The following is a 72,089-nucleotide window of genomic DNA, read 5'->3' as shown; positions in this document are numbered from 1 at the left end:
TAGAATTGCGTTATGGTCAGTCGTAATGAAATCCATAACGCAATTCTGCTTTTAGCACCAAACAAAGCGTGAACGAATTTCTAAATATGAAATTCGCTCATCTCTAGTTGTCACAGTTCCTCAAGCCGGTTTAAATAATAACTAGAGAGAAAGGAATGGAGACCATTTCCAAACATCTAGAGGGTAACAAAAACAAAAAAAAGTGTGATCCTACATCTGCTTCAGAACAGCAAAACAAAAAGATCTAGCAGACCTATATCCTATGTATCATCTATGTTACCACAATTAGAACTACTTAATGAAGCCGATTACCTCACCCACGAGGCTGCATACTGAAAATCATGGTTGAAAGATCCTCCTGAATCTAGAGGAGCAGCTCACCAGTACTCGATGAACCCACAGCTAACAAAAGTGAGAGAAGTGCGGCTGTACTACTTGGAGAAAAAAAATAAAAAAGTTAGGCGCAAACCAGGGAACCTCCAATCAGGAAGGGATAAACTCCAGTGATTGTACCCACATAGAGAGACTTCACCTATAGGCTATGAAGCTGCAGACAGCGGAGGATCTGAGCTGCATGAACACACAGCCATCTATAGTGAGGTAACCACAAGGTGCATTACTGATTTCATAAGGGTCTCGAGTAGTAATGAGCTTTGGACAAATACAATTCGTTCATCTACATAACTCATATTTAATAATGTATTTTAAAATGTATTGCCTCCACCTATACTGTGAGTAGCAGCACCAGTTTTAATGTATTACATAACTAATCCGGGTTTGGGATGATCCCCCTCCCCCAATCGAACCTGGGCCGAAAGAGAACTTATCTATAGGCTCGGCAGCTAGCCAGGTGGTTTCTGGGGGCTGCTAGGGGACCTAGCAAGCCTAGTCAGGAACTGGAAGGAAAAGCAGAACCTCTAACCCGGTACCAGCCTTAGAAGACCTTGAGGCTTTTGTAGCAAAGAGAACCTCTCTTCGTCTGTCTTCTGTAGGGACAGAAAGGCACTGGAGAGTGGTGGGAGGGACCTCCTGTCCCAAGAAGGTCAAAGGAGAACAACCTTCAGTCGTGCCGTCACGAAGGATAAACTGTAAAAGATAGTTTACTCACTCACCACTTAAAGGGGTTATCCAAAGCTGTAACCACTCCCCCCCCACACCCACACCCATAATGCCCGGGCCCTTTATTTTATATTTAGACAATACTTACCTGGTCCTCGACCCCTAGGACCTCCTGGATTCCTCCATGGCCGTAGTAGCTGCATCTCCCTGTTGTGCAGGTCACAATATCTGTCCCTGACAGTAACCTGCTCCCCTTGTGTCACGGGTGACTTCACATTTATTTGGGGAACAAAAAAAAAATGGTGACCTTTTCATCTTGTTAGCTGCAGATTCGCTAATTCCCAGGCTCCCCTTTTGCCCTAAGTAGGAAGTGTCTTTAGCTACTCATGCACAGTGCGCACCAGATTGTTTGAGTAGAGGTGCCACCATCTTCGATGACAGGAGAGGAGCCTGGGAATTAGAGGATCTAAAAAGGCATCCGTCAGGAGGTTTGTCCCTATGACACTGGCTGACCTGTTACATGTGCGCTTGGCAGCTGAAGACATCTGGGTTGGTCCCATGTTCATGTGTGCCCGCATTGCTGAGAAAAATGAAGCTTTGATATATGCAAATGAGCCTCTAGGAGCAACAGGGGCGTTGCCATTACTCCTAAAGGCTCCACCTTAATTGACAGGGCCAGGCAGTGCAAACCTGATCACAACTGGCCCTGGCAATCAAAGTGGAAGAGGCTGCAGCAGCTGCAGAGAGAGCAGAACCTCTAGGTGTAACAGCAACGCCCTTGTTGCTCCTAGAGGTTCATTTGCCTATATTAAAACATGTGCCTGCATTGCAGAAAAGAAAATAAGAATGTGGAACCAACTACAGATGGCTTCAGCTGCCAAGTGAACATGCTACAGGTCAGCCAGTGTCATAGGTACAGAATCTGCTGACAGATGCCTTTAAACTATACAGATGAAAAAAGGGCAACAGGTAAGTGTTCCGTTCATTTCAGTTAATGTAATTTCTTTTCTTGAACCGGAAGGTTGCTTTCAGGAATCTCTCAGACTGAAGACAATAGAGTAATGATCTACTTGTGTGACAAGAGAAGGGAGTACTCCGTGACCGATTATTTTTCTGTACATGGCTGAACGTGAGGCTTTTGCAGGGACAGTGATCAGGTCAGCAAGGTCTTGTCTAAATGTCGCTATGAGTGGCAATTACATATCAGTGCCACCAATAGCAATTATTTTACTGTATTATATTGTTATCTACTTAATTAATGCTAGTAAAATTATTATGACCACTAAGAAAATTGCTAATTGGGATGATAAGTGGCAAGTATGCACAGGCCTTTAAAATGAGGTTGATCACCTAGATGGGAAATTAGCACATGCCCATTCGGCCAAAGTGTCTTAAAAATGTAAATAAACAAAACAAAGATGCTAGCAGCCGTGCCTGGGTTTACAATTATAGATCATCAGTCCTTATTTCACTGACCTACAAAGGAGTTGGGTTGGGTTACCTTTCCTGACTAGAACTGAAACCAATACACAAGAATTTACCCAGTGATTCCTGGAAAGTCTTACCCAATGCACTTCTATCTAGAGGACCTGCACATCTACATTTTTCATTTTACATCATACAGACAAAAATCATTCCAATTCATTTTACAAAACATATGAAATGAAATTTATTTTCCAGATATATTAAATACATTTGGTCACTTTACACAGGTAAGGCCTTGTTCACATCAGTTTCTCCTTTCCGTTCTCCGGCTCCGTTGAGGAGAAGGAGAACGGAAAGGACAGATTCTGCAGATAACCGAGCTTAACGGAGCCTAAAGACCCCATAGACTATAATGGGATCCGTTCAGTGTCCGCTCAGAACATGATTTTGATTCCGCTCAAAAATCATGTTCTGAGCGGACACTGAACGGACCCCATTATAGTATATGGTGTCTTTAGGCTCCGATACGCCTCAGTTATCTGCAGAATCCGTCCTTTCAGTTCTCCTGCTCAACGGAGCTGGAGAACGGAAAGGAGAAACTGATGTGAACGAGGCCTAAAAGATGTATACAGTATTACCCAACTGTTAAAAACATGAAACCTTTTTCAAAAATTGGAGAGAATGCCCTTAAGTGTACACAGAATATAGAAAGTATATTTTCTGAGATGTACCAATGTTCAAGAAAATGCAACCAGGGATTTGATGGGAATATAAAATTATGATGGCCACAGGCTTTTTTTTTTTTTTTATTGTACCACCATGAGTACTGATTCCACCCATAAAATTGTTTTTGTAATAAAGCTTAGCAAGATGATGAAGATACTTCATACAGTTATTCCTATACATAACTGAAACCATAACTGAGAACAAACTCTCAAAACTTCCATATCCATAGGAAAAAAAAAAAAAAAAAAAAAAATGTTTATTTTAAAATCATAATTTTTATTAAATATCCTTAAAAACAATAATCAATATAAAGGATCCACCAAAAAATTCATAAATTATACTTCGTAATCATCCTGAAGTGCTTCAATATACTGGTGAATTTAAGGTGCATAGTATTACCATGCCACGTAGAATGTGCAAAAATTGATATGAAAATTGAAATGAATTAGAAAATTAAAAAACACTTCACATCCGGGCCATTTACCCCCTTCCTGACCAGAGCCTAATTTTGCAAATCTGACATGTCACTTTATGTGGTAACAACTTTGGAACTCTTATTTATCCAAGCCAATTCTGAGAATGTTTTCTCGTGACACAGTGTACTTCGTGACAGTGGGCAATTTGAGTCGATATATTTCACCTTTATTTAGAAAATAATCCAGAATTTACCCAAAATTTTGAAAAATATTTTCTAAATTTACATTTCTCTGCTTTTAAAACAGAAAGTGATACCTCATAAAATATTTATTAATTACTTAACATTCCCCATATGTCTACTTTATGTTGGCATCATTTTGTAAATGTCATTTTATTTTTTTAGGACGTCAGAAGGCTTAGAATTTTAGAAGCAATTTTAAGAAAATTTCCAAAACCCACTTTTTAAGGACCAGTTCAGGTCTGAAGTCACTTTGTGGGGCTTACATAAAAGAAAGCAGCCATAAATGACCCCATTGTAGAAACTACACCCCTCAAGTTACTCAAAACGGATTTTACAAACTTTGTTAACAATTTAGGTGTTCCACAAGAATTAAAAGCGAACCTTTCACCTGCATTTCACTTAATAAACTATCAAAAGTACCTTATAGATCATCCTCATTGTGTTCTCATACAGTCTTGTCCCGCTTTTCTGCCATGTATATGCATGAAAAAAATCGCCTTATAAAGTACTCTTCTCCAGCTCCACAAGTCACGATAGAAGTCAAGGGGGTAGCCCTTCCCTCACTGCAGGCTGCAACTTCCCTGCCCTAACCCCGCCTCTATGCAGTCTAATTGACGGGATCGCCGGGTGTCAATTAGAGTGCATAGAGGCGGGGTTAGGGCTGGGGAGTTACAGCCTGCAGTGAGGGAAGGGCTAACCCCTTGACTTCTATCGTGACTTGTGGAGCTGGAGAAGAGTACTTTATAAGGCGATTTCTTTTTATGCATATACATGGCAGAAAAGCGGGACAAGACTGTATGAGAACACAATGAGGATGATCTATAAGGTACTTTTGATAGTTTATTAAGTGAAATGCAGGTGAAAGGTTCGCTTTAAAGGAAAAAGGAGATTACATTTCTAAATTTCCCTTTTATGGCAGATTTTCCATTTTAATCAATTTTTTTTCTTTAACACATCGAGGGTTAACAGCCAAATAAAACTCTATTTATTACCCTGATTCTGCGGTTTACAGACACACCCCACATGTGGTTGTAAATTACTGTAAGGGCACAGAAAGAAAGGAACACCATATGGTTTTTGGAAAGCAGATTTTGCTGAACTGGTTTTTAGATGCCATGTCCCATTTGAAGCCCCCCTGATGCACTCTTACAGTAGAAACTCCCAAAAAGTGACCCCATTTTGGAAACTAGGGGATAAGGTGCCAGTTTTATTGGTACTATATTGGGGTACATATGATTTTTAATTGCTCTATTACATTTTTTGTGAGGCAAGGTAACCAAAAAATGGCTGTTTTTATTTTTTACAACATTCATCTGACAGGATCGATCATGTGCTATTTTTATACAGCAGGTTGTTATGGACGCAATGATATCAAATAGGTCTACTTTCTTTGATTGTTTCAGTTTTACATAATAAAGCATTTCATAACAAAGCAAAATTACGTTTTTGTGTCTCCATTTTCTGAACGCCATATTTATTTATTTTTTCTGCCGATAGTCTTGTGCAGGGGCTCGTTTGTTGCAGGAAGAGTTGACGTTTTTATTGGTACCATTCTTGGGTACATATGATTTTTTGGTCATTAATTATTACACGTTATGGGGCAAGGTGACCAAAAAATGGGTTATTTTAGCACTGTTTTTATTTATTTTTACAGCGTTCACCTAAGGGGTTAGGTCATGTGACATTTTTATGGAGCAGACTGTTACGGTAGTGGCAATACCTAATATGTATACTTTTTCTTATTTAAGTTTTACACTATCATTTTTGAAACAAAAAAAAAATGTTTTGACCGATTGTCTTAGGCTACTTTCACACTGGCGTTTTGGTTTCCGTTTGCGAGATCTGTTTCAGGGCTCTCACAATCGGTCCAAAACGGATCAGTTTAGCCCTAATGCATTCTGAATGGACAAGGATCAGTTCAGAATGAATCAGTTTGCCTCCATTCCGCTCTGGAGGCGGACACCAAAACGCTGCTTGCAGCGTTTTTGGTGTCCGCCTGACGATGCGGGGGCAAATAGATCCGTCCTGACACACAATGTAAGTCAATGGGGACGGATCCATTTTGACTAAGACAATGCAAAACGGATCCGCCCTCCATTGACTTTCAATTGTGTTCAAGGTGAATCCGTTTGGCCAATGTTAAAGATAATACAAACGGATCCGTTCTGAACGTATGAATGCGGTTGTATTATCGGTGCGGATCCGTATGTGCAGGTCCATGACGGATCCGCACCAAACGCGAGTGTGAAAGTAGCCTTAGTTAGGGTCTAATTTTTTGCAGGATGAGGTGACTGTTTGATTGGTACTATTTTGGGGGGCATACACCTTTTTGATCGCTTGGTGTTTTTTTGGCACTTTATTTTATTTTTTTGCACGGTGTTCACCTGAGGGGTTAAGGTCATGTGATATTTTTATAGAGCTGGTTGTTACGGATGCGGCAATACGTATACTTTTTTTATTTATTTCACTTTAACACAATAATAGCATTTTTGAAACAAAAAAATGATGTTTTAATGTCTCCATGTTCTGAGAGCTATAATTTTTATTATTTTTTGAGCAATTTTCTTATGTAGGGGCTAATTTTTTGCGGTATGAGGTGACAGTTTGATTGGTACCATATGCCGTTTTGATCACTTGGAGTTGCACTTTTTGTGATGTAAGGTGACAAAAATGGCTTTTTTGACAGTTTTTTTTTTAATGGTGTATATCGGACGGGGTGGATCATGTGATATATTTATAGAGCCGTCGTTACGGACACGGCAGTACCAAATATGTCTATTTATTATTTTTTCTATTTTTAAATTTTTTCTTAAATGACTTAATTAGGGAAATTATTATTATTTTTTTACATGTGAAACCTTATTGTTAATTTTTTTTTTTTTTTTTTAAACTTAATTTTTTCATTTTACACTTTGCATCCCCCATAAGGTCATACAAGACATTTCAATTATTTTTTTGTTTTTCTTCACTATCGATTTCTCCTGTAACTGGGGCCGACATAGTAGCCCGTTACAGGGGAAATACACCCCCCAGAGAGGCTGTACAGCAGCAATACAGCACTGTACAGCCTCAGAGAAGGGCTGATCGAGGTCTGTGGAAGACCTGACAGCTCCTGCACTCTCCCGGCCCTAGCGGTTGCATAGCGCTTCCTGATCTGTATACACAGCGCTCGATAAGCGTTGTGTATACAGCGATCTAGAAGGCAGGGACACCTGGGAACGGTCCCTGCCTTTTCTCTGGGGTGCCCTGCTGTCACTGACCCCCCCCCCGCTCAGCAGCTGCACGATTAGCATGCAGCTGCCATCTCTGAATGGACATTCCAGAACGTCCATTCAGAGAGAAACATCTACCCATAGGACGTTTATATCCTATGGGCCCATGTGAAGTAGTTAAAAATAGTCAATATGAACAAATTGTGAGGAACTAGGGAATATAGGAGGAAGAGATTTCCAATGCATATTGTAATACCACTGTATAGTATTAAAAAAAGTCCAAAATGTAAAAGGCATCGGTTCTTTCTTACTCATTTTGTGCTAAAAATATATTTTTTTGTTGGTATTAAAAATATGGAGCCATTTTTCTGTACAGAGCTGACATGCTCTAGTAGCACCCTTCTTTTCTGTCTTTTCCATCAGACCAGGAGCTGACGGGCTCCTTATCTCTGACATTATAAACACTCATTATAGCTCAGTTCTCTCTTACTGATAAGAATGTGGCTTAAATAAGTGTTTATGACCTTTTAGTAGTTTAGAGAGAAGGTTTATTAGATGGCTGGCACAAAGTGAAAGTACCAGTCAAACAGCTAGAAAAACAGTTAACCCCTTTTTGACAGTTCAATATTTTTAATAAAGGCCAATTGAAAAAAAGATTTTTAGCCCAAAAATTTGTAACCTGCAATCATAAAAAAAAAAAAACTAAAAAAAAACAACTGTCTGTGGATGTCATCACTAATTGACATCCAATGGTTAGTAAGGAAAATGCGGGGAGTATGACACTGAGCATGTGCCAAAAGTACTCCAGCATATTCTATACATGTGATAGATGGGACCAACAGGATTGGTTAGAGGTCCAATTGTCTCTTGCCCTTCACCTCCTGAAGAAGCTTACGTGAAACAAGTGGCGGTGACTGGACATATATCCCTTCATCTGACGGTGAGCTACATGCATTTGATTTATGGGAAGTTTTTACCGTCATACCTTGACAGCATAGGACAAGTATTGCCTGCAGAGAATGAGGTTTCAAGCATGTCATTCAAATAGCCTATGTGACCTAACCCTTAATTACCGATAGTTTCCCAGTTTAGTATACATTGTTACTAGCGCAGCAAGTGGAATCTGACCCTAGAAGTGATGGGCTTATCTGACTATGAATGGGAACTATAAACATTTTCTGGTTGCTGAGATATGTATTACAGGTGTGATGTTTATATTTATTTCTATGCTACCAATATAAGTCTATTTGACTGATTGCAGACATATTCTTTGTACCGTTAGATGCGTTACTGTAGCACTTCAGCAAGATTATGAATTGTACTTTATGACATGTCTGTACATCCGGACGTAGGATATATTGGTGGAGCCTTTAGATTATTGTTTATAAGGATATTAAATAAAATGTATAATTTTAAAAGGAAACATTTTCTATGGCTATAGATGATGGAGATGCTTTACAGCCCATATTTTCAACACCTGTTGAGCAGAAAAGGAATGTAGCTTTAAAAATATAAAAAAAAAACAAAAAAAAAAACAAAAAACAACAACTTCATAAGCTGTCGAGTATATCACCCACTGGTATGGTTTCACCCGCCCAAGCACATATTAGTCGTAGTGGCGACAGGCCTTCCCGTTGGCATTGCAGTTGGTTGTTCTGCGACCGATGACAAGGACTTGGAGATTACCTGGGGAAAGTGAGAGCAACCAACACCAAATAGACAAGTATTTGCAAGTAAAAATATAATGTCAAATTCGCTCTCCAACCTGTGAGTTTTGACTGTCTAATTGTACAGTGTTCAAAGGCTGGTCAGCACAGAATCTTCAAAAGACTATATAAAGTCAAATAACCATGTTTATACCCCCCTTTAGTAAATTTTTATTGCACAATGTATCTATAACAGTCTGATCAAAACCTCCTGTCACCTATAAAGACCTAACTGGTTACAGTTTACAAGTCAGCCCCGATTTGGTCTAATCCTGCAGTCATGTCTCGTTCCACTCCTTCTGTCTCCTATCTTACTTTGCACAAGTTCTCAAGAAAAGAGGGCAGATGAAAGAGTTAAAAGTGACTACAGGATTAGACTACACAGAGTAGATTTGTAGTCAGTAACCATGGAGACACAGAAGTCTGTTTATTTTTATCAGTTATTTTGTTTTAGATGCACTGGTGCAATAACAATGGTTGCAAAAGTGTACAGTGCCTTGCAAAAGAATTCACCCCCTTTGACTTTTTTCGTGTTTTGTTACATTACAGCCTTAAGTTCAATGTTTTCTTAATCTGAATTTGATATGATGGAACAGAACACAATAGTCTAAGGCTACTTTCACACTAGCGTTCGAGCGGATCCGTCTGCATTATAACTTAGAAAAATTTTCTAAGTGTGAAAGTAGCCTGAGCGGATCCGTTCAGACTTTACATTGAAAGTCAATGGGGGACGGATCCGCTTGAAGATTGAGCCATATGGTGTCATCTTCAAGCGGATCCGTCCCCATTGACTTCCATTATAAGTCGGAACAGATCCGCTCGCCTCCGCACGACCAGGCGGACACCCGAACGCTGCTTGCAGCGTTCAGGTGTCCGCTCACTGAGCGGAGCGGAGGCTGAGCGCTGGCAGGCGGATGCATTCTCAGTGGATCCGCCTCCACTGAGAATGCATTAGGGCCAGACGGCTGCGTTCAGGGCCGCTTGTGAGCCCCTTCAAACGGAGCTCACGAGCGGACACCTGAATGCAGGTGTGAAAGGAGCCTAAGTAGGTGAAGTGAAATGAGAAAAATATATATTTAAAACTATTGTTTAGAAATAAATAGAAAACAGAAAATTGCCATGTGCGTATGTATTCACCCTCTGTTAGGAAGCCCATAAAAAGCTCCGGTGCAACCAATTACCTTCAGAAGTTACATAATTAGTGAAATGATGTCACCTGTGTGCAATCTAAGTGTCACATGATCTGTCATTACATATACACACCTTTTTTGAAAGGCCCCAGAGGCTGCAACACTTACGCTGGGTTCAGACCTGAGCGTTCTGAAACGAGCGCTCTGTATGCGCGATTGTACGGGCGTTTACAATCGCGCATACAGAGACTGGCGTTCACACATTGTCGCGCGTTCCCGAATTTCTATGTGCGGGAACGCGCGACAAACGCCAAAAAAAAAGCTCAAGCACTTGTTTGAGCGTCGGGCGTTTTACAGCGCGATCGTACGCGCTGTAAAACGCCCAGGTGAGAACCATTCCCATAGGGAATCATTGGTTCTTGCCTGTTGTGCGTTTTACAGCGCGTAGGAACGCGCTGTAAAAACGCTCAGGTGTGAACCCAGCGTTAAGCAAGAGGCATCACTAACCAAACACTGCCATGAAGACCAAGGAACTCTCCAAACAAGTAAGGGACAATGGTGTTGAGAAGTACAAGTCAGGGTTAGGTTATAAAAAAAAATTAAAAAAAATCAAAATCTTTGATGATCCCCAGGAGCACCATCAAATATATCATAACCAATGGAAAGAATATGGCACAACAGCAAACCTGCCAAGAGAAGGCCGCCCACCAAAACTCATGGATCGGGCAACAGCACAGAGACCTAAGGTAACCCTGGAGGATCTGCAGAGTTCCACAGCAGAGACTGGAGTATCTGTACATAGGACAACAATACGCCGTACGCTCCATAGAGTTGGGCTTTATGGCAGAGTGGCCAGAAGAAAGCCATTACTTTCAGCTAAAAACAAAAAGGCACGTTGTGAGTTTGCGAAAAGGCATGTGGGAGACTCCCAAAATGTATGGAGGAAGGTGCTCCGGTCTGATGAGACTAAAATTGAACTTTTCGTCTATCAAAGAAAATGCTATGTTTGGCGCAAACCCAACACATCACAACACCCAAAGAACACCATCCCCACAGTGAAACATGGTGGTGGCAGCATCATGCTGGGGGGATGGGACTGGGAAACTGGTCAAAGTTGAGGGAAAGATGGATGGTGCTAAATACAGGCATATTCTTGAGCAAAACCTACACCACTCTGTGCGCGATTTGAGGCTAGGACGGAGGTTCACCTTCCAGCAGGACAATGACCCCAAACACACGGCTAAAGCAACACTTGAGTAGTTTAAGGGGAAACATGTAAGGCTAGGTCTACACGACGACATTTGTTGCACGACAAAAAGTCGCTCAACATTTTGTTGCAATAATGTCGCGCGACAATTTTTAAAATGGCAGTCTATGGTGTCGCACTGCAACATGTGACATGCTGCGACGGCGACGTCGCAGCATGAAGCATGTTGCAGTGCGACACCATAAACTGCAATTATAAAAATTGTCGCGCAACATTAGTGCAACAAAATGTCGCGCGAAAATTTTTGTCGTGTAGACCTAGCCTAAATGTGTTGGAATGGCCGAGTCAAAGCCCAGATCTCACTCCAATAGAAAATCTGTGTTCAGACTTAAAGATTGCTGCTCACAAGCGCAAACCATCCAACCTGAAGGAGCTGGAGCAGTTTTGCAAGGAGGAATGGGCAAAGATCCCAGTGGTAAGATGTGGCAAGCTCATAGAGACTTATCCAAAGCGACCTGGAGCTGTGATTGCTGCAAAAGGTGGCAAAGTATTGACTTTAGGGGGGTGAACAGTTATGCACATTGACTTTTTATGTTATTTCGTCCTATTTGTTGTTTGATCACAGAGAATAATGCACTATAATAATAGATGCAAGCATAACATATGGACTAAGCCCTCACTCTATTGATAAAATCTGAGACACTTGGTCAATACATTTTGATCAAAACACATCTAAGCCCACCTACCAAGCGACAAGGTGGTCTCAGTTCAGGCAGGTCCTACGCTAAACCTGCTTATGCGGTTATGCATTTATGTTTATGAGCGCAGACCCCACACATATAGTGTGTTGATCAAAATGTATTGACCATGAGTCTCAGATTTTATCAATAGAGTGAGGGCTTAGTCCATATGTTATGCTTGCATCTATTATTATAGTGCATTATTTTCTTTGATTGTATAAATGTAGCCTATGTACATCCGCAACATTCATTATCATGCTTCACAATATAAAAAATAAAATAAATAAAAATCTTCAAAGTTGTGGCATGTTCTGTAAATTAAATGATGCAAATCCTCAAACAATCCATGTTAATTCCAGGTTGGGAGGCACCAAAACACGAAAAGTCAAGGGGGTGAATACTTTTGCAAGGCACTGTACATACCCTTCAACCAGTAGTAGAATCTCTAGACATAAGGCACCTCTCATTGGAAGCCGATAGGTTATTTAACAGATATTCAGACAACTTCTCTACAAAACAACAAAGTTTAAAAGGGTTTTCCGGAATTTTAAAACGGATGACTTATCCTCAGTATCTGATCGGTCGGTGTCTGACAGCCAGGACCCCCGCCGATCAGCTGTTTGAGAAGGCACTGGCGCTCTTGTGGGAGTCGTGGCTTCTCCACGCTGACCAAGCACAGCGCTGTACATTGTATAGCGCTCAACCTCATTCAAATCCATGGGACTAAGCTGCTCAGAGACCACGTGACCAACGAACGTGACATCACATGGCCTGGGAAAAGCTGAGAGAAGGCCGCAGCGCTACTTCGAGCGCTGCTGCCTTCTCAAACAGCTGATGGCCGGGGGTCCCGGGTGTCGGACCCCCACCAATTGGATTCCAATGCCCTATCCTGAGGATAGTACAAACACAAATTGCAGAGCAGCACTCATGGACCTTATCGACCACACCGGAATGCATCAGCCAAGCCAAAACCGCAGATCCTCAGATCAATGACAATCAACAAAAAGGCGACGGCAGCATCTCCAGCGCTTTCTTTATTGATCGTCCTTCAAAGAGTGTGTAAACAAAAAGCCAGACAGCAACGTTTCGGCTGCATGGTAGCCTTCATCAAGCTTGATCCTTTTGTTGATTACTATCCTGAGGATAGGTCATCAATATTAACATTTCAGAAAACCCCTTTAAAGGGATCCTGTCACCAGGATTTTGCGCATAGGGCTGGGGACATGGGATGCTAGCACATCTGCAGTACCCAGTCCCCATAGCTCTGTGTGCTTTTATGGTGTTAAAAAACTGTTTTGAGTGATATGCAAATGACCTGATAGGAGTCCTGTAGCCGGAGATGAGTCAAGCGGAAAGGAGCCCAGCACCGCCCCGCGTCCTCCGAATCTCCTCCTTGCCGGATGACTGTCACAGAGCTGGAGCGCCGAAGTCTCGCGATGCGCGAGCTAGCGCATGCGCAGTGTCGGCATCATGTTCATTCCCTGTTGTGGCATCAGCACAGGGAACGAACTACGCATGTGCTAGCTCGCGCATCACGAGATTTCGGCGCTCCAGCTCTGTGACGTCATCCGGCAAGGAGGAGATTCGGAGGACGCGGGGCGGTGCTGGGCTTCTTTCCGCTTGACTCATCTCCGACTACAGGACTCATATCAGGTAATTTGCATATCGCTCAAAACAGTTTTTTAACACAATAAAAGCGCAGAGAGCTATGGGACCTGGGTACTGCAGATGTGCTAGTGGCCATCTAGCAGCCCATGTCCCCAGCTCTATGCGCAAAATCCTGGTGACAGGATTCCTTTAAGTTATTCTAATAGTTTTACAAAGCAATTTGGATCTTCTAATAAATACCAATAATGATTACTTGTTCTTTTTTACATATACCTACATGAGGTTTTTAAAAAAAAAAAAAAAAAAAAAAACTGTATAGATCATGATATAACTAAATTACAGTACATTGACCATCTGAATAAATACAGCAAAAATTAACACGGGGCACAAGATCACCATTAAAATGGGAACCAAAAATATCCCTTTGTTTTCTCAGTCTGCACGGCTGCTTTAGTAATGGGTAATGCAGTCATTTTCAATATATACAGTATACATTTTTAGAAAAAATATAAAAAATATAAATTTCATTAATGGGGTTGGACCATCTCACACAATGGTGACCTATCACTACGATACATCACCAAAGTCAAATAGGTACAGGTCCCGGCAGTAGGAGACCACCTATCTCTAGAACTGAGGTGTGCCCTCCATTCACTTCTACGGGAGTTCCACGCGAGCATGCATTTCGCCATTTCTCTCACAGCAGTAAATGGAGAGCGCAGCGGGAAGGTGCAGACACCTCTCCATTCACTTCTATGTGAGTTCAGCAAATAGCCGTGCTGTTGCCCTCCATAGCAATGAATGGAGGGTGGCCGTGCTTGCACCTTTAGTCACCTGTCTGACATTGGTAGCATATCCTGGCAATATTGCATTTGACAATCCCCTTGTCATAAAAAGGTCAACCCTAAAATAAGCTAACCATGGGCAATCCATCCAATAGGGCCCTGGCAATCAGCTGTAATCTGTTTGGGAATCGGGTAGCAAATTGGTAAATTGCCCCGCAGTGCCTCCACAGGGGAAGTGAAGAATTACACCATTCTCACTGAAAGAGATGAACATGCCAGGTTCTCCAGAGAGAAAACTCTAGCCATTCCCTGTTCGGACTCCCAAATAAGGGTCGTGAAAAAAGAGGAATTCTTATATATTAACTTAACAAATCGGTTACTTGACAAGGACTTTTCTAAAACCGGACAATCCCTGTATAAAAAAAAAAGTCACATTTCTGAAAGCTGATATTCAATTTTTAAATGTAAAAAATAAACCACTAAAAACTAGCAAAAAATGAAAAGTAATAGAATAAATGTTCTTACCAGCAACTCCAGTTCTAAATTTCTAACTATACATATGGACATACATAGCCAAGCTGGGTTAAGGTTGCCACTGCAATATTAATTATAAAAATGCTTTTATCGCCAAAAACTCTAGTGCAAAAATGTAAAAAGTATAATTAAATATTAAGTCACTGAAAACTAAAACAGATCTTGACATGTTCTGTGTTTAGTGTTACTGCGTCCGCACAGCAGTTCTTTACGAAAATCTGTCCAAGGCAAAAAGCTCGCTGGTAGGACTAAGAATGTGGCAAGAGTAAAACTAGGCAGAAATAGAACTAAAAACAAACTTTATAGGATATTTAAACTTGGTCAAAAATACAAAGAAAAAAGGTCTAAAAATAATTTTTTTAAAAATTTGATAAAATGTAGTTTCTTCATTTCATATAAAAATGGCAAAGGCAGTGTGGTGGTTGTGTTCAATCCAAGCCTGCTCTGTTGAGCTCCTCGGGCATGTACTGCAGAGGAGTGGCAGGCTCCTGTGGCGTCTCCTCATCCTTCATGGCGCTATTCTCTATCCCTCCACTAGTCGGCGCTGGCGTAGGCTCCATTTGGTAAGTTGCTGTGCTGCAGTACATGATGAAGCCCACCATAATCACCACAAACGCCAGGATGTAGAGAAGAGAGAACTGCAAGACAAAGACGACCAACGCATTTTTAGATTCCTTGTAACTTTAGTATCTGCAGCATTTCGACACCTTTCATTTTCTATATTAAACATGTTGAACGCTCTGGACCAGGCATTCCTCAAACTGCAGGCCCTCCAGCTAGTTGTAAACTACAACTCCCACAATGCCCTGCTGTAGGCCTGATACCTGTAGGCTGTTCGGGCATGCTGGGAGTTGTAGTTTTACAACAGCTGGAGGGCCGCAGTTTGAGGATGCCTGCTCTGGACAATCCCTACTTGTTAGAAGGGTCACTGGAAAAATAGGTGATCGAATTGGGATCAGATTTTTGAATATTGCTTATTTTAGACAGTGCAAACTTAGACTAAAGGTGCACCAGATTTATCCTCCACCATCTTTAGTCTATGTGCGCATAGATTATCATGCAGATTTCGCACCAAAATTCAAGTGTTACACAAGCAATTAGCATGCAGCAGATTTTAAAATCCGCAGCATAGGTATATTTCCATGAAACAATTTCTGCACCATGTACATTAGATTTAGAAAAACTTTTCTACTTAGATGGTACTGTATTAGGCTGCAGATTTTATGCATGAAGGTCTGCGTGTGATACGCACCGTGTGCACATAGCTTTAGCCTGTCTACTCTAACAAAACTTTGTGCCAAGATTCTGGCGCACGGTGCCACACCTTAAAAGGGTATTCCCACCACAGACAATGGGATATATCGCTAGGATATGCCCCATTCTCTGACACAATGAGAACAGAGTAATTGAACGGAGGGCACACTGCGCATGTGCAGTCGCACTCCATTCATTTCTATGGGGCCGCCGAAAATAGCAGAGCGCTGGCTCGGCTATTTCCGTCTGCCCCATAGAAATTAAAGGGAGCACGGTGCGCTCCCATTCACTTCTATGGAAGCAGCGGGGAGCAGTGCTTGGTGGTGGACGGATCCCAGGAAATCCGGGGTCCTCCAGACACAACTATCCCCGCTCCGTTCTCGTTGTAGGTGCGGGCCCCGCCTCCTAGCGATATGCCCCCATTGTCTGATAGGAATACCCCTTTAACTCCGGCCCCTTACTCTCATAGCCACACCCACCTTCCGCTAAGCCTGTTGAGCATGGCAGAAAAGGGTGTAAAAAACGTAAAAAGGGTTATATGAGAATTTGATATAGATGACCCATCTGCAGAATAGCAGGGGCCCGACTCTCGGGATCCCCGCTGATCAGCTGTTTGAAATGGCCACAGCGCTCTGTGCATGCTTAGGCGCTGAGCATGGCAAGCTGCTCACCAGAGCTCCTTCAAACAGATGATCGGCAGAGGTGTCCAGAGTCAAACCCCTGTCCATCTGATATTGATGACCTATCCCGATATCCAGGAATTTTTTATTGATGGCCTAACACAGATAAGAAATGTGGTGTAAGGCATGTGCGCCAGAATTCTGACACATCTGCAACAGTAAATCTGCTCCATTGTGTCCCATGGTCTAAACCCTCAGCTGTAATCTGGGAAGGTACTTGGAAGAAAAACAGGCCCTACACAATTTAGAAGATGGATGACATGGTGAATTCTGGCCATTTTCAATAATTATTGTTTAAAAAAGTTAATACGAACAATCGCTTGCAACATTTGGTCTGCCGTAAATGTAATAAATCAGGTTTAGGCCACTTATTGATGACTGATCAGCTGCATTATGGTCAATCAACATCTCGTGTGTATGGACTGGACGGAGTCTAGGACTACACTGGTCAGAGGACAAGCTGTCGCTGCCAGGATTGCAGAGTAGCAGTGATCCCATAGAAATCAATGGGATTCACAACACAAGTCGCAACAAATCCAGAAGTTAATGGGCAGTAGTCCTTGGACACATCGCAGGTCCTCAAGAATGAGAGACACATCTGTAGTCACTACAGTCCTGTATTAGAAGCATTTAAATCTGGATTATCATTCATTTCCATCTATTGGAGTTCTTAGGTTGTTCCTCTGATACACAAAAAGAAAGGTCCTCAACCCTGACAACCCCACAGGCATGTTCTGCCCATCTGAATGTTTTTGTTGTTTCAGTGGAGTTAGGTGATAAGAGATTACAGGACACATCCTTATCTATAGGAAAAGCACAAAGGGCTGCTCAGAAATAATCTATTTTTGGTAGATCCACGGGCGGACTGGCCAATGACCATACAGAGAAACTTCCCGGTGGGCTGATTCCCGGGGGCCGCCTAAGACCTTCTATGACCTCCAGCCAGGTACATAAAGATCGTATTCTGTCAGCATTAATTAATGTAGGATCATTAGGTACTTATGCACCTGGCCAGTGGCCATCCTCAGGACGTGGTATCTGGTTCTGCTGGGGTAGCGTCTTGTTGTGCACTACAGTATTGCTGGCCCCACCTTCTGTCAGTTTGGACCCACCTACAAGATGGGGCCACTTTAAGTTCTCAGTATGCCCCTGGGTAGATCCCTGTGATTCATGAAGGCCTCAGGTATTAGACCTAATAGTGTAGTATCTATAGCCCCTTTTAGTGGCAATAAACAATAGATAAAGGTCAACTGAACCCACCAATTTCGGCAGGGACCGGCTGACCCTCTAACGTGTGTCGAGCAGGAGGAACAGCTGTCTAGGTGTCCATACACTTTCAATAGCTGTCGGCCGACAGTTCAGTGAGCTCATGGCTGTCTTCCCCGACACACATGCCAAATCAGCATGGCCGAACATCTATACGTTTTCATTGGGAAGAGAGGAGAAAGCAGTTTGCAGAACTGACGGCTTATCTTCCAGTTGAACAAAGGGATCGGGCAATGAAGTTCAACATCGGGAGTTCATCAAATACTGTAATGCAGGGATCAGCGACCTCCACCATTCTAGCGGTTCCAAAACTACAACTCCCAAGATCTTGTATTCACTTCTTTTGGAGTTACAAGCACAGCCGATCACGTGTGCATGCAGTCTCACAGCAGCTGAACCCTGCTGTAATGTGTATGAGGGTCTACAAGTCTATGGCCACCTCCACATTACAGCTGCCAAGCTGCACACACGCCTTGTGAATAGATCTTATCGCACTACCTAAGATCACAACATATTACGTTTCAATGGGAAGAAAGGAAAGGTTTTCCAGCACGACACCAACATAAAATACCAGACTATTCCTTACACTGTATCCAAATAAGAAGAGGCCAAAGAAGAGGCTGTAAAGGTCGGCAGTCAGGATCCCCAGGTTAACAGAGGTGGCACTGGTGACTCTTATCACAAGGGGCATCACATTGTACAGCCCGAACATGCAAAGAGCAAAAGCGGCAAACAGCAGTCCTGTAACACAAGCAAATACATAGACGTTATAAAAAACCTTGATATAGAGAGGATGCTAGTCCCTATAAACAACTAACATGCTTGCTCATTGGGCCACAGTGTCTGAGCCCTGGATTCACATGACACAGGATTGACTTTTTAGGAAAAGCATTTCCAAAAGAGCCAATTTTCCTAAAATGGGGGCTTTTCTGCAATCCTCACTTATGACTGCAGGAGTCCATATCTGATTAAAAAGCAAGACTACATTCCGTTACTGCAGTGCAGGCGGCCCCCATGTATACAGGAATGGCGCATGCTGATGCCAACGCTTCTCTGATGTACCTACATGCCACCACAGACGTGGAACCTTCATCTGCCATTCTTCTTCATTTCCAGACTCCACAATTGTTGCTTCCATTATGTATTCGATCTAAAACACTGATGGCGGTGGATCCACAAAGTTATGAAGAAGTGTCGGCCTCTACATAATTTCGGCATATCCAGCGCCGGTGTAAATGTAAGATGGATGTCACGGGGTCTCCCTTTCTGGGATTCCGTGTCAGCATTCAAACTGAATGAGTGCAATGCAGGGATCAACAACCTTCAGCACTCCAGCTGTTGTGAAACTACAACTCCCAGCATGCTCCTTTCGCTTCTGTGGGAGTTCAGTGAACAGCCACCCAAGTGTGCATGTTGGGAGATGTAGTTTCACAACACCTGGGGTGCCGGAGGTTTCTGACGAGGCTGGACAATGCATGCATACATTTCCAAAGAGGCAATAAACAGTAATATTTCCTTCATGCAACCATAAAGCCGACTACGCCCATAGGTCACAAGATGGCGTCGTTCATGCGATTCGCTTCCTCGGGCTGTTCCTGGCTCCCTGCACTATGGCGCAGAACGGTAACTGGATGCATTCAGCCCCTGCGCAGATACAGGCAGCAGAAACCCCTGTATTTGTGACAACACTGGACTCGTCCAGTTACCGTTCAGCGCATGCGCCAGAGTGATGGAGACCAGGAACAGGCTGGACAAGTCTTGCATCCTATGAATGTTGGGGACAGGCAGCTTTCTTTGTTAACATTGCATATGCGGGGCAGGAGAGGAGCTTCACCTTCATAGCGGGGGTAGAATACAGAGTCATTTATGGTTGCATTAATACTTTTTTTTTACAATGTATGTATAAATTGGACAAACCCTTTAACAACCGATTGCCTGGGGTTTCACCTGCCGTGATTGGGGTGCTGTGGTACCACATGATGTGAGGCACTACCCTCAGAGGGGGAAGGGGTCGTCCAGAAGGGCAGACTCTTTGAATTAGGAATAAGTCACTCTTTTCATACTATAAAAGTCAGCGGCGCCCATAACGCTCTGATCTAAACATAAGGTTGGATGAGGCAGAGAGTACAGCACTTACCTATTCTCCAGTCCCACTTAATGCTGCCAATAGCATGGTATTCCACAGCCATCCTTCAGAAGAGAAGGGGAAAGACGTCAGACATATACAGGGAACACACTGAAACGGAGAATGCAAGTTTACAGTCTACGATGATGAGCAAGTAGTCAATTAAAGGGGTTCTCCGGGCGTTTTCATATTGATGACCTATCCTCAGCATAGGTCATCAATATCAGAATGGTGGGGGTTCGGACATCCCCGCTGAATCAGCTGTATGAAGAGAAGGCGCGCGCCATGCCGTCTCAGTTCTCTCTTCCTGTTCGCCATAGACATAGCAGCAACGAGCAGGAAGAGAGAAAGGAGCGGGAACACACGCACTGCGCACGCCTTCCTTTCATACAGCTCGTGATCTATACTGAGGATAGGTCATCGATATTAAAAGTTCGGAGATCCCCTTTAAAGGGATCTGTTGGCCGTCATAAATAACTGCAACAATTCTGCAGTATTTTTCTATAAGTTTAAGGATCTGCTGCTTCATTCAAGAGAAAAATTACTTTTTACAGGTTCCAGCACAGCCTCGCTCTCGCATCTTGGGTAACCCCTTTAAGTTACAACCGCAGCCAGGACTTACTATAAAGTGTTATTCCCATAAAATAATCAAATCCCATAGTAGATTTACAGTTGTCTCTCTCAGACTCCTGAATGAAATATGGCTAGTTGTGGGGATCAACCTCTGTGGGATCTGCAATAATGGTAAACTGGATAGATGGAAATGTGTCATCAGAAAATGACCTATTGTTTCAAATCACGTTATGCTTTAAATATAGGAGGTCCCCTCCTGACCATTGTGTCTATGGATCATAGGGCTTCCGTAAGTCAATTTTCTTAATGCTGTTAAGAAAAGCTCAGGCAAGATGACCGCCCCCATAATCATGCTCAGGAAACAAATTAATCTGCAGTCAGAAATTAAAAAGAGATTAGAAAAAAGGAAGTGTGTTACCATCTGATTACAAGTGGCAGAAAAAAAATGTTGGTGACACATTTCTTTTAAAGATCCTCTGTCAGCATGATCAACCCAGGCATAAACGTTTCTTCATGCTGATAAAAATGATACTTTTATTATGAATATCCGTGGCCCTATTGCTGAGAAAAGCATTTTTATTTATATGTTAATGACCTAACTGGAGAACCAAGGGGCTGGCCAAAGCCCTTGGAGCACTAGCTTGTTACACTCTTCACCTTCAGTCCTCCCCTATTCACCTGGAATGCGCTAGATTAGGTAAAGCCATGTTTTGTTGTGCCTGGTCTCACTGCTTGATCAGTTTACCTCCTGCTGCACTGAGCAAGCGCTGAGACCCATCATCTGTGCTGCGCAAAATCTCCTGGTCAGTGCAGCAGGAGATACACTGATCAAGCGCTGAGAGCAGTTACAAGAACACATAGCTATACCAGATGTCTACCGCTATCAATCAAGGTAAAAGGACTGAAGTTGGAGGGGGGAGGGGTAACAAACTGGTGCTCCGAGGCCTTTGGCAGGCACCTTGGTGCTCCAATTAGGATATTAACAGCAGTTTCTTAGCTATGGTGCCACAGATATTAATAATAATGGTATCGTTTTTATCACCATGATCACCCCTACCAGTCTGTATGCCTGGCGTAATAGGGTAGATGATGCTGACTGTGGCACTTTAAAAATGCACAAAAAAATAATAAAAATCATAAAACTAAGCATCACATAACTATAGAGGCCCTTACAGTTGTATACCGCTGATAAAAGTGCCAAACAGGCCCAGCATCCCCAGGAACTCCTCACGGGTGAGGTTTTTCACTATGTATTCTTCAGATACATTGGAGATGGCGTACAAGCAGGCACCTAGGATCACCAGCACATCACCGATCAGCATGTCAGTAGCTGGAAAGAGAACAGGAATCAAAAGTGTGGCAGCAGCCATCCCAGGATTACAGTATATTAAAGGGGTCGTCCCAGAATGACAACATATCTTTCCCCAAGGATAAGTGTCTGATCACGAGAATGGGGGTCCTCTGTCCCCTCCTATGAACTGAATGGCGGACCATGTGCTCTTCTACTAAATCTCGATGGGACTGCTGGTGATAACCTCAGCTGCAGCTCCAATCATACTGGGGAAGCACCTATTCTCGTAATCGGTGGGAGTCCTAATGGTCAGACTTGTACTGATCAGACACTTATCACCAATTCAGTAGGTGATCATTCTGGGACAAACCCCTTTTAAAGAGGACCCTTCACCGCTCCTGGACAGGTCTGTTTAATAGCTTCATGCATCCCCCATGTAATGACAATTCTGGAGCATCTATTCTTATGGCTCTATGTTGTGCCATTCCTTTATTATTTCTACTAGAAGTTATGACTGAATTGCTAGCAGTCTGCAGTAAGGGTACAAAGGGGAGGAAACCAGTTGGGGGGGGGGGGGTGTACCTGCACAGTCTGACTATCCAATCAGTGCTGCCATTTTCAGACTGTGCATGTACACACCCCCCCCCCCCCCCAACTGGTTACCTCCCATCTGTACCCTTACTGCAGACTGCTGGCAATTCATTCATAACTTCTAGTAGAAATAAAGTAATGGCACAACATAGAGCCATGAGAATAGATGGCCCACACCGCTGCCCCCCCACACCGCTGCCCATTGTATAGTGGCTGTGCTTGGTATCGCAGCTCAGCTGCATTCACTCGAATAGGACTGAGCTGTGCTTAGGCCACGTAACCCATGATCAGGACGTCATAAGGTCTAGGGAAAACTGAAAAAAGCGCCGGGGGGGGCATTTCAAAAAGCTGATGTCAGACCCCCACTGATCAGATACGGACAGGATCATCAGTAGAATTTTTTGGGGGGAAAATATCATTAATGAGATGCATTGTACATTGTAGTGAATATGCTTTTAAACATGTTATTCTTTATGTTTATTATACAATATCTGCAATGGTATTTCTGAGGCTGAAGAGGACAAAGTCCTTCCCAGTAAGCTTCTAACATGGGCTACTTGTTCATGGACACTGAAAGCCAAAAGAACCAATGTATTATCACTCATCTAAACCTTTGCCTTCTTCTCTTCCGGACAGAACATCTGCACCAACCATGGTCCCGACACCCAACAAACAGACCACAACAGCAATAAAATGGATCACTCTGTATCGCGAGTGAAGAATGAACCAAGACAGAGCCATCAGAACCGGGATCCCAACAGCAGTCCAAAAGCTGGAAGAAAGAAAGGAGAGAAATGGTCTGAACGACAGACTCAAATCTGATCAAGAAATGTGGGAGAAATATTATGTGGTCACATTCTCGGGTAAAGGGGATGTTCCAAGAAGAGCATTTAATCCTCTAACCATAGGTGATAAATGTCAGAACGATGAAGACCAGAACCCAACCTTCTCCAAGAATGGGGGTCTGTGAATGCCCTGTCCAAAGTGGCGATAGTGTGCCTGTTGGTCCTCAGCTTGGGATCGTGGGATGTCCCTGTACTACTGAGCATAGGTGATTAATGCTGTATGTCGGAGAAACCTGTCAGCTCTTCTGATTAGGTCTGTAAATAATTGTACTGCCTGAAACATAATTCGGGAGAAATATTTGCCATGACAGTGTTGCATCAGTCGTCTTAAAATGTATGATTACACTGACATCTGAGTGTTAAAGAGGCATACAGCTCTAAATCCTCCGATTCCCATTCAGTAAGCTAAAAATGGTTGCCTGCAGCCACCACTAGAGGGGGTACCACACACAGGGATTTATGCAGTTACCCCTAAACTTTAAGGGGCTGAACCCGGAAATATCCCCATTTTCACCCAAGCAGCCTCTCTGACTTGAGCATCGGAGCAGTTCATGCTCCGATGCTCTCCTTTGCTCTGCACTGAATCGCGCAGGGCAAAGGCATTTTGTGCAGTTCTAGTGACGTATCGTGCTCTCCATAGGGCTGCCAGGCAGAGGCTTCCGCCCAGCAGTGAGCCCGGTGACGTCACTGGCACTGATGGGCAGGCTTTAGCTCTGCCCTAGCCTGTAAAACGGCTAGGGCAGCGTTAAAGCCCGCTCATCAGAGTTGGTGACGTCACCAAACACACTGCTGGGCGGAAGCCATCGACCAGCAATGTGTTATAGTAAATAAAAGAGCCCTGGGCAGGGCAAGGGAAAGCATCGGAGCATGAACTGCTCCAATGCTTAAGTCACGGGGGCTGCCTTAGTGAAATTATGGGTATGTCCAGGTTCAGCTCTGGATCTGGACAACCCCTTTAATGTAAGCTGTAAAAATCTCTATGCCCACACACACACACACCTTTTGGCAGCTGCCAGAAAATGATGTGATTTGTCAGGAATAGAAATGTCCAGCGCCTCTCCGGGCCACACAAACAGTGGCATGGTCTGCCTCCATGGTAGGGAACCCGCAGCCTGATCTGGCATGGAGAAGAGGACAAGTAAACAGCCATGTCTTCTTACCTGGACACTAGTGATGGTTGTAAACTGATAGGCTTTGACGATCGAGTAATTTGCTTCCACATCCACGATACCCAAGAGGAGGTACTTCCACCACTTCTTCCTCAGAATATGTAGCAGCCCGTTCTCCCCTGTCAGAAAGAAGACAATGCCGGTCAGACCTCCCCAGTCTTATCTCTTCAGTTTTATTTTTTGCATCGGTCAGCCGGAGCGCTCTGTACATCCGGGCAGCTCTTGTTTTGGAACACAGGGCCTTGATAAGGGTGCACAGTTCTCAAGATGTCAGAGTCTCAGAGAGGCCGACAGATAAGAATAACGTAACGGGGAACTCAAGGTTCAGACCGGACATCAGAGCGGCTGGGATACACTGGATTTATTCATGTTTGAAAATTTATATAAGAAAAGATGACAATTACTCTTACCGGTAATTCGATTTCCCGTAGCCTCCACAACGGCACAGATACGAGCTTAATCCCGCCTCCCAGGGACAGGAAACAGAAGCCCAAATACAAAAAAGACACTGCCTCCTACCTACTCCAGTTAATAGCAGATAACCGAAGATATTTCATAAACATAACATGTGAACAACACAATCTGTGACTTAGATATATATATATATATATATATATATATATATATATATATATATATATATATATATATATATATATATATATATATCTATATATCTATCTCTATAATTTTTATTTTTATTAGGGAAGGAAAAACCCAGTGCCGTTGTGGAGGCTACGGGAAATCAAATATTACCCGGTAAGGGTAATTGTCATCTTTCCCGAACGCCTCCACACCGGCACCGATAGGAGATTTTCAGAGTAGAATTTTTCTAGGGAGTGACCACAGCCAAAAAGGACTTTACGTCCAAATGCCAGATTCCTGGCTAGCCATAACATCAAGTTTATAATGCCTAAAGGTCATAGGGTTAGACCATGTGGCTGCCTTTTATATCTGATCCACAGAGGCAGCCCCTCTTTCAGCCCAAGAGGTGGACAAAGCTCTTGTGGAATGGGCCTTTAACCCCAAGGGAGGAGAAACATTCTTTTTTTTTGTAACAAAGGATGGTCGTCAGTTATATCCACCAGGCTATTGAAGCTTAAGAGGCTCTTAGACCCTTATTTTTTCTGTGGCCTTAAGGTACGCTAGAAGACATCTCCTCACGTCTAGATGGTGAAACATTTTTTCCTGATCTGAAGCTGGAGATGCACAAAAAAGGATGGCAAAGCAATATCCGGCTGAAAGTGAAACTCAAGAGAAAACCTTAGGCAGAAATGCTGGGGAGTGTCTAAGAATCACCCAGAACAGTGAGGTATGGTTGTTTACAGGAAAAGGGTGGGGGAAGCTTTGCCAGAACGCATTCCGCCGTACATGCACGGCCGGCTGATCGGGCGGGTGCAGGAGCTGCGCCCATCCGATCACTGCAGGGGTCCGCCGGTCCCTGGAAGCCGGGCCCCTGCTGTATCCGCCGACATCGCTGTTTACAGCGATACCGGCAGATTAACCCCTTCTATGCCATGGTCAGCGCTGACCACGACATAGAAGTGGTTTGCGGCGGGTGAAGGAGCGCATCGGGTCCCCGTGCTGCTGTGGCGGGGACCCGATGTGCGACAAGGCAGCCCGATGCCGTGCAGAGGACCTACCTTCTATGGGTGCCAAGGAGATCCAGCCTCAGGCTGCGTCTCCTAGGCAACCTGCTAGTGTATTTCTCAGTGTAATCCACTAACAGGCAATGCATTACAATACAGATGTATTGTAATGCATTTCAGAGGGGATCAGACCCCCAAAAGTTGAAGTCCCAGAATGTGACAGAAATAAACGTAAAAAAAAAAAAAAAGCCCCCACCCCTTTCCCCTAATTTTATAATAAAAAAATAGAACCCCCCCCCCCCCCCCACATTAGGTATCGCTGCGTCAGTAACGACCGGCACTATAAATATATTACATGATCCACCTAGTTCGATAGACACCATAAAAAAAATATATAAAAACGGTGTAAAAAAAAAAAAAAGCCATTTTTGTCACCTTACATCACTAAAAGTGGCGTATACCCCCAAAAAATTGTACCAATCTAACAGTCACCTCATCCTGCAAAAAATGATCCCCTACATAGGACAATCGCCCAAAAATTTTTAAAATTATGGCTCTCAGAATATGGAGACACTAAAACATGATTTTTTGTTTAAAAAAAAAAAAAAAAGGGATTGTGTAAAACTTAAATAAAAAAAGTATACGTATAAAGGTATTGCCACGTCCGTAACGACCTGTTGTATAAATATATCATATGACCTAACCCAGGCATGTCCAAACTAAGGCCCTCCAGCTGTTGCAAAACTACAACTCCCAGCATGCCCTAATAGCTGTAAGCTATCCAGGCATGCTGGGAGTTGTAGTTTTGCAACAGCTGGAGGGCCGCAGTTTGGACATGCCTGGCCTAACCCCTCAGCTGTGAACACCGTAAGAAGAAGAAGAAAAAAAAAAAGAAGCTTTTTTTTGGTCACCTTACATCACAAAAAGTGTAATACCAAGTGATCAAAAAGTCATATGAAACCTAAAAACAGTCATCGCATACTGAAAAAAATTAGCCCCTACATAAGACAGTTGCCCAAAAAATAAAAATAAACTGACTTTCAGAATATGGAGACACTAAAAAAATCTTTTTTTCAAAAATGCTTTATTATGTAAAACAAACATCCAAAAAGTCATATTTGGTATTGTCGCGTCCGTAACAACCTGCTCTATAAAAAATACCACATGATCTAACCTGTCAGGTTGGAACATTGTAAATAACAAAAAATAAAGACAGTGCCAAAACAGCTATTTTTTTTTGTTACATTGACTCACAAAAAGTGTAATATAGAGCAACCAATAATCATCTGCACCCTAAAATAGTGCAAACAAAACTTCCACCCTATCCCGTAGTTTCTAAAATGGGGTCACTTTTTTGGAGTTTCTACTCTAGGGGTGCATCAGGGGGTCTTCAAATGGGACATGGTGTCAAAAAAAAACAAAAAAAACAGTCCAGCAAAATCTGCCTTCCAAAAACTGTATGGCATTCCTTTCCTTCTGCGCCCTGTCGTGTTCCCATACAGCAGGGTGTTTCTGTAAACTACAGAATCAGGGCCATAAATACTGAGTTTTGTTTGGCTGTTAACCCTTGCTTTGTAACTGGAAAAAAAAAATATTAAAATGGAAAATGTGCCCAAAAAGTGAAATTTTTAAATTCTCTCTATTTTCCATGAATTCTTGTGAAACACCTAAAGGGTTAACAAAGTTTTTAAAATCAGTTTTGAATACCTTGAGGGGTGTAGTTTATAGGGTCATTTTTGGGTGGTTTCTATTATGTAAGCCTCACAAAGTGACTTCAGACCTGAACTGGTCCTTAAAAAGTTGTTTTTTGAAAATTTCTGAGAAATTTCAAGATTTACTTCTAAACTTCTAAGCCTTGTAACGTCCCCCAAAAATAAAATGTCATTCCCAAAATAATCCTAACATGAAGTAGACATATGGGAAATGTAAAGTAATAACTATTTTTGTAGGTATTAATATGTATTATAGTAGTAGAGAAATTGAAACTTAGAAATTTGCAAATTTTTCCAAATTTGGTATTTTTTTTTTATAAATATTTTGATTCAAATTTACCACTGTCATAAAGTACAATATGTGACGAGAAAACAATCTCAGAATGGCTTAGAAAAGTAAAAGCATTTTAAAGTCATCATCACATAAAGTGATGTCAGAACTATTGGGTATGAATAAAGTCCATAATTATAAGGCCTATATAAGTGTATGGACATGAGCCTAAGGGACAACCATTTTGTCTTATTAAAAGACAGAGTGATTTTTTTTTCCTTTACTCTGAAATTGCTAACCTAAGGTTTACGATATATACCAAAGTGTTTACCTAAGTCTGTTTTGTGAGAAGGAGATGTCCCAAGGTCTAATGAGATGTCATGGCCTAGATAAGACAATGTATTTGAATTCTGATGATTTTAGTGAATAGAAAGACTCTAATCTTTCTTTGGGGTTTTTATATTAATCAATATAAGAGTAGATTGATTTTATATAATCAATTTTAATAGGTGTGCTGAATATATAGTATATATATATATAAGAGTATAGTCCTCATAGATATATTCAATTGTAAGATTAGAAATGAGGTATAAACTCCTCTGTCATGTTTAGAATCTGTCTCAATGGAACACACAAATTAATTATTTATTTCCTGGAATGGAAAAATGTGGACACAGGTGATCATGAACAAACCCTGTCTCCTCCACGAACAATAAATTGAGATAGCCCTATTTATCTTGATTTAATCAAGTTTGGTCAAAAGACTTAAGGATACACAAGTTAGTTGACCAAGTATAAAACTCATTGTCTCTTAAAGATCTTCTCAAGGTTTCGTCTGAAACCTTAGATTAAATTTTATTGCTAGTATATGAAAAAGAGAAATAAATTAATGCTTTGATTTTTGTATGGAATACTAGTGCCATCTAGTGTTAGGGTAACAAAGATCTAGGGTATATTTTTCCCTAGAGGGAGGTTCTATTAATTATAAAGTGAGGTCACTAGTTAATGATAAAACTTGGCCAAGCCCTTTCTAAGAGAGGATAAAAAGATGGTATGGGCTGACAGAAGGGTCGATCTCGCTCTCTCTCTGGACATCATCTTGACCATCTTGCCAGTCATTGGAGGCAGCCATCTTAGAACCATTGAAACTGATTTCTGCTAGCTGACATTTTGGTATAGTATAACCTTACCTATATTTTATAGGATAATTAATTAATATAATACATATCTATAGATATATTCAATTAACCATACTTTGTGTATAGTATCTGTTTTGGAATAAGATTGGGGTGTACCTGCAGCATCATCCTGAAAATTAATCCAATACAGGGAGATTAAAAAGATACTAGTGAAAACACGGTATTATCTCCAAGGAACTGAATTCAGTTCTAGACCAGTATGGTTGATAATATATATATATTTATATAGATAAAAGATAAACCAGATTTGGGTTTAATCGGACATTTGTCGGCTGAGAGAAATCAAGTATTAAATTGACTTTTAAAATAAGTGAGGGGTATTATTATAAGAAGGCATAATTGTGTGTATATATATATATATGTTCTCAATTATTTTTGTCTTTACCACTATTTTGCATATCATTGAGTGAATTTTATTACCGCCAATTTTATTATATATATTATTTTGCACTATAAATTGTATTAATAAATTACATATATATTTTGTCTATAACTGGGTTTTGTCTTCAATTCAACGCAGATCACGAGCTTGTTTTAGCTTGATATTTATGATAATAAGTAAGAATCGCCTTTATTGATGATTTTAATTTATTCACATAAATCATATAGACTGTCAATCGGAGACAGCATAAATATTCCGACATTAAATTGGAGGTCCCTACCGAGATCTGCTTGTAATAGAAACAAAATTTTGGGGTGCAAAATATATATTTGATAAAGTTATTGTGGTACTTGTAGTGCAACAAGTAAAAAAATGTCTGATAACAATGGCGAGGCTAGCCAAGGCATGCAGGCTGCTGCTGCAGTGGTAAAGACTGATATGCATGATAGAAAGACTCAAGAATTAATTGAATATATTGTGTTGGGTCATATGCATGACAGGTTGGATATTAAGAGAGAGTTAAAGGATTGGAGGTTTGAATTGGAAAAGAGAGCTGTAGAATATGCAGATGATATCTGGTCTGATAAATCCCGATTTGCTGATTATCTCTGTCACATTTCCCAAGCTAAACATAAGAAAGATAAGGATTCATTAATCCTTCAATCTTGGCCTGAATTTGTATATTTAGTTATTGAAATAGCAAAGCAATTAGAAAAAGCAAAATATAAAAATGTTGAACAGGCATATGAAATTGATAAATTTCAAAAAGATTTATCTGAAATGGAAAATAAGGCGGCCATGGTTTCTGGTGAATTAGCACAATGGTCTGCTAAATTATCAGAATATAATGACAGAGACAGTCAACAGCAAGAAGTTATTAGGACTCTGGAATGGAAATTAAGTCAGGCTACTAATGAATTGTCTAAATGTCAATTGTCTATGGTGGATCTAGATGAGGAATGTAAAAAGTTGTATAAGGACAATAGAAATTTACAAACAGAGTTAGATAACCGGGATCTTGACCCTCTTCAATTCAGACAGCCTAAGGATTCTAATAGAGTGCAGGTAAAATATTCCAGGGGGGAATTAGATGCAGAAAGTAAATATGACAACCCCTTTAATGGAGAAGAATTATTGGCTCTGAGAGAACATTCTCTTCCTAAATTAAGACCGATTTCACCTCCTAGGTCCTCTAAAAGTTCAGTACAGAGATCTTATCAACCCATGATAGACACTACTAAAGTGATCAAATTTCTCAAGGAAACTGTGGGTCAATTTGCAAAAAAGGGTTCACCCTCCATAATAAGTCATTTGGAAATATATGAGGAGGCCATGAAAACTTTACATTTAGAAAAGGACATACAGAAACTTGAATTTATTACCTGGGTTTTCGAACCAAAACACCGGTATTTCTTTAATTCCCTTAGAGATATGGGTAGGGATTCTTGGTCAGATGTGGTCGCAGAAATAAAAACTGAATTTGGTCCCTATAAGTCCACTACTGCTGCAAGGAGGGCCTTATTTACCCTGAAATGTAGACATAATCAAAGTCCCAGGGAATTTTTGTCAGTCCTCAAAAATGCCTATAGTTTATCTGAAAAAGATCCCAATTTTGAAGGTAGTGAATTTATCCAGTTATTTTATGACGCTTTGCCCAATAAAATAAAATTTATTTTGGCCAGGGATTACCATCCCAGAAAGACTCTGGATTGGTTACTCACTGAGAGTATAACTCTGTACGCTGCAATACAAAATTGTGATGAGTCTCCTGATAGAAAATTTAAAAAAGCGAGTGAGGAAATAGCAGAAACTCACATAAAAAGAGATCAGGGAAAATTTGAAAGCCCTAAAAGAAGTTATGCTGATGTGTTAAAAACTCCTAGACCTTCCGAACCAAATAAAATTCAGCCTAGGCCAGATGGGAATAAGGGTCCAAATGTTGCTGAAAAGAACCCAAACCACCAGAAGGAGTTTAGAAATAGACGGTTCCCTCCTTTTCAAAGATATCAGAATAATTATTATAGGGGATATCAACGTAGGCCAGAAAGGGCTCAAAGTGGTTCTGAGTCAGATGGTTCTGGGAGATCACAATCATATCGGTACCAAAATCAATCTCCCAAAGGTTATGGGAGAAAGAGAAGTAACCTATATGATCGAATGGATCAAATCCAAGATCAGTTTGGTATGTTGATGCAGCGGATGGAGGAATTGTCTAAAACAATCACTGCTAACTCTAAAAATCCTTTTTTAGGGGTAACCCCTCCTGTAGAGAATCCTCCCCAAATATAAAGGGGGAGAAGCAGGTAAGTATGTCAAATGTTGCAGAGGTTGATGACTTAAATGTATGTAAAGTGGAGCAATCTAATATAATTGTCTTTCCCTTTAAAAGGAATTTAACCCTTACAAAGCCACATGGCAAGGGGGAGGGGAAACCTGTTTGTTCTGTCTTACAGCACACAAAGTCTTCAGCTGCACAGAAGAAGACATGCGATCCTGCTCATAAAAGGAAGGAGGAGGAGTTGAGGACAAGTCTAACTGCTGAGCAGGAAAACCATTTCAATAATCATGCCAAATATCTTTGTTCCATACAGGAAATAGATAATAGATATTATATGAAAGTTGAATTATTTGATAATTTCTCGCCAATAGCCTTGATAGATACAGGTAGCCAAGCAACTTTATTATCTGTAAAATACTTCCAACAATTGCAGGATGTATCTTCTAACAGGTATAAGTTAAAAAGTTTTAATGCTAACCTGGTAAGTGTCTCAGGCAATGCCCTCAAGGTTTTAGGTAAAGCTTGGCTGGATTTTAAAGTAGGAAACAAAGTAATTAGCCATCCTACATTGATCGTGGATATGCCCATTGATAGATTAATTATTGGCATCGATTTCCTGAAAAGATTAAGTCCAATTATTGATTTTATTAATAAGGTGATATGGTCTCAAGTGAGGATGCCCATTAATTATGAACAATCACAATCCTATCACAATAGGCGTAACTGCCATGTGATAGAGGAAAGGCCTGATTCCATTGAGGTACATTTCCGAAATAGCCAAGTCCCTGATGTCTCTTTCCTGCAAATCACTCCAAATTCCACTATAGGTGAACAGGAAGATAACACCATATGTGTGTCTCCTGAACGAGTAAAAGATGTCTGTTTGGAAGGGGATGTTCTTACAATCCACCTACACCCAGAAACTACTGACCCTATTGGGTTTAATGGTCACGAACAATTCCTAGTGGGAATGGAAAAGGTGGATGATGAGATGTTCTTCCCAGTACAGGTGAATGACTTAGGAAGAACTAAGAGGGCTAAATTGGATTTGCGCCATGAAAACAGTTATATTAGTAGGGATCTACTAAATCAAGTGGCCAATTCTAAAGTGATTCGATATCCAAATCCACAAGATAATTGGATACATGACTTAGATAATGATTCTGATGATCATAATATAATTGCAAAATGTATATTAACCATTTCTATTGCAGGAAAATCGGCTACTCATTTATTCCTGGTGCTTGATGAACCCAGATATCCTATGTACATTGGCAACGATATTTTACATCGTTTTGCTATCCATGTGGATATAGTGAATTCCACATTGTGGACAAGATTAAAAGGGAATCCTGAAGGTTTTATGGATGAACATGAAGCACACAAGTCATCCCAGATACTGCCCTATGCAGTCAGTGTATTAGTGCCACGAGATATAATCATCCCTCCAGGTACTAATAATTTCCTGTTACCCATTCAGGTGTCAAAAGGCCAAAAATTAAAGAATGGTGATGCATTGATATGCCTATCAAACAGAATGCAACAATTAGGTATTTCAGTAAATCATACCCCTATGGTGAATTTACAAACCTTTAAAACCCAAATAATTGTGAATAATGGTATGCCAAATGAAGTGCATTTGTCTAAAGACACTATCATTGGTATGGCATTAGATTCAGATTATTATACTTTTGGGTTTCAGAATATAATTATTGGCCTAATACCTGAATCGTATCTAACAGAAGAACAATTGGTTGAACAAACATTTTATTCTTCTCCTGAAGGATTGTTCACCATTAGTTCAGTATATCCTTTTAATCTTGAAGAAGGTACCTGTAAGGTAGAGGAATCCTCTCTTACCTTTGATCATACAATCAATGAGCAGGAAGCCCAGGAATATCATGAGTTTGCTGAAAAAGCAGGTAAGTCAAATCATGACCTCACTGACAGGTTGGAGGAAACCTATGAAATAGGTCAACCAGAAGTTTTTCCAGGGTTTATGGAAATGGTCCAGCAACAAATTTCATTAGCTGATGGATGCTCCAATGACCCAGAGCGACAACAACTAAAGGAAGTTCTCTTAGAATTCAAGGATATCTTTGCTAAAGATTCCTTTGATTGTGGTCTGACTGACATACACATGGCCAGGATCCAGACTGATCCTGAGGCACCTCCCGTTTATATCAAGCAATATCGTCTTCCACTAGCTTGTTACGACTCGCTAGCGGAAATAATCCAAAATCTCAAGGAGAGAGGTATTATAAGACCAGTGCACAGTTCTTATAACAATCCTATTCTTGGAATTCTTAAACCGAATGGTCAATGGCGTTTATGTGCTGATCTTCGTCAGCTAAATAAACGTGTATATATGTCCGGGTGGCCCGTGCCGTATATAGACCAATGCTTGGTACAAATGCAAGGCGCTAGGATCTTTACCACCTTAGATTGCGCTCAGGGATATTGGACCATCAAAGTAAGCCCTGAAGATCAATACAAATTAGCCTTTACTTTTGGTAAAGAACAGTTTGCCTGGACTAGACTACCGTTTGGGTACATAAATTCAGGTCATGAATTTGCTGTATTTTTACATAAGGCTATGCCTGATGCCACAGAAAGAGGAAATTTAACTTATGTAGATGACATTTTGATGAAAAGTACTTCATTTGACCAGCATATTCAAGAAATTAGGCATGTACTGAATCAGTTGAAAGAGGCAGGTGTGAAAATTTCTTTACAGAAAGCCCAGTGGTGTCGAACTAAGGTAAATTTCCTTGGACATGAGGTTACCTGTGAAGGCCTGAATCCCCAGAAGAAAAAGGTGGAGGCTGTTATGAAATCTAAAATGCCTACCAACATTAGTGAATTAAGATCATTTCTGGGTATGATGAATTACTCCCGTAAATTCATTGATAACTATGCTGAGATTAGTAAACCATTGCTGACATTGTTAAAGAAAGGTGTACCCTGGACATGGGGGGAGGATCAGGAACAAGCTATGTCTGAGCTTAAAAGGAGACTCACCCAAGCCCCATGTCTAGCTTATCCCGAGGGGGGTAAACCCTTTTATCTGGAAACTGGTTTTACAAATCTTAGTATTAGTGCTGTCTTATGCCAAAAACAAGATAAATTGCATAAAGTTATAGCTTATGCAAGTAAATCACTGTCACCAGTAGAAATAAAGTTTAGCAACTGTGAAAAAGCTTTACTAGCCACAGTCTGGGCGCTTCAAAACTTTAGAAGTTTTGTACAGGGTGAGAAAATCATTGTTGAAACGGCCCATCAACCCCTACAATATCTACAGAGTGATAAAATTAGGGATGGTAACTTGTCTAACAGCAGGATCACTGCTTGGACCTTGTCTTTACAAGGATGGCCGTTGGAAGTTCAGTATAAGCAAAATAAAAAGTGTCCAGTAGCCCAAGGACTTGCTGAATTGCATAATTGCGCTGCTAATTCTCAAACGGAAGAACTGATAGATGATTTTCTAGAGGAACAAAAATCTTCCCCTTACAAAGTGTATGAAGACGACTATTGCTCTCTACTCCCCTGTGCGTACATAGATGGTTGTGCTTACCATGCCATTGTAGGGGATGAAAGAAAACTAGTGGCAGGAATTGGAATTACGTGGATAGATGGGTGCCCGAGTATTTCAATAGGTTATAGTATTGGTGCTAAGAGTAGCCAGGTAGCCGAATTAGCAGCTGTCTACCAAACCGTTAAAATTGCTATAGAGCACAATATAAAGGAATTCGTCATTGTTACTGATTCAAATTATGTGCGGAACAGCTTTGTAGAATATATGCCCACATAGAAGAGGAGTCATATGTTACGGTCCAATAACAAACCAGTGAAACACGCCAAGTTGTTTTGTGCCATAGATGAGCTAGTCCGACATAATGATCTAACCATTTATTGGAAAAAGACTAAAGGTCATTCCAAAACCCAAAATAAAGATAAAGAGGGTAACGACCTAGCTGATAAACTAGCTAAACAAGGAGCCATAAGTGGTGATCATGTGAATATAGATCATTTACTAGAGATGATTCCCATTGACGCTATCACTAGACAACAGGCTAAGGCCCAAACTGAAAATAGTATAGTTCAATGGAGCCAAGAATCTTCTAGTGAGGATCTGATTAAAAGCCAGAAGGAAGATGTTATATTGGGAATCTTCTATAAACATATTGAGGATCCTAATAATAATCCCATATCGGAGGATAATTATACCCAAAAAGAAGACCTCCGATTACTTATGAAATCCAAATCCCAATTTAGTATTCAGGATGGGTTATTAATGAGAACCTCTAAAAATGGTATTCAGCAGTGGGTAGTTCCTACTACATTTAGAGGTTTAATGTTACAGCATGCCCATGATGCACCTACAGCTGGTCATCGTGGAGAAAAGATTACATATGAGTCACTACGTGATTATGCCTACTGGCCTCATATGTTAAAGGATGTCCAGAGTTATTGTCAAGGTTGTTTGGTATGTGCGCAATTTCAACCGCAAGGTCCTAAACATCGTGCTCCACTTCAGAAGAAAGGTTTTTCATTACCATGGTCTGACATCCAAATTGATTTTATTGGTCCTGTTACCCGGTCATCCCGAGGAAATAAATACATGTTAACCGTCACTTGTGTGTTTACAAAATGGGTAGAGTGTCTACCGGCCCGCAATAACACAGCCGAGACCTGTGCATTTTTGTTGATTAACCATGTATTTTCCAGATTTGGGTTACCATTAAGGATTGATTCAGATCGTGGATCACACTTTGTAAGTGAGGTAATGGCGAAGATATGGAAGATGTTGGGTGTGAAGAGAAAATTACACATTGCTTATCGTCCAACATCTAGCGGATCCGTTGAGCGCTATAACCAGTCTATTGTCAACATCCTTAAGAAATATGTTAAGGAGTCGGGTAAAGACTGGGATATAAGGTTACCATTAGTACTCATGGCCATTAGAGCTACTCCAAGTACGGCTACCCAGATGTCACCTTTTGAGCTGATGACAGGAAGAAGAATGGTACTTCCTCAACATTTGTTGTATCGCACATCAGATCATAACCTGATCAATGCAGCCACGACACATCAGTATGTGGAGGACCTTCGTAAGTATCTTCAACACGCGTTTGCTTTCGCGCAGAAGAATCTTGAGAAAGCCGCCGTAAGTAACAAAACTTATTATGACTTGAAAACTACAAAAAAGGAATATGAGGTAGGAGATAGAGTGTATCTCTATAACTTTGCCCGGGATCGGGTAAAAGAAAGAAAATTTCTACCATCATGGAAAGGTCCGTATGATGTAATTGATAAAATATCACCTGTAGTTTATAAGGTGAAAATTAATACCAAAGATGGTTTCATCGAGAAATGGGTCCATGTAAATCAATTGCGAATATGTCATCCAAGATCAGAACTGAGAATCATAGAAGATGACGCTGAATAAGAGAATGAATAAGGATGCGTTAATCTGATTTCTCTCAGTTCACAGATGTTCCAATTCTGGGGTTTCCATATAAAGCATTTTACATAGCAACGCTAGGGAAACTGTATATCTCAAAAAAATAAATAAAATATATATATATATATATATATATATATATATATATATATATATATATATATATATATATATATACTGTATTCATACTTTCATTTTCCTTTATAGAAAAAGGACGGGCGGAACCAGACGTGATTCCTGGCGATGATGATGACAACAAAGATACAGATATCGTGCAGATGGTGTTGATTCAAGAGGTCCAATTAAAGACGGAACTAATCATCAACCCGAATCTACAGTCGTGTTTCAGATGTCCCAGAATTGTGAATGATGGCTAAGAAGATTATATTTCAAGAATCTTTGCGAAACTGGATCCAAGGACATTCATTGGATGAAGATACCGGATATCACCATTTTAGCTTGGGAAAGGAACCAAATTGGTACATTATGCATGAGAACAAAGTCACAGCAATAATGGCATGATTGGTGCCAAGTTTTGCATTTTTCTCACATGCTAAAACCATTGGACACAGAATCTCTGTGATAATATACTTTTCCAGGATTGACGTTATGATGCGATAAAAGACTCAGATACAATATTGATGAACATGAAAATTCTTCCGACCTTCTCCCAGTTAGGTCTTAAGGGGATCCTTGACTAACGTGGGAAGAAGGGGGGGGATTTGTCAGAACTATTGGGTATGAATAAAGTCCATAATTATAAGGCCTATATAAGTGTATGGACATGAGCCTAAGGGACAACCATTTTGTCTTATTAAAAGACAGAGTGATTTTTTTTTCCTTTACTCTGAAATTGCTAACCTAAGGTTTACGATATATACCAAAGTGTTTACCTAAGTCTGTTTTGTGAGAAGGAGATGTCCCAAGGTCTAATGAGATGTCATGGCCTAGATAAGACAATGTATTTGAATTCTGATGATTTTAGTGAATAGAAAGACTCTAATCTTTCTTTGGGGTTTTTATATTAATCAATATAAGAGTAGATTGATTTTATATAATCAATTTTAATAGGTGTGCTGAATATATAGTATATATATAAGAGTATAGTCCTCATAGATATATTCAATTGTAAGATTAGAAATGAGGTATAAACTCCTCTGTCATGTTTAGAATCTGTCTCAATGGAACACACAAATTAATTATTTATTTCCTGGAATGGAAAAATGTGGACACAGGTGATCATGAACAAACCCTGTCTCCTCCACGAACAATAAATTGAGATAGCCCTATTTATCTTGATTTAATCAAGTTTGGTCAAAAGACTTAAGGATACACAAGTTAGTTGACCAAGTATAAAACTCATTGTCTCTTAAAGATCTTCTCAAGGTTTCGTCTGAAACCTTAGATTAAATTTTATTGCTAGTATATGAAAAAGAGAAATAAATTAATGCTTTGATTTTTGTATGGAATACTAGTGCCATCTAGTGTTAGGGTAACAAAGATCTAGGGTATATTTTTCCCTAGAGGGAGGTTCTATTAATTATAAAGTGAGGTCACTAGTTAATGATAAAACTTGGCCAAGCCCTTTCTAAGAGAGGATAAAAAGATGGTATGGGCTGACAGAAGGGTCGATCTCGCTCTCTCTCTGGACATCATCTTGACCATCTTGCCAGTCATTGGAGGCAGCCATCTTAGAACCATTGAAACTGATTTCTGCTAGCTGACATTTTGGTATAGTATAACCTTACCTATATTTTATAGGATAATTAATTAATATAATACATATCTATAGATATATTCAATTAACCATACTTTGTGTATAGTATCTGTTTTGGAATAAGATTGGGGTGTACCTGCAGCATCATCCTGAAAATTAATCCAATACAGGGAGATTAAAAAGATACTAGTGAAAACACGGTATTATCTCCAAGGAACTGAATTCAGTTCTAGACCAGTATGGTTGATAATATATATATATTTATATAGATAAAAGATAAACCAGATTTGGGTTTAATCGGACATTTGTCGGCTGAGAGAAATCAAGTATTAAATTGACTTTTAAAATAAGTGAGGGGTATTATTATAAGAAGGCATAATTGTGTGTATATATATATATATGTTCTCAATTATTTTTGTCTTTACCACTATTTTGCATATCATTGAGTGAATTTTATTACCGCCAATTTTATTATATATATTATTTTGCACTATAAATTGTATTAATAAATTACATATATATTTTGTCTATAACTGGGTTTTGTCTTCAATTCAACGCAGATCACGAGCTTGTTTTAGCTTGATATTTATGATAATAAGTTAGAATCTCCTTTATTGACGATTTTAATTTATTCACATAAATCATATAGACTGTCAATCGGAGACAGCATAAATATTCCGACAGTGACAAGTCAGATTTGCAAAAAAATGGCTCGGCCCTTAAGGGGTTAACAAGCCCTATACAACTTCCAAGCTGCTAAATGTAGATGCTGAAAGTTGGGATGGAGGCCAGGATGCTTATGGAGGAGGTTCAGAATCTGAGGCAGAATCCAGGGTTCCCCTGCCGAGAGATTTTGAGGCAGGGGGAACCAAGACCTTTTTGGCCAATAAGGAGCAATAATTATGACCTGTGCCACCTCTTCCCTTATCTTCAGAGTCCTTGAAATCAGAGAGAATGGTGGAAACGCGTAGAGGAGGCCCTTGGGCCATGTTAACGAGAGAGCGTCTAGTTGATTTAGGTCATCCTGGGGGCAAATGGAATAGAACAGGAAGGTAAAAAAAATAAAAATTCTATCTCAAGGCGAACAGATCCAAGACCGGAAGACACTGAGGATTGTATGAAGATTTCTTGATTCAAAGTCCAACTCTAAGAGATTGTCTCCTGAGAAAATCTGCTAAAATATTTTCTACTCCTTTTAAATGAACCGCTGAGATGGACTTTAGGTTTTCCTCTCCTGATTCGAATATCATTTTCGAGACAGCCGTCAAGGACTTGCTCCTCGTCCCCCCTTGACGATTTAGATATGCCACAGGGGTCGCATTGTCCGAAAAGTACCTTGACATGGTGGTGTTGGATAGTTGGTTTCAAGCTTAGGAAGGCTCGGAAAACTGCTGTCAACTCCCTCAGATTTGAGGATGCTAAAGACATCTGGAGACTCCATGTCCCCTGTACCATTTCTTGCAGAGCATGGGCTCCCCAACCCTTGCTGCTTGCGTCGGTGGTCACTGTAACTTGGTCCTTCAGCCGCCACTGCACTCCTGTTTGGTAGACGGTGGAAAAACATCTACAACTTAGTGATTTTCTTTCTTGGTGTGGAATTTTCTTTTCTTTTCTAAGGAACTCTGTCTCTTGTCCTAAGATAAAAGAAGGAAAGACTGCAGGATCCTGGTGTGGGCCTGAGCCCAATTCACTGAGGATATTGTCAACGTTAAAAGCCCCAACAAGTGCATGATCTCTTATCGATGCTATCCTTTTGGAACATAACATTCTTACCAGGGATACTAGATTAATTTTGTTTTTCTTGGGGCAAAAAGGAAGACAGATTGTGGGTGTCCAGAAGTACCCCCAAAAATAACTTCTTCTGGCTTGGAATTAGACTTGACTTCTCCTGGTTGATGACCCACCCTAAAGAACGAAGGGTTTCTTTTACAATCCTGAGATGGTCGTCCAGATAGAGGACCACAATTATTCCTTTTAGATGAAAGTAACCTACTACATCTGCCATAACCTTTGTGAAAAGACGTGGCGCACTGGACAAAGGGCAAAGCCTGATACTGGAAGTGACCGACCTCTCCTTTTATGTAGACAGTGAACCTGAGATGTTTTTGACTTCGCTGTGGATAGGAACATGATAATAGGCATCCGCCAGATCGACTGTTACCATGTAGTAGCCTTGGAAAAGGAGATTCACCACAGATCTTATTGATTCCATTTAGAATTTTTTGTAAGTGATTTAGATATTTCAGATTGAAGATCGTTCTGAACGTCCCACTTTTTTTTTTTTTTTTTTAAATCAGAAATAAGGGAGAGTAAACCCCTTGACCCTGTTGGTCTAACGGAACCTTTACAATGACACTTTTTTTCTAACAGGGAAGAGACTTCTGACTTTAGAGCCTCCTGTTTAAATAGATCTGAAAAAAAATTGTTTCTAAGGAATCTTACTGGCGGCAAGGAACGGAACTCTATCTTATGACCTGACCCGTTTAGTTTTAAGACCCAGGGGGAGGCTCCTATAGCATCCCAAGTTTGGCCAAACTTTGAAAGCCTGCCCCTACCAGACTTCTGGCGTCATTGGGATTTTTTAGAAGAGGAATCGGGATTTAATAAAATCCCCTTCCCCGGCCTCTAGAGGCTTGCCATCTACCTGAAGACTCTTGTTTTGAGTCTGCTTAAACCTAGCTTGGGAACGAAAAGCTTTTCTCTGCTGAATAAAAAGGGATTCAGATGGAAACCCTTTTTTCTTGTCAGAGGCTTTATCTAGAATATCGTCCAATGCTGGCCCAAAGAGTCTATTCCCCTCACAGGGAATAGCACAGAGGCGACTCTTTGAGCCCACATCTCCCGACCAGGACCTTAACCATATGGCTCTACAGGTAGCATTTGATAGAGCTGTAGACCAGGTCAGCTGAGGCATCCACCCAAAAATTAGAAGCCTGTTTTAAAACTGGGGACCTGGCTGCTAAATGGTTTTCCAGCTGGTTGATCCACACAGAAAGGGACCTGGCTGTGCAGGTGGCAGCAATAGCAGGTCTAAACATGGCCGACCCTGCCTCCCAAGATTTTTTTAAGGAGCCCTTAACATTTTTTTGTCCATGGGGTCCTTCAGTAACCCCATGTCTTCAAAGGGAAGGGAGGATTTATTTTATTTTATTCTAGCTACAGGGGCATCAATCCTAGTTTTTTTTTTTCCCCGTGCTTCACATTCTGAATCTGCAAACGAATATTTACGTTTGAAGGCTTTAGAAATAGCGGGTCTATTTTCAGGGTCTTTCCACTCCCTAGATATAATGTCCCTTATATTATCATGAATAGGGAACACCCATTTTTTATTTTCCCCCAATCCCTATAACATTTGGTCCTGGATTGATAAGGCCTCGCTCACATCTCCGTCAAGCAGATCCGGCATTGCTGGATTCTCTAGTTCACAGCCGGATCCCCATTGACTGGAATGAGGCCCAGTGGTGATCCAGCCGCTGCCCTGCAGAAATAATGGGTTTCGGATAGACAGAATCCATTACATGCAAAGTTTTTTTTTTTCCCGGCCGACAGCTGGCATTTGCTTTACGGAGATGTGAAGGAGGCCTATATGCCGAGGATGCAAATTTATTTCACTGGGGAGAAAGGAACAAAGGCCCTCAGGCAGCAGCTTAGGATTCGTGGGGAAAAAAATACTGGGCATGTTAAAATTTGGCGCGGTCACTCCTCTTCCACCACTTTGGGAGAACATGAAACCTGCTGACTCCCATGACAACAAGTTATCACCCTATCCAGAGGTCCGATCTCTGGGGCCCCCGCTGATTACTAGAACGGGGACCAACGTTCTCCACGTTTGAATGGAACTGCAGATACACATCCATTTCCGCTGCTCCGTTCACCTCTATGGGGCTGCCAGAGATCGTTGTGTACAAGCTAGTGATTCGGCAGAGTCTCAGCGTTCGGACCCACACCAATCACATGCTTATTCCCAGATCGGAACACCCCTTTAAGTACTGTCTATATTAAAAGGGGTTGTAAACAAGAATGAAAGCTATCCCCTATCCACAGAATAGGAGATAAGTAATTTATTGGTAAGGTCTGACTGCTGGGACCCCACAGATCCTGAGAGCGGGGTCCCATGTTCCCGCCCTAACAGAGCGGCAGATCGAGCATACGTCCATTCTCCATGGCAGGAAACAGCAAAGTGCTGTACTTCGCTATTTGTAGATAGGGTATAATTCAAATTCTTGACACGACCCCTTTAAAATATAAATATAAGCAGTAATAGTGCCGTTCCAGGATACATTTCTTTGATTGATGGAACGGCTGTTTGTTCAAAATATAGAACATGCAAGTCCTAAAGCAGAGGATAAATGGCCGACATACCTGATCGGAACGCCAACCAGACGGTGTAAACCAGGAAGAGCAGGCAGTAATTGATGAAGCTCTGGAACATTGGCGTGTCCACCTTATAATTCTCCGCAAGGAACTGACTCGTCACTGCCGTCCCACAGATGAACAGAGACAGCAACTGACCCAGGATGACCGTCTTCAAGACGTACCTGAATGTGAGAGAGGTACTGAATGAGCCGACATGGAATTGGGTGGGGGATGTGGTGATGAAACCAAATTCTAGCCGTGATCCACATATAACCTGGAACAAAGAATAGAATCTGTCAGCAGTTTTATGCCGCGCTGAGGGCATCAAACTGGTGACAGAGACCCTCTAAGAAGCCAGCATAATACTACAGCAGAGTTCTGATATTACATATAAGCCTACTGTCGGATGTGCACGTGACCTATACATTTTTTGCACATTTAAAGAGGACTTGGCTGTCATTACTCATTTACTAATTACTTGCCTCCCCCATGTAATGACAATTCTGGAGCATCTATTCTTATGAGTCTGTGTTTTATTGTTCCCCTATTATTCCTTCTAAGAGTTCTGAATGAATTGCTTCAAGTTTGCAATGAAGGTCCAGATGGGTGTTACCAGTTGGGGATGTATCCCTGCAGTCTGACACTGTCAGCACTGATTGCATAATGTCAGATTGTCCAGGGACACACCCTCAACTGGTAACACCCATCTGGACCTGCATTGCAAATTGCTAGCAATTCAACCACAATTTTTTGTAAGAACAATAGAGACAACACAAAGCATGCTCATAAGGATAGATGCTCCAGAATTGTTAGGGCTCATGCACACGACCGTGCTCGATCAGGGATCTGGCTGCACTTCCGACAGAGTTGGGGGCTCCTCTAAGGCTACTTTTCACACAAGCGTTTTTGCTGGATCCGTCATGGATCAGCAAAAATGCTTCAGTTACCGATAATACAACCGCCTGCATCCGTTATAAACGGATCCGGTTGTATTATCTTTAACATAGCCGAGACGGATCCGTCATGAACTCCATTGAAAGTCAATGGGGGACGGATCCGTTTTCTATTGTGTCCGAGAAAATGGATACGTCCCCATTGACTTAGGGTCCATTCACACGTCCGTTGTTTCTTTCCTGATCTGTTCCGTTTTTTGCGGAACAGATCTGGATCCATTCATTTTCAATGGGTCCTGGAAAAAAAAAAAAAAAAAAATCAGACAGCACAATGTCTGATTTTTTTTCAGGACCCATTGAAAATGAATGGGTCCAGATCTGTTCCGCAAAAAACGGAACAGATCAGGAAAGAAACAACGGACGTGTGAATGGACCCTTACATTGTGTGCCAGGACGGATCAGTCTTGCTCCGCACCATATCGCGGACAGAAAAAATGCTGCTTGCAGAGTTATTCTGTCCGAGATGGGGATGCAACCAAAGGGAACGCATTCTGGTGCATCCCGTTTTGTCCCCCATTGACAATAAATGGGGACAAAACGGAAGAGTCCCCCCCCCCCCCCCCCCCACTATTGAGATCCTATGACGGATCTCAATAGCAGAAAGGGAAAGCGCAAATGTGAAAGTAGCCTAAACCTGAACTCACTGCATCATAGTAATTTAAGAGGCAGTGAGTTCCTATCTGGCAGTGGATGTATTGTCCTGCCCTCACATGATGAGGAGTACAGTACAATGAGCCCGTAGTCAGATAGGAACTCATAAATTACTATGATGTATTGAGTTCAGGTCAAAGGAGCTCAGGTCAGTCTGGGAGATGCAGCCGACACACGAGCCGCGGTTCCCGGACTGAGGGCGGTCGTGTGCGTGAACGCTTATTACATGGGGAATGCAAGTAGTTGCTAAAACAGGTCAGAAGAGGCCCTCAAAGATGATGTCCCCTCATGTAGTTATAATACAGCACATGGGCACCTAATCCAACATCTGCTGGAAGACATGACCACATAAAACCATGTGCAGATATGAAAAGTGATAATATTACAGTAAACGCTTTCGTCGCTCAGTACACGGGGAGAGCTGAAGCCGCCCATAAACTAAAACAGAATAAAAGGATTTCCTGTTTCAGGCCGATCAATGGAAAAAAATCCGGAGCTCCACAGGTGATGTCGCTGCAGGACGTGCACAGCGCGGAGGAGCGGATCCTTTGTATTTCCGAACAGGAAAAAAACCTGAATTCTAAAAGTCTGCAGTTCTAGGACAAAGTGAAGTTATTACAGGACTTCATAGTTTGGGGGAGAAGGAATCTTAAGAATGTTGCAAAAAAAAAAAAAAAAAAAAAAAAAAAAATTTCAAAATAAAGTCAGACCACGTCCAATTTATAGGGATTTTTCCAAGGTCGTTTGTCGCTTTCTTGCACATAGGATTATTATTTTTACTGAAACGCATTTATTATGAGCTGAAAACCATACAGTACATAGCAAGCTGCAGAGAGCAGCTCACTGGTTATTCTATCAGATGAGCCCTCTAATGGTTCAGACTCCATCATCTGAGCTCAAGTCGGATCAGATCAAAGCTGAATAAAGAGCATCTGTCAGCAGTTTTGTACCTATGACACTGGGTGACCTGTTACATGTGCACTTGGCAGCTGAAGGCATCTGTGTTGGTTTAATGTTCATATGTGCCCGCACTGCTGAGGAAAAATGGTGCTGTATTATATGCAAATGAGCCTCTAAGAGCAACGGGGGCGTTACCGTTACACCTAGAGGCTCTGCTCTCTCTGCTTGACAGGGCCAGGTGTTATGACGTTTACACTGCCTGACCCTATCAAAGTGCAGAGAGAGCAGAGCCTGTAGGTGTAACGGCAACTTCTCTGTTGCTCCTAGAGGCTTTCATCTTTCTCAGCAGTGTGGGCACATATGAACATGGGACCAAAACAGATGCCTTCAGCTGCCAAGCCCTTTAACCGCCTCCGGGCCGCCTAACGCAGGATCGCGGTCTGGAGGCGGCTGTCCCAGGAACAGTCACGTATCTATGCGTCATCTCGCAAGACGCGAGACTTCCTGTGAACGCGCGCACACAGGCGTGCGCGTTCACAGGATCGGAAGGTAAGCAGCGAGTGGATCTACAGCCTGCCAGCGGCGATCGTTCGCTGGCAGGCTGGAGATGCGATTTTTTTTTAACCCCCAACAGGTATATTAGACGCCGTTTTGATAACAGCGTCTAATATACCTGCTACCTGGTCCTCTGGTGGTCCCTTTTGTTTGGATCGACCACCAGAGGACACAAGCAGCTCAGTAATAAGTAGCACCACACTACACTACACCCCCCCGCCGTCACTTATTAACCAATTATTAACCCCCTGATCACCCCATATAGACTCCATGATCACCCCCCTGTCAGGGTCCATTCAGACGTCCGTATGTGTTTTACGGATCCGCGGATCGGATCTGCAAAACACATACGGACGTCTGAATGGAGCCTTACAAGGGGGGGGGGGGGGGATCAATGACAGGGGGGTGATCACCCCATATACACTCCCTGATCACCCCCCTGTCAGGCTCCATTCAGACGTCCGTATGTGTTTTGCGGATCTGATCCATGGATCCATAAAACACATACGGACCTCTGAATTGAGCCTTACAGGGGGGTGGTCACCCCATATACACTCCCTGATCACCCCCCTGTAAGGCTCCATTCAGCCGTCCGTATGTGTTTTGCGGATCCGTGGATCCGCAAAACACGGACACAGCGGATCTGCAAAACACATACGGATGTCTGAATGGAGCCTTACAGGGGGGTGATCAATGACAGGGGGGTGATCACCCCATATAGACTCCCTGATCACCCCCCTGTAAGGCTCCATTTAGACATTTTTTTGGGCACAAGTTAGAATTTTTTATTTATTTATTTTCTCTTACAAAGTCTCATATTCCACTAACTTGTGTCACAAAATAAAATCTCACATGAACTCACCATACCCCTCACGGAATCCAAATGCGTAACATTTTTTTTTAGACATTTAGATTCTAGACTTCTTCTTTAGGGCCCCTAAAATGCCAGGGCAGTATAAAATACCACACATGTGACCCCATTTCGGAAAGAAGACACCCCAAGGTATTCGCTGAGGGGCATATTGAGTCCATGAAAGATTTAACTTTTTGTCCCAAGTTAGCGGAAAGGGAGACTTTGTGAGGAAAAAAAAACAATTTCCGCTAACTTGTGCCAAAAAAATAAATAAAAAATAAAATAAAAAAATGGGAAAAGTTGTCTTTTGCCGAGATATTTCTCTCACCCAGCATAGGTATATGTAAAAAGACACCCCAAAACACATTGCTCTACTTCTCCTGAGTACGGCGATACCACATGTGTGACACTTTTTTGCAGCCTAGGTGGGCAAAGGGGCACACATTCCAAAGAGCACCTTTCGGATTTGACAGGGCATTTTATTTTTACAGATTTTGATTTCAAACTACTTTGCACGCATTAGGGCCCCTAAAATGCCAGGGCTAGTATAACTACCCCACAAGTGACCCCATTTTGGAAAGAAGACACCCAAGGTATTTCATGATGGGCATAGTGAGTTCATGGAAGTTTTTATTTTTTGTCACAAGTTAGTGGAATATGAGACTTTGTAAGGGAAAAAAAAATAAATCATAATTTTCCGCTAACTTGTGACAAAAAATAAAAAGTTCTATGAACTCACTATGCCCATCAGCAAATACCTTAGGGTGTCTACTTTCTGAAAAAGGGTCATTTGTGGGGTTTTTCTACTGTCTGGGCATTGTAGAACCTCAGGAAACATGACAGGTGCTCAGAAAGTCAGAGCTGCTTCAAAAAGCGGAAATTCACATTTTTGTACCATAGTTTGTAAACGCTATAACTTTTACCCAAACCATTTTTTTTTTTTACCCAAACCATTTTTTTTTTTTTTTTATCAAAGACAAGTAGAACAATAAATTTAGAGAAAAATGTATATATAGATGTCGTTTTAAAAAAAAATAAAAAATTACAACTGAAAGTGAAAAATGTCATTTTTGGCCAAAAATTTTGTTAAATTTCGATTAATAACAAAAAAAAAGTAAAATTGTCAACAGCAATGAAATACCACCAAATGAAAGCTCTATTAGTGAGAAGAAAAGGAGGTAAAATTCATTTGGGTGGTAAGTTGCATGACCGAGCAATAAACGGTGAAAGTAGTGTAGTGCAGAAGTGTAAAAAGTGGCCTGGTCATGAAGGGTGTTTTAGCTAGGGGAGCTGAGGTGGTTAAAGGGTCTTTTACATGTTAACAGACTTTCCTCAGGATGGTGTAGAAATCAAACAGCATCTCCCATCACTTCATCTTTATTGAGGACTTCACAGCATACAAAAGCTGAGCAATGTTTCGGCTGTACAACAGCCTTTGCCTTAGGCAGGGTTGACATAACCGCATGTTTTTCCGTTGTTCCGACAGAAGTAGGCTTGAGCGAATCAAGTTTCTGATTATAGATCCAAAGGCGATTTGTTCTAAAACATCAGGTTTTAAAGGGAACCTGTCACCTGGATTTTGTGTATAGAGCTGAGGACATGGGTTGCTAGATGGCAATTTTTTAAATAACCATGAAACATATAAAAAAAAAAAAGTTTCATATTTCCAAAATTACCTCAAACCATAAAAAAGCCACTAAAAATGCTGAAGAAAACCTATGCATGGCCAGACTACATTAACCCCTACCACCTGTGCAGGAGCACTCATTACACCAGGGGTGGACAAGTTACTATAAACTTTCGGAGCCCGATCTTAGTAGCTCGGCAAAAATAACTGCCGTTGATATCAACAGAAAAATAAGAAGCCGGGTGCCGGGAGCAAGTTTCCAGTGATTTATCCAGCCCTGGCATTCCCCAGCTACATACTATAGTGGTTGTCAGGTGTACAGAACATATAATTATACAGTTCCAGAAAAATGAAAGTAGATTAGAAAAAGCAACAATATACCACAGACCGTACACTATACATACAGATGCTACACTATACATACAGATGCTACACTAGCGGTCCCCAACCGCCGGGCTGCAGCCCAGGAACGGGCCCTGGAAAATTGTTTGCCGGGCCGCGGCGATCAGGGCAGTCTTTAACGCAGTACTGATGAAGCGCCTCCATTAAGGAAGAACTTCATTAGTACAAGGAGGACCAGGAAGCGGTGAAGGATCTGTACTCACCACTTCCTGGTCCTCGGCTCAGCTGTGCAGGGCTGCGCACAGCGTGAGGTCGTTCTGTGACCTCACACTGTGCGCCGCGATACACAGCCGACAGCAGGATGAAGAGGATCGTGATGGTGACCAGGAGCAGGAGAGGCAAGTGTTTTTTTTTTTTTATTTGCCCTGGGGCTGACGGCTGACATGGTGGGCTGATGGATGGCATAAAGTTGGGGGGGTTGATCTGAGCCCTGAGGTGTAATGAAAAATAATTTTTTCTTATTGTTCTACTCTAAAACCTAGGTGGATCTTATAGGGCGAAAAATACAGTACATTGCAGTGCAGCAGAGACCCTAGTCAGTTTATATAGTGTTATATATTTTAATATGCACCTTGTGTTTTGTTATGCGCGTGAATCCGTCAGCGCCGACTAGCACCCCTAAGCCCCCGCCCGGGTCACTGGGAAAATTGTCTTGCATTGCATGAAACTGGTCCTTGGTGCAAAAAAAGGTTGGGGACCACTGTGCGACACCAGACAAGACAGACAGCTATACGCGACACCAGACAAGACAGACAGCTATACGCGACACCATACAAGACAGACAGCTATACGCGACACCATACAAGACAGACAGCTATACGCGACACCATACAAGACAGACAGCTATACGCGACACCATACAAGACAGACAGCTATACGCGACACCATACAAGACAGACAGCTATACGCGACACCAGACAGACAGCTATACGCGACACCATACAGACAGCTATACGCGACACCATACAGACAGCTATACGCGACACCATACAGACAGCTATACGCGACACCATACAGACAGCTATACGCGACACCAGACAGACAGCTATACGCGACACCATACAGACAGCTATACGCGACACCATACAGACAGCTATACGCGACACCATACAGACAGCTATACGCGACACCATACAGACAGCTATACGCTACACCATACAGACAGCTATACGCTACACCATACAGACAGCTATACGCTACACCATACAGACAGCTATACGCTACACCATACAGACAGCTATACGCTACACCATACATACACTTATCCCCGGAAGAAGCCAGGTTGCTGGCGAAAGAGACTGAGGGATCGGCGCACTTACCTTGGGTATTTTTCTGAACTTCTTGAATTCCATATTGCCTACTGATGCCCCTATTGGATATTTTGTCCAGGGTTCCTTGTCTTTTTTGGTCTTTTCTGGCCTTTATGTGGCGTTCTCCAATACTTTTTGTATGCCCATCATGTGTTGATCCCCCAGTCCCCTTTGGGGGTTTTTCCTTGCTGAAATATGCCTGCTTATTGCTGTTTTTATACCTATATGTGATTATATGTATTTAATAAAGATTTTTTCTTACTATGAGATGGAGCTTTAGTTCTATTGTTTGGGTATTAACTTTTGTATAGTGAAGGCTCTCTTTACTTTTTCATTACCCGGTGCCTATAATTGGTGGGTGTTGTACATACATACTACACTATACCATACATACACATACTACACTATACTATACTATACATACAGATGCTACTCATATACATACATTGCACTACTCATATACATACATATACTACACTATACATTCATACATAGTACACTATACATAGATATAGGGCTGTGCAGTAAGTACACAGGTGGGATACTGTATACACCTATGGTAACACATGCATGCACAGTACAATGTATACTATGTGCACCCAGTATTGCAGGACTACAGATAGTTACCAGGTAAAGATCTTCCTGGGCAGCAGGGCCAGCCGATCGCAGAGCCGGGCGCTGTGTGCTGCAGGTGGATGACCCAGTGATGGCTGAGAGGCTTCTCCATCGTCCATACTGAGGGATGGAGGTCAGCAGAGGAGCGGCGCTGCCCTGCACTGAGAGTCAGCGGCGGGGCACACAGGCACAACCATGTGGATCGGGTTTCACAGCACCATCATAAGGGGGAGTGATGGACAGACATTATGTGTCGATCCCAGAATTCAAATACACATGGGCAGGGTGCTTTAGCGCAGTTCGAATCATCGTTCCGCGCATGCGTATGAGAGACTTCCGCCTAGGACGCTGACAGGAAAATAATTCCCGGATGCGTTGTATGTAATATACATGGCGCGGGGTTAAGGAAATGCAGGCACTTTTACTTGCAGCACTACAGCTACGTCTTTGGTAGTCATGTAACTTTATCCTGTCCACCTGTGAGGGCTGTTCCATAAAATGTACTGAAAAACTTAAAAAAAAGTGGAATTAGCGTCACTTTTCCCAGCAAATAGCTACTGCCCAGGTTTACAGGTTGTAGTTTTGGGGGCAATGAATGTCAGATAGGGGCATCTCCTGAACGGGACCCCCAAAGTGAAGGAGAGCGCACACCACGCATGCATGGCCAGCGCTCAGCTATTCTCAGAAGTACCATGGCAGTGAACGGAGAGTAGCCATTGGGCGGTGTGCGTTCGCCTTCACTTTGGGGGTCCCGATTAGGAGATGCCCCTATCTGACATATCCTAGCAATATACCATCCATGTCTGAGGTGAGACAACCCCTTTAACCTCCTAATAGTAACGTTAAAATTGGAAGAACCCTACAAAAAATATAACCTTTTCATTGTAAATTTTTTATGTGTCTGCAGTAAATCTTGTTGGCGCACAACTCAGGGGACGCTATTTAACCCATTAGTGACATCATTAAAGGGGTTGTCGGGTTCAGAGCTGAACCCAGACATACCCTTATTTTCACCCCGCAGCACCTCCTGATGTTGGCATCGGAGCATCTCATGTTCCGATGCTCTCCTTTGCCCTGCGCTAAATCAGCACAGGGCACGGGCTCTTTTGTTTACAATAACACACTGCTGGGCGAGTTTATTTTTTAACCCCTCCAGCCCTAATTTACTAAGCATTCTGTATTCAGAATGCTATTATTTTCCCTTATAACCATGTTATAAGGGTAAATAATGACTGGGTCCCCATCCCGATCGTCACCTAGCAACCATGCGTGAAAATCGCACCGTATATGCACTTACTTGCGGATGCTTGCGATTTTCACGCAACCCCATTCACTTCTATGGGGCCTGCATTGTGTGAAAAACGCACAATATAGAGCTTGCTGCGATTTTCACGCAACGAAAAAGTGATGCAGTGAAAATCACTGCTCATGTGCACAGCCCCATAGAAATGATAGGGTCCTGATTCAGTGCGGGTGCAATGCGTTCACCTCACACATTACACCCGCGCGGAAAACTCGCCCGTGTGAAAGGGGCCTTTGGAAATTCGGGTTGCAGTGAATGAAGCTGAAAGTGAAAGTAAAAGCAGGCTTTACCGCCGATTATTCCGGACTCGATTTCTAAGTGATTTCTCCTCTGTTGCTTGGACTTTAGCTGTCATTTCAAACAATGCCAGCTTTCAAACAAGACCAGTTGCATGTTTCTAGATGCTATCATTCCATGGGATATCAGCAGCCCTCCCGCCTCCACTTCTGCCCGAGCTCAGCTCCGGCAGAACAGTTAACTTTTCCCACTGCCCAAGCTGGACTCGGGCAAAAGAGTTAGGTGGTTAACATAATGCGTTATTTAATACCAGTTGTTTCTTTAGGGCTCATTCAGACGGCCATATGAATGAGTCCACATCCGTTCCGCAATTTTGCGGAATGGGTGCGGACCCATTCATTTCAACACAGTGTGCTGTCCACATCTGTGGTTCCGTTCCGTGGCTCTGCAGAAAGGATAGAACATGTCCTATTCTTGTATGCAATCGCGGACAAGAATAGGCATTTTCTATTAAGGTTGCGGCCATGTGTGGTCCGCAAAGCACTACGGCCGTCTGAATGGTCCCTTATACTGAAGTTTGTGGCATTTTTTTAAACATTTTTAGTGTAATTTTTAAAATAAAATGCATTTCATGCCATGCTTCTACATTTTTCCGTTATACTGTATGCCCCCGCACAGGCTGAACTAGATGGACTCATCTTTTTTTAAAAACATGTCCGTAACGACCTGCTCTATTAAATTATCCTGGGATTTAACCCACATGGTGAATAAAAAAATATCCCCAATATCAGATTTATTTTTTGATCACTTCACCTTCCAAAAAACTGAGAGCCAGAAGTGATCTCCTGCATATCCTAGTAGCCAATTAGTCAGCACACCAGTCCGACATGGTACTATATATATACGGTCATTTATCAAACTCGATTGGTTGCTATGGCCAAAAGTCAAATACAGGGTCAGTTAACCCCTTAAGGACATAGGATGTACCGATACGGCATGGTTCCCGAGTCCTTAAGGACCCGGTACGTGATGTGTATTTCTGATCACCGCCGCCCAACAGAAGTATTGGAATGCATTGTAAAGGATTAGACCCCCAAAAGTTCAAGTCCTAAAGTGGGACAAAAAATTAAGTTTCCCCCCCAAAAAATTTAGTTTCAAGTAAAAATAAACAAAAACTTAAAAAAATTGGTATAAAATAGGGGGAAATAAAAAGTATACATATTAGGTATTGCCGTGTCCGTATCGACCGGCTCCACATATTACATGACCTAATCCCTCAGATGAAGACCGTAAAAAATAAAAAATGTGCTAAATAAACCATTTTTTTGTCACCTTAGATCACAAAAAGTACAACAGCAAGTGATCAAAAAGGCATTTGCCCACCAAAAAATGAGCCCCTACCTGAGACAATCGCCCAAAAACTGAAAAAACTATGGCTCTCAGAATATGGAGACACTAAAACATGATGTTTCAAAAATGATATTATTGTGTAAAACTTACATAAATAAAAAAAGTATACATATTAGGTATCGCCTGCGTCTATATCGAACGGCTTTATAAAAATATAACATGACCTAACCCCTCAGATGAACACCGTAATTTTTTTAATAAAAACTGCTAAATAAACCAATTTTTGTCACCTTACATCACAAAAAGTGTAATAGCAAGTGATCAAAAAGTCACACACACCCCAAAATAGTGGCAATAAAACCATCATCTCATCCCGCAAAAATCATACCCTACCAAGGTAATCGCCCAAAAACTGAAAAAATTATGGCTCTCAGACTATGGAAACACTAAAACATGATTTTTTTTGCTTCAAAAAAGAAATCATTGTGTAACACTTACATAAATAAAGAAAAATGTATACATATTAGGTATCGCCGCATCCGTGACAACCTGGTCTTCAAAAATATCACATGATCTAACCTGTCAGATGAATGTTGTAAATAACAAAAAATAAAAACGGTGCCAAAACAGCTATTTCTTGTTATCTTGCCTCACAAAAAGTGTAATATAGAGCAACCAAAAATCATATGTACCCTAAACTAGTACCAACAATACTGCCACCCTATCCCGTGGTTTCTAAAATGGGGCCACTTTTTTGGAGTTTCTACTCTAGGGGTGCATCAGGGGGGCTTCAAATGGGACATGGTGTCAAAAAAAACTGTCCAGCAAAATCTGCCTTCCAAAAACCGTATGGCATTCCTTTCCTTCTGCGCCCTGCCGTGTGCCCGTACAGCTGTTTACGACCACATATGGGGTGTTTCTGTAAATCTGTAAACTACAGAATCAGGGCCATAAATATTGAGTTTTGTTTGGCTGTTAACCCTTGCTTTGTTACTGGGAAAAATTGATTAAAATGGAAAATTTGCCCAAAAATTTAAATTCTGAAATTTCATCTCCATTTGCCATTAACTGTTGTGGAACACCTAAAGGGTTAACGACGTTTGTAAAATCTGTTTTGAATACCTTGATGGGTGTAGTTTCTTAGATGGGGTCATTTTTATGGAGTTTCTACTCTAGGGGTGCATCAGGGGGCTTCAAAAGGGACATGGTGTAAAAAAAAACAGTCCAGCAAAACCTGCCTTCCAAAAACCGTATGGCATTCCTTTCCTTCTGCGCCTTGCCGTGTGCCCGTACAGCAGTTTACGACCACATATGGGGTGTTTCTGTAAACCACAGAATCTGGGCCATAAATATTGAGTTTGGTTCGGCTGTTAACCTTGGCTTTGTAACTGGAAAATAATTATTAAAATGGAAAATCTGCCAAAAAAGTGAAATTTTGAAATTGTATCTCTATTTTCCATTAATTCTTGTGGTACACCTAAAGGGTTAACAAAGTTTGTAAAATCAGTTTTGAATACCTTGAGGGGTGTAGTTTATAGAATGGGGTCATTTTTGGGTGGTTTCTATTATGTAAGCCTCACTAAGTGACTTTAGACCTGAACTGGTCCCTAAAAATTGGGTTTTTGAAAATTTCTGAAAAATTTCAAGATTTGCTTCTAAACTTCTAAGCCTTGTAACATCCCCAAAAAATAAAATATAATTCCCAAAATGATCCAAACCTGAAGTAGACATATGGGGAATGTAAAGTAATAACTATTTTTGTAGGTATTACTATGTATTATAGAAGTAGAGAAATTGAAACTTGGAAATTAGCAATTTTTTTATAAATAAAATATATATTTTTTTTACTTCATTTTACCAGTGTCATGAAGTACAATATGTGACAAAAAAACAATCTCAGAATGGCCTGGATAAGTCAAAGCGTTTTAAAGTTATCACCACTTAAAGTGACACTGGTCAGATTTGCAAAAAATTGGGTCTTTAAAGAGGACCTTTCACTAGTATACAAACTAAAAACTAACTCTATCTGTGGGCAGAGCGGCGCCCAGGGGTCCCCCTGCACTTACTAGTATGCCTGGGCGCCGCTCCGTTCGCCCGGTATAGGCTCCGGTGTCTCAGCTCCGTCTGTTGTACTGGACTGATTTTTTTGTAGGAGGCGTGTCCCTTGCTGCAGTGCTGGCCAATCGCAGCGCACAGCTCATAGCCTGGCTTTTAGTTTGTATACTAGTGAAAGGTCCTCTTTAAAGTGAAATAGGGCTGAGTCCTAAAGGGGTTAAAGAAGAAAAAAAAACACTCCAAAATCTATTATATTAAAGTATATTAAAAAATGTTTATCAATATATCAGCTGCGGAGTGCTTCCGTGGTGTTTCTGTCAATGCCTCCGAACCGCAAAAACATAGAATATGTTCAATTTTTTTGCGGTGCTGGCGGATAAAAAAAAAATAGAAACGGATCCGTTTGTCCCTATGACATCCGGAGAGACGGATCCGTTCTTGCAATGCATTTGTGAGATTGATCTGCATCCGGATCCGTCTACAAATGCTGTCTGTTTGCATGCAGCGGCCTGATCCGGCAGGCAGTTTCAGCGACAGATCACATAGAGAGGTCCTAATATACACAACAAATAGCCGCCACCTTCAGCATCCATTACTGGTTAAACCAGACTGTGAGCGTGCCGGTCTGACCAGTTACAATTCTTCTTCTGGACAATACAACCTACATGTGAAAACGAATGCAGTTATTCCAAGCAGAAAAAGTGAGTGCCATCACTAGATGCTCCTTTTCCCAATAAGAACAAGCTGATTTTTCTTATAGCTGACGCTATATTGTTATTTCAATTAGGGCTCATGCAAGTAAACATATTTTTCACTGCCCGTATTCGGAACCGTTCACTTCAATGGGGTCGCAAAAAAATGTAAAAGAGTGTACGTTCAGTGTCTGCATGTCTGTTCCGCAAAAAAAAAAAAATAGAACACGTCCTATTGTTGTCCACATTACAGAAAAGGATAGAACTGTTCTATTATGGGCCGGCCATTCTATTCCGCAAAATGCGGAACGCACATGGCCGGTATCCATTTTTTGCGGATCCCCAATTTGCAGACTACCAAACAACAATGGTAGTGTGCATGAGCCCTTACATTTGAGGTGGTGACCCGTGGTGCAGATTTTGAAATCCAGAGATCTGGGACAAATCCTCCGAAAATCTGTAACACAATCTGCATAAACTATACCGCCATGTACATAGACGCTTACATGTTCATCGAAACATGGCAATTTTTGGACTTGCTTTCTGGTTAAGAACCATCACTAGCACTGAAACCAATTCCTGTATTTAAAATGCTTATGTAATTACGCAGCAGACCAGATATTTTGTCACTTGAATTTTTTCAGTTGTAGTTGATTCAGTTGACGGTAAGACATGGGTCTAGATCAGTTTTCCCTGTTTTAGAGACGTTTCTTTCAAAATACTTTTCTAGCAGTGCTGTACAATAACATATCGCCTGCTGCGGCCACAAAACGTAGAGAGCTAAGATTGGTCCCTGATCACGTGATCCATGTGTTAAAGAGTTATCAGAGTTATGGAAAAAAATATATAAAACCTCATAAAACTCATCAGAATACATATACATTGGTTAAGCTTGATTTCTTCGAGGAAAAACCCATATTTACACCTTTTCATGGTTCTGTCATTGCTGTGTTTACATGCTGAAGTGCATGCTGAGGGGGCGTATAACAACAATGCCTGAGCTCTGCCTCATGAATATTTGTGGGCGTGAACAACCTGACCTTCCCCGCCCCCTGCTCTGCACGTTGCATAAAGACAACACATGATCATCTCCTAGCTCACAGCGGCAGAAGATCTTCCTGTCACATTGCAGATGCACAGTGTAAGTTATGTTATTTTACAGACATTTCTTTCCTGTTTAATAGTGTAATAATGTTCTTTCTGTTATTACAGTATATCAAGGAAGACTTATTTGCACTAATTCTAAATTGAATTTGAACTACTGGCAAGTCAAAGGATATTCATCAATCAGCACTGTCTCTTACTCCTGCTCTATGTGCATATATATATATATATATATATATAAAACACAGATAGTGCAGCAGCACAGTCAGAGTTGGTGAACTGGGTGCAAATCCCCACAGAGGTAGGCCCCTCCTCCACGATATACAAAGATGAAATAACGAGGCATTTATTTCATCTTTATATATATATATATATATATATATATATATATATATATATATATATATATAGAATCAGAATATTCAACCAAGCTACCTATCTACTAATCTATCAATGCTCTGTCTAGTATCTATCACAAATCTATATCATATCTATATTTCTGTATCTATCTCTCATAGCTATCTATCTTTCTATCTCATATCTATCTATCCTTCTCTCTCATATCTATCAAATCAAATAAGCTTTATTAGCAGGACTAAATACATTTTAGCATTGCCAAGCAGGTGGGAAATAATTGTGTAGGGTTGGGGGATGGGGACACGTCCACGATGGGAGTATAGGGTAAGTTTGGGGGATGGGGACACATCCAGGGTGGGGATATAGGAGTCCATGGTATATCAGGCTCCTCTCAGTCTATGGCAGGCAGTAATATATTGTGCTGCTATGGCCGCTGTGTTCTCCTCTTCCCCCAGCAGTATGGAGAGTCTCTCTTCCTCCTCCATGGAGGTGAAGTCTGGGCAGAGATCAGACAGTCTCCTGAAGTGAGTCTCCCTCACTGCTGAGTATTTGGGGCATTGCAGAAAGAAATGAGCCTCATCCTCCACAGCCTCCTGGTCGCACTGCTGGCACAGTCTGCTCTCCCTGGGCATGTACCTATGTCGTTGGCGCCTGATTCAATGAGCAGGCTGTTGGCGCTCAGTCTGTACCGGCTCAGGATCGGTCGGTCTTTTAGATTGGGGAGTTTCTCCAGATATGGGGCCAGTTTGTACTCCCTCTGCAGGCTCTGGTATACTGTCAGCTTCTGTGATGTTCGTATGTCGTTCCTCCAGACGCTAATATACTCCTTTTTGTACTTGTGTTTCGTCCTCTGGATTTCGCCCTTTGTCAGGCTATATTGGTTGGTGGCTTGGGCAGGCTGGTTTTGGGTGACTTGTTGAAGGGTGCATTGTTTTTCTGGGGCTTCCTGGTGTAGCAAGGCTTTGTGATGGTAGGAGCTGGGACTACTGCTATGAAGATGGGCTCTGAATGATAGCGCCCTCTTCTGGACAGCAAAGTAGAGTGGCAATCTGCCCAGTTCTGCTCGACAGGCGCTGTTTGAGGTGCTCCTGTGGACCTGGAGAAGGTGTTTAGGTGGAATAGTTCTGTTGGCCCAGAGTCCCACTTTGCCCGGTCTGGGTATATGTCTGGGCCCCAGACTTCGCTGTCATACAGGAGGATCGGGGCGATGATGGTATCAAGGATTTTAAGCCAGACTGGTCACTGGTGCTTTAAGGTGATACAGGCGCCTTCTGATGGCATAGAACAGGCATCCTCAAACTGCGGCCCTCCAGCTGTTGCAAAACTACAACTCCCAGCATGCCCAAACAGCCTACAGGTATCAGCCTACAGCAGGGCATTGTAGGGGTTGTAGTTTTACAACAGCTGGAGGGCCGCAGTTTCAGGATTCCTGACATAGAAGGTTTTGCTCGCCTTGTCTTTCAGTGTTTCCATAGCTTTCTTAAAACTCCCCGATTGGCTGATTTCTAGGCCCAGGTAGGTGTAGCTGTCGTTTTCTGAAAGTGGACATTTGTTTAGCAAGAAGGGAGGACGCCCGGCTGCTTTTTGGTTTCTTTTCTGGAATACCATGATGTTGGTTTTCTTTGGATTGATGGGCAGTGCCCACGTGTTACTGAACTTCTCCAGGTTATCTTGGAGACCTTTCTCAGTTGGCGATAGTAGTATCTATCTACCTATCTCATATCCATCTATCTATCCATCTCATATCTCTCATATCTATCTATCTCATCTCTCTCTATATATTATATATATATCCCTCATAGCTATCTATCTTTCTATCTCATTTATCTATCCATATCCTATCTATCTTTCTGTATCTATCTCTCTCATATCTATCTGTATCTATCGATCAATCTCATATCTCTATATCTCTCATATCTATCTATCTTTCTATCTATTTATCTAACTCATATCTATATTTCTGTATCTATCTATCTATACACTGTCATCTATCTATATAATTTTCGAATATCTATCTATCGATCTATCTCCTATCTATCTATCTATCTATCTCATATCTCTATATCTATCTATCTCTCATATCTAGCTCATAACTATTTTTCTGTATCTTTCTATCTACTGTATCTATTTGTCTACCGACCTAACTATCTATCCCTGTAGACTATCTATTCATCCTTCAACTATTTGTTTGTCTATCTACCTAATTTTTATTATTTTGATAGGCATCAAGGTCTGAAAAAAGAATGATGGAAGAGGAATTATTTGGAGAACTAGATGATTCCTCTGGCGAGTCTGTATTTGCATCTGATTATCTTGTACGTTCCTCTGGAAAATTTTAATAACATCAATATATACTAACATGTTTTCCAATTATCTGCCTCAAGTATGCTGTTTTGTTCCTTGATGCTGCATTATGTTTTGATGGCGGCAGCAGAAACGTCAAGCTCACTAATAGATCCTATAATTACCAGCAGGTAAAAAATCCTTTATAATAAATTTGTATAGTAGCACCAAAAAAACAACAACAGAGTAAGCTAATTATATTACTTTAGTTACGAGGTTGTGGTTGAATGAAGTAAAGATCATTCAATCTTTCTACTCAATTTTCAACACTTTTATGTGTTTATATGTAAAAAAAAAAAATCATAAAAACTGTTTTATCAAACTTGAATATGACTTTAGAAAGCTAATTTCACACTTGTGGTAGCCTTTTCTAACATAGGACCTGCAGGCAAAATGGTCTGCAAAGGGTAACGAAAGTTAGTAAGTAGCCTAATACTAGCATATGTACTAATTTTTTTATTTTTTGGTTTGACAGAGTGAATCAACTGAAAATGATGATATTGATGAACCTACTCAAACAACTGGGTTTCATACTTACTCAAAACCCAGTAAGTATGAAAATAGAGGAACTATGATACAAATCTTTTAACTAATGATTGTTTTTTCATAGGTATTTTTCTAACCTATGATCAGGTTCATCCTTCTAAAGAGAATGTGCACGCTGTGCCAGCATAGCCTTCTCTCAGTTGTTTAGTTGCTTCCGGAAACATTGCAATTTCAAGTAATCCATAAAATTCAATAAGGCTACTTTCAAAATTGCGGCTGTGAACTCTGGCAGGATGTTCCGGTGGGTGAACAGCTTGTCGGATCTGTTTTGCCACTAGTGTGCTTGTGGCCCCAGACTGCTGCTCTGGCACCATTTACAATCATGGTAGCGGGGCAGACTTCCGAGACAAGAACGGCAAACCATGGCGATAGTCGTCTGGAAAAAAAATACAACATATAGTAGGTATATTACTGCCGTCTGTCAACATGGTTTGCCGTTCTTGAGCCGGAACTACGCCCCGCTACCATCATTTACCATCAGTAAATGAGGCCAGATCGGCAGTCCGGGGCCACACACACACTAGCGGCAAGATGGATCCAACAGGCTGTTCACCCACCGGAACATCCTGCCAGATTTCTCCGCCACAAATCTGAAAGTATCCTTACATATGACATCTTAGATATATACACTTGTAGTGCACCAAGTCTTCCCTTTCAAGTAAATGTGATGTTTTACTACATTTAAAACTGCTCACCGCTGCCAGATTACAATGAAAGGAATGCTGTGCTGCCACATGTCGCCCTGTCTACGGACAGCAGAACAATGGGGGTGCAGGGTATTGAAACCCCACCAATCTGATATTGATGACTATTGGAGAGGGTAGTTTAAAAAAAGAAATTAAACAAGGACAACATTTGAAAATACTATATAAATGGTTAGTGTAATTTATAAAGTGGTCTCCAACAGAAAAACAATCCCTTTTTCTGACTATTTTGGTTGTCCATTTAAAAAAATATTGTCTATTTTGAATAGTTGATATTATTTTTAATCATCTAGGAGTTACAGGCACTATTGCAGCGCTCACAAGAACGCACTGATGAGGAGAATCGGCTAGACCCCTAATGTTTTACAAATGATCCACAGTGGGGACCAGACGAGGAACATCCCATTCCACTAATAGATACTGAAGGTCGACTAGTCAACACAAATTGGTGTAAATGTGGAAAGTGCAAACTAATGCCAAGCTTGGAAGACAGCATATGTTGTAAGGAAATTGCATTAGTGAACACATTTAAAAGGTGGTCATTCCTGTGTCCTAGAAAATGAATTTTTCGATGCAACAATTTTGTCACGGGAAAGACTCATTGAACTACTTACACAAAGCTCGCAATGACAATTTGAGCGAAAAGAAAATAGGTAGTGTATAATAGTATAACTGTCTAAGGCTACATTCACACGTCAGTATTTTTCTATAATCCGAATTTCAGTCCGTTTTTTGCGGATCCGTTGTTCCTGAAAATGTTTCCGTATGTCATCCGTTTTTTGCGGATCCGCAAAAAATGGAAACATGTATACATTTCAATAATCAAATAAAGTTGTTTGGATTTCTTTGAAAAAAAATTAAAAAAATTAAAAATAAAAAATTTGCTATGTGTTTCCAGGAACAGATTCCGCCAAAAAACGGAAGACATACGGAATGACATCCGAATGTCTTCCGTTTTTTGCGGAACCATTGACTTTGCATTGTACCAGGATCCGATTTTTCAGGAACATAATAGGACATGTTTTATATTTAAACGGACATGCGGAACGGAACAACGGAAACGGACAGCACACATTGTGCTGTCCGATTTTTTCCAGGACTCATTGAAAATGAATGGGTCCTGATCTGGTCCTGATCTGTTCCGCAAAAAACGGAACAGATCAGGAAAGAAAAAACGGACGTGTGAATGGACCCTAAGTTGCACATAGCATAACCAAAAATTCAAGCATTCGTCTTCTAAATGAAAATGAAAATAATAAATAGAAAATGTGATTGGTTGCTATTAGAAATTAAGACAGTTAAACCTTACGACGGTTTGTAAAAATAAGCAAATTTTGAATATATTGTTTTGTATTCGGTTTCTCTAGGTGCTTACGACTAGCCGCATACCGCAAGTTTTCTAGTACAGCATTTGGATTCCTTGGCAAAGGACATCTGATCCCTATACCATCATGTGTTGTCAACAAAATAAGAGACAAGTTCCCGGATCAAAGAGGTCAATACACTGTATTCAAGTGCCAGTAGCCAGAGCCCCCCCCTATATCATGTGCCAGCAGCCAGAGCCCCCCCTATATCATGTGCCAGTAGCCAGAGCCCCCCCCTATATCATGTGCCAGTAGCCAGAGCCCCCTCCATATCATATGCCAGTAGCCAGAGCCCCCCATATCATGTGCCAGTAGCCAGAGCCCCCCATATCATGTGCCAGTAGCCAGAGCCCCCCATATCATGTGCCAGTAGCCAGAGCCCCCCCCCCTATATCATGTGCCAGTAGCCAGAGCCCCCCCCCCTATATCATGTGCCAGCAGCCAGAGCCCCCTATATCATGTGCCAGTAGCCAGAGCCCCCCCTATATCATGTGCCAGTAGCCAGAGCCCCCCCTATATCATGTGTCAGTAGCCAGAGCCCCCCCTATATCATGTGCCAGTAGCCAGAGCCCCCCCTATATCATGTGCTAGTAGCCAGAGCCCCCCTATATCATGTGCCAGTAGCCATAGGGCCCCCCTATCATGTGCCAGTAGCCCTAGGGCCCCCCCTATCATGTGCCAGTAGCCATAGGGCCCCCCTATCATGTGCCAGTAGCCATAGGGCCCCCCTATCATGTGCCAGTAGCCATAGGGCTCCCCCTATTATGTCCCAGTAGCCATAGGCCCCCCCAATCATGTGCCAGTAGCCAGAGCCCCCCATCATGTGCCAGCCCAGTAGCCACCAGTATTGACAACAAAAAAAAACCACTTATACTTACCTCTTCCGGCCTGTGTCCCGTGCTCTACGGCTCAGGGCTCAGGCGGCGCGATGACGTCATTGCCCTGCCTTCGCCGGCCTCTGATAGGCTGCCAGCCTAGTGCCTGCAGCCTATCAGAGGAAGGGACACACCTCTCCCTCCCCTGCTGCACAGCCATCTGTATCGCTGTCCTGAGGACGGCGATACAGATGACTGGAGATGAGCACTTCCACAATGGAAGCGCTCATCTCCGTGTGACACGTGTCCTGCCTATAGTTAGTTGCGGGCCGGCGCGGGGGGCCCCTGAGGACTCTATGGAAGCGCCGGCCCTGCTTACTAGAGCGGCGGCGCAGCATTAAGGGGTGCCGCCAGCCACTTAACCAACGTTTTAGTTTTTTTTAAACTGCACGGTTCCGGCGCCCCCTGCTAAATTGCGCCCTAGGCGGCTGCCTAGGTCGCCTTACAGGTGGCGCCGGCCCTGTGTGGTTCCAGTTATTTTTTACATATGCCCTCATTGTGGTTTATGATCTAGATCATCTGTATGCTTATGTATATGTTTTTATATATACCTCACCTATATGACCACATTATTTTACACTCTTCCCCATCCCTTCTCCTTTTTACGGCCTTCATGCCTTGGCCTTTGGAGAGCACTCCCCTCCCCTAGATCCAAACCCTCCATCCCAAGTCATGTACATTGTACTCTTATTATATTTCCAACCCGCCCCGTTGTCCATCATTCACCACCTCTTTGGCCTCCTGTCTTCCTTGCAACCTTAGGCTCTGGACCTCATTTTATTCTCACCCCAGCAGCTGGAATGTGCAACTGGCCCTGCCGACCACCGTACGGCTCAAGCATCCTGGCGCAATTAGTGAGCATGGCAAGCGCAGCCCCCTGACGCTCTCTAAGCTTCATCTTATTTATTAATGACAACATTGAGGATAGGATTAATAGCACCATTTCTATTTTTGCAGATGACACTAAGCTATGTAGTACTGTGCAGTCTATGGAAGATGTCCAAAATAACAAGCTGACTTGGACACTCTTGGTAGTAATAATCTCTGTGCATCATATGTCCTAGGTCAGTGGTCGGCAACCCGCGGCTCGCGAGCCACATGCGGCTCTTTTGATCCTTAGATGCGGCTCTTTGGTTCGGGCTGGCGGGTGGGCGGCCTTTCTTGCAAAATGTCAAGCTTTCAAAAGGTCCGTCATGCGCCTCCTGCCCCGTCTGTCTGCTCCTTCCACTTTATGAATGAAGCAGGCAGGCGGGGCAGGAGGCGCATGACGGAGGGTGAGATGTCACGCTGCGCACAGCAGCAGAAGGGCGGGCAGCGGCGGACTTTCAGCACAACACCGGCCATGTGAGGAGTGGTGAAAGGCCGCCGCTCAGGTCCAGGAGGAGCGAAATGTCCTGCAGAAGAAAGGTAGGAGCTGCCCCCGGTGTGTGCACCGGCCCCACCGCAAGTGTCCCTGCCTCCTCCCTTCCCCCCCACTAATACATTACTTTACTTACTGGAGGGCACTTATGGGGGATATCTGTGGAGGGCACTTATGGGGGATATCTGTGGAGGGCACTTATGGGGGATATCTGTGGAGGGCACTTATGGGGGATATCTGTGGAAGGCACTTATGGGGGATATCTGTGGAGGGCACTTATGGGGGATATCTGTGGAGGGCACTTATGGGGGATATCTGTGGAGGGCACTTATATAGCATCTTATGCTATATATGTGTCATCCACAGATATCCCCCATAGGTGCCCTCCACAGATATCTCCCATAAGTGCGTCATCCACAGATATCCCCCATAAGTGCGTCATCCACAGATATCCCCCATAAGTGCGTCATCCACAGATATCCCCCATAAGTGCGTCATCCACAGATATCCCCCATAAGTGCGTCATCCACAGATATCCCCCATAAGTGCGTCATCCACAGATATCCCCCATAAGTGCGTCATCCACAGATATCCCCCATAAGTGCGTCATCCACATTACATCCACATCTGCAGACAAGTTTAATAAACGTAAAAAATGATAAAGATAAAATGAAATAATAATCAAGATCCAAATAAAAGAAAGTACATATAAAAGTATGTAAAAACACACTCTGGGCTCATGCCCACGAATGTAAGGGCGCCGTGCCTGTGCTGCGGACCGCAAATAGCGGTCCGCAATGCACGGACACAGACCATGGGGCAGCTGTATGAGGATCGCGGACCCATTCACTTAAATGGGGTTCGCGATCCGCATCCGACTGCCCGCACCGCAAAAAAAGTAGCGCATGCTGAAGTGAATGGGTCCATGATGCGGGCTGCACACGGTCGTGTGCAGCCCGCATCATGGACCCATTCACTTCAATGGGTCCAGGATCCGGGATATGAGTGCTACAGTGTGCTTCCGTAGTGCTTCTGGCTGTGCCTCCGCACCGCAAAAAAGTAGTGCATGCGCTACTTTTTTGCGGGGCGTAGGCACAGCCAGAAGCACCACGGAAGCACACTGTAGCACTCATATCCCGGATCCTGGACCCATTGAAGTGAATGGGTCCTTGATGCGGGCTGCACACGGCCAGTGCCCGTGTATTGCGGACCCGCCGTATGCGGCCTTCAATATGGCAACGGCGGGCACACAGTCGTGTGCATGAGCCCTAATAGTCCTCACTGGTACTGTTGACGCAATATTTTAGGTTTTAAAAATGTGGCTCTCGAAATAAATTTTTATCGTGGTTTTGGCGATATTTGGCTCAGTTGAAAAAAAAGGTTGCCCACCACTGTCCTAGGTGATGTAACACTGGGAGAGTCACTTTTACAGAAGGATTTGGGTGTGCTTGTAGATCATAGACTAAATATCAGCATACAATGTCAATCAGCTGCTTCTAAGGCCACCTGTCACAATGCGCTCTGCGCGGAAGTGGGGACGGCCGGGGCGCGATCGCATCATCAGCGCACCCGGCGTCGCCCGCTCCCATGGTAACCACAATAGGCTTGAGCGCCGAGCGGCTTACTCGGCGCTCGGCCGCATTAGAATTCAGGAGTCATGTGACGCTGGCCACGTCACATGACTCCACCAGTGCCCTATTTAAACAGGCAGTCTGCTGGCCACAGATTCCCTGTTATTTAGGTCCTTCCTACGAGATACTCACCTGGTTTGTTGTTTCTGCTTGGCTTGAGATTTCCCGTCCGTCTCATCTTTTGGTCTTGGCGTTCCCTCCTGGTTTTGACTTCGACTTGTCCTGACGATTCTCTGCCTGCTCTTCCGGTACCTTTCTGCTCTCTTGGTATTTGACGCGGCTTGTTTGACTTTCCTATTACTTGTGTTGTTTGTCTTTCCTGCACTATCCTAGCTAAGGGTTTGTCGACTAGTTGTCCCTTGTTGCTAGGACTTGCGAGGCAAGTAGGCAGGGACAGGAGTACGGGTGGAGTTCAGTGGTCACTACCCCACCCCCTGTGTGTGTGACACCGCCAGGATATTGTCATGCATTAAACAAGGCATGGACTCGCGGGGCAGGGATGTAATATTACCACTTTACAAAGCGTTGGTGCGCCTCATCTGGAATATGCAGTTCAGTTCTGGGCACCAGTCCATAGAAAAGATGCCCTGGAGCTGGATAAAGTACAGAGGAGAGCGACTAAAATTAGGGGCATGGAGGGTCTTAGCTATGAGGAGACTTAAACTTATTTTTTTCTGGAGAATAAACATCTAAGGTGCGACATGATTAACCAATATAAATATATAAATGGGCCATACAAAAAATATGGTAAAATGCTGTTCAATAAAAAATCCCCTCAAAAGACAAGAGACGCTGCCTCCATTAAAGCATCAAGGCTTTTTTACTGTCAGTACTGTGAATCTGTGGAATAGTCCCTCAGGACGTTGTCACAGCAGGAACGGTGGACAGTTTAAACAAAAAAAAAAAAAAAAAGGCTTCAAAATTCTTAAAAGTAAATTACATTAATCCTTATGAATAGGTGTAGCAATCTGGGTCTTACTCCTCTTCTAAAATCCACATTCCCTCCTTATCCCTTGGTTGAAACTAGGTACTACTATGCAGTCTAATGCCCTTCCTTGTATGCAGATGCCTTCGTTTGAATACATTGCTTTAGATGGATTCTCAATACCATTTGGCCAGAGCTACAGTTCTGCATCGTGTATGATTTACACACAATCAATTTGATGTCTTGATGTCATCATGATAGGAGATCAACAGGAAACCCTTTCCACTCACTTGTTTACCAAAGAGAACGAATTTAACAGTCTCCTACATTATAGCAGCTGTCACCCATTGGCCAGCAAAAAATCTCCCTCTCTCAGTTTTAGGGCTCATTCACTTGGCAATTCCGTGCATTGGGGCCGCAATTTTCTCCCGCATTTTCACCTCTCAGATGCTGAAGGGTTTAATGTCTAAGGGTTTAATGTCTATATCAGCAATTACAGACATTAGCCTCAGGACTCTGCTGTGTAAAAGAGCAGAAACCTGGTAGCTTCTGCACTCACAAGTGGGTGGCATATTTAAAAACTGCACATCTGCCGAATGTGTAAGGCAGATGTCCTGAAGGGGTTAAGTACATCCTCAGGTAGCACAGGGGATATAAAAAACTGGTGTAAAATGCCGGTCTATGATGTGTTCCCCCCTATTGTCTTCATAGAGTTAAATAGAGATTATGACAGTTTTGTTTGTTCTCTGTCACTTATATTAAAGGGGTTCTGCAGTTTTTTTAACCTGAGGATTTATCCTCTGAATAGATCATCAGCATCTGATCGGCGGGGGTCCGAGACACGGTACCCCCTACCGATCAGCTGTTTGAGAAGGCAGCAGGCCCAGTGACGTCACGACTAGTATCAATGGCCTGGGCGGGGCTGATCTCTGTTTATTTGAATGTGCCATTGATACTAGTCGTGACGTCACTGGGCCTGCAGTAAACAGCGAAAAGACCACGGCCGCAACAATACAACAAAACACCAGGCTAGGCCCCAAAGCTAGGGAACAGAGAAAGGTCACCACCTGACAATCCCTGAGCCTTTCCCTGACTGCTGACAACATGAGCAAATGCTAAAGGTGGAAGTGCTCATGCGCTGGAACCTAAGCCCTACTGAAACTGAAACAAACCCTCAGCTAGGGAGCAGGAGATAAGACAACCGGTTCCTAGCAATTGGTGCAGGAAACAGCATCTTCCTGAGGCCTAGCCAGAACAAACAACAAAAGGAAAGAAATAGGACTTAGCTTAAGACGGACGGGGAGCAGGAGATCCACCAAACACAAGCTGAGGACTCCAAAAGCAAATATAAACCGCAAGGGCTATAGTGAGAGGCGGGTATAAATAGCATCACTAAATAGCTAAATAAGCAGAACCTGTGGGAGGTAGGATCCTGCCCAAAACCACAACTAAGAGAAACAAGACAATCTGTCAGATCTTCTCACAGGGCAGGGCGTGACAATCAGATGCTGATGTTCTATCCAGAGAATAGATCATCAGTTTAAAAAAACTGAAGAAGCCCTTTAATAATGGTATCCCTCATTTCCACAGATTTGTTCAATTTTATATTCTTGGATATCAGCTCACCGGATGGTTCCTTTGGGTTGGTATTTCCGCATTTGGCCACTAAGAGGGTGCATCCTCCTGGACAGTTCTATTCTGTTATTTGGCTGCCTGATGTAACACCTATTTGCTCCCACTAGAGGCCAGCATCGCTCTCCTGACTTGCCTGTATGCAGGAGCAGTAGATACTGAGTCTCATTTGTACTTAGTGAGTTCCGCTCAGGACCCTCTGGAAGTGATTTAAGTCGCCAGGCCTGCGGGCTCCAGTGTTCTTCCCCTTTATTTAGATGCCACTGCCCCACTTGTCTGTAGCAGCCTTCATAGAGGAGCACACCACTGCCTGACACCTATTTAATCCAAGCATCCTCTGCAATCTAGTGACTATGAAACAGATGCTATTTAATGAACATGATCTCTGAAAATATTGTTACTGCATGTGTTGCATGGTCTCCTACATTGCTGTTACGTAAATCTATCTATTTAGTATCTTAAAGGGGTTGTGTCACTTTTGTAAATGGTATTTATCATGTAGAGAAAGTTAATACCAGACCCTTACTAATGTATTGCGATTGTCCATATTGCCTCCTTCGCTGGCTGGCTTCATTTTTCCATCACATTATACACTGCTCACTTCCATGGTTACGACCGCCCTGCAATCTAGCAGCTGTGGCTGTGCTTGCACTTTATAGGAAAAAGTGCTTGCCGGGACCATGGGGGCGTGCATAGGCCGGAGATCTTTCTTATAGTGTGCAAGTACGGCCACCACTGATGGATTACAGGACCATGAAAACGAGCAGTGTTTAAGGTGAATCCAGACAGCAAAGGAGGCGATATGGACAATCACAATACATTAGTAAGTGCCTGGTATTAACTTTCTCTACATGATAAATACCATTTGCTGGAGTAACAAAACATCTTTAACCCCTTCAGGACCCTGCCATTTTTCACCTTAAAGAGGACCTTTCACTCGTATACAAACTAAAAACTAGCTATCTGTGGGCAGAGCGGCGCCCAGGGGTCCCCCTGCACTTACTAGTATGGGTGGGCGCCGCTCCGTTCGCCCTGTATAGGCTCCGGTGTCTCAGCTACGTCTGTTGTACTGGACTGATTTTTTGTAGGAGGCGTGTCCCTTGCTGCAGTGCTGGCCAATCGCAGCGCACAGCTCATAGCCTGGCTATGAGCTGTGCGCTGCGATTGGCCAGTGCTGCAGCAAGGGACACGCCTCCTACAAAAAATCAGTGTGATCCGCCGATCTGCCGCTGACTGAAAGCATTTGTGAGACGGATCCGGATGCGGATCCGTCTCACAAATGCATTGCAAGGACGGATCCGTCTCTCCGCTTGTCATGCGGACCGACGGATCCGTCTTGTACATTTTTTCCCATTTTTACCGATCTGCGCATGCGCATGCCGGAACGACGGATCCGGCATTCCGGTATTCTGAATGCCGGATCCGGCACTAATACATTCCTATGGGAAAAATGCCGGATCCGGCGTTCAGGCAAGTCTTCAGTTTTTTTCGCCGGATAGAAAACCGTAGCATGCTGCGTTTTTCTCTTTTGCCTGATCAGTCAAAATGACTGAACTGAAGACATCCTGATGCATCCTGAACGGATTACTCTCCATTCAGAATGCATGGGGATATGCCTGATCAGTTCTTTTCCGGTATAGAGCCCCTGTGACGGAACTCTATGCCGGAAAAGAAAAACGCAAGTGTGAAAGTGCCCTTACATCCCTGCCCCGCGAGTCCATGCCTCGTTTAATGCATGACAACATCCTGGTGGCCTTAGAAGCAGCTAATTGACATTGTATGCTGTTATTCAAGCTATGATCTACAAGGACACCCAAATCCTTCTCTATAAGTGACTCCCCCAGTGTTACATCCCCTAGGGCAGTAATGGCTAACCTTGGCACTCTAGCTGTGGTAAAACTACAACTCCCAAGGTGCCCCCCTTGCTTGGCTGCTCTCAGAACTCTATAGAAATAAATGGAGCATGCTGGGAGTCGTAGTTTCACCACAGCTGGAGTGCCAAGATTAGTCATCACTGCCCTAGGACATGAAGCACAGAGATTATTACGACCCAGATACAGTACATATCTTTACATTTATCCACATTGAGTGATTGGGCATCCACTTGGCAAATGAGGTTCAGAGTGTTCAAGTCAGCTTGTAGTTTATGGACATCTTCCATAGACTGCACAGTACCACATAGCTTAGTGTCAT

General features: G+C 42.3%; 1 protein-coding gene across 1 annotated transcript; it reads right to left on the bottom strand.

The window, feature by feature from the left end:
• Positions 1-13,663: 13,663 nt before the first annotated feature.
• Positions 13,664-51,675, bottom strand: SLC35F2 (solute carrier family 35 member F2). The gene is given in 9 exon segments (XM_044286420.1): positions 13,664-15,428; positions 18,577-18,731; positions 20,128-20,180; positions 21,862-22,018; positions 23,182-23,329; positions 23,331-23,342; positions 24,576-24,703; positions 43,559-43,734; positions 51,431-51,675. Coding segments are annotated over 9 exon segments (1,146 nt in total). The 5' UTR covers positions 51,538-51,675; the 3' UTR covers positions 13,664-15,218.
• Between the last annotated feature and the right edge of the window lie 20,414 nt (positions 51,676-72,089).

This window comes from Bufo gargarizans, chromosome 3 (genome assembly GCF_014858855.1).
Source record: "Bufo gargarizans isolate SCDJY-AF-19 chromosome 3, ASM1485885v1, whole genome shotgun sequence".
Lineage (NCBI taxonomy): Eukaryota > Metazoa > Chordata > Amphibia > Anura > Bufonidae > Bufo > Bufo gargarizans.
This window is presented reverse-complemented; position numbering and strand designations above follow the sequence as displayed.